Raw genomic sequence first — 66,042 nt, 5'->3', positions numbered from 1 at the left:
TGTTTCTTTATACCAACAACAGCAAAACAAAAAAACTTAATTTTTTTCTTTTACAAAATATTATACAACAGCAATAAAAGCATTATTACCTAGAAAGAAATCTAACAAAAGATTTTTTAAAAATTGTGAAGTATAATTGAAAGATATTGTACTTGTTAGTGAAAATTAGTTTTTCTAGCAAACTCCAAGGCCTTGGTGGGGAAGCACAGCAGAAGTTCTTGTTCCTCCAACCCAGCAGTTCAGTGTGGGTACTGAGTGGGAAGACTTCCACACAGTGATTGGGAGACCCAGGTCCTTCCATCTTTTGGCTTCTTCATTTCTTGGAGTCACAGAATTCTCTTGATCCTCTGAGACACAGCAAGCAGGGTCACACAGGAGTGGCAGGCAGGGAAGTACAGCACAGCCCTAACTCTCCCAAGTGGAGGCCTGGACTCATAGTGGCCACACCTCACTTCTAGGGAAGCTGGGAAATGTGATTTGGCCATGAGCAGAAAGAAAGGGCAGTAGGCTTGGCGAAGGAGTACAGCGTTTCTGCCACAGACGAAAGGTAAGACCTAAGGAAATGTTTATTGACAAGAAGACTCAGTGTCACAGAAGCGTTATGTTCAAGTTGAATTTGAGATTCAATGCAATGCCAATCAAAATTGTAACAGAGCTTTTCACAAAATGTGAACAACTGATTTTAATGTCCTTGACATTGACCCAAGGACAGAAAGATAAACCAAAGGACCAGGAATGAAAGTCCCTAGACAGAGCCCCACACACATGAGTGACACACAGCCAAACTCCAAGTGAGCACCAGATGTGGAAGGAAAGGACAAACTCTTCAGTGAATGTGCTGGAACCAACCAGGTACCAGGACATCCTTAGCACTGCTATCCAAATTCTCCAGTAAAGGCTTCTCAACAAATAAGAGTGGAAGGTAAAAACAGTCACACTTTTAAAAGAAAATTCAGGGGAATATATTTAAGACCATCGGAGGAAAGAATTTCTTAAACAAGATATGAAAATGTCCTAAAGAAAAGGAAATGATTGACTAGTCAAAACCACACTAAGACCAGGAAGTTCCTCATCTAAGGAAGCCACGAAGAAAAGGAAAAGACAAGCCACAGTTTGGGAGAAAATGTTCACAATTCCTATTACTCACATACACAAAAAATTGAATCCAGGCTATAGAAAGAATTCAGGATGGGGGTTACCAAAGCAGGGGTGGGCACAGGAAGGGCTTCCCAGTCTCTGTGTGGAAGGCACAGAGATGGCTGGTCACCCAGACGATTGTGTTGTCCGTATTATTTTGCATGCCATATATGTATATATTCTATTGTTTTCAGATGTCTGTCCTATTATATACTAAATATTCCATAATTTTTAAGTTAGGCCAATAAAAATGGGATAAAGATCCTAGCTTGACTCCGGAAAGACTTGAAATAGGATCAAGGAAACAGAAAACCTAGTCCTCCCAATATAACATGGGTGGGGATAAGGTGTTAAGAGGGGACCTAAGAGGAGCAAGAGTCTCCTGTCCTGGGAAGGAAGGGAAACTTCCAGCGGGTCTTGAGGAAAGAATGAGTTTTCCAGGTAGAGACATCCCACACCATCAGGGCTCCATTTTCAACACCAGGAGGCGATAATTTGATTGACCCATTGATTGAAGAGCTGGGGATTGAACCCAAGGCCTTGTGCCTGCCAGGCAAGTGTCCTATCACTGACTACATTCTCCAGTTCCAGACTTTGATTTTAGCTGTTAGACTGAAAGCAAAATGTTTCTTCTTCTTTTTTTTTTTTTTTTTTTCCCAAGCCACCCCACCAGTGTGAGTACCTACTCTGAAAACTGATCTCTCAAATAAATGAGATTGTGGTGTAAGCACCAAATGGTGCGGTAACCATGACCACCAGGGCAGATTCATCCATTCCCAAGGTGGCCCAGCTGGTCAGACTGCTGGATAAGTCTTTGTACAAATACAGTCAGCTTGGGAAGTTATTTGTAAAGCCCAAGAAAAATGTTGCGGTTATTCTGAGAAAACTTGAGCACAGATTTGAGGGAAGAATAAATTTTGAGATCCGTCTAAATTTTAGATACTTTACATCTTAACCACATTACCATTACCAAATTTTTTTAAAAGTGGTAATTTTCCTTTCCCATCAAATCTTTATCCAACCCTGTTAATTAATAAAATGACTACTTGGAAATTAAGCTTTCCTCTACATCTTCTCTTGTTTTTCTGATAGAAAAACTAAAAGACCAGGGAGTGAGGGGACAGAGCTCTCTGGGGATACATTTCTAGAATTTAGGTGACCTGAGAATGGAACTGGCCAGTATGATTGGCATCTTTCACAGTCCATCCATCCACATATAATTGAATTACAGCAACTTCAGGACACACAGACTGAGCCAAAGACCTGCAACAAGAATCCCTTTCATTTTAAAAACCATCGTCATTATTTTCAGAAGATCATGTTACCATTATCCAAATTCTCCAATAATAGTTTTTCATTAATCAGTCTTTTTCTTATATCCTAGGTTCAGTTGAAGGGTTTCAGTGTTTAAATATGATTGACCGTTGACCCAGTAAAGCAGGCAGAGTCCATGGAAACGTAAACTGACATTGTTTTAACTTTTAGCTGTTTTGGTCTTTTAGCAGGAATCAGGCACAGAATCTCAGAAGAGTCTGCCAATCTCTCAGAAATCACAACTGAGGGCTGGCAATGTGGCTCAGTGGCAGAGCCCATGCACGAGGCCCTGGGGTTCCAACACCATGAATAAAAAGGGACAACTGGGATAAGGATGTCAGTTATCTCTCCATGAACCCTGGTCCTCAGAGAGTGCGGATATGGCGGTACATTCACTGTTCTAAGGGACCCAAGTTTTGAAGGGCTTTCTGTTGCATCTGCACCTATTGTTAATGTTTTTATAAAATCCAAGGAAGGAGTAGTCACTGAGAGTGTGGGTTTGGAGTCAGACTGACCTGGTAGGAAGCCAGATTCTACTCCTTTTAGTTTTACATGTTCTCGTCCAAATAAATGTACCATAATTTCTTAACCACATAGTTTCCATTTCTTTTTATTTATGAATAGCACTACATCAAATGCTTTGCGTGGAAATCGTGGTTCCCTGCGGCAGAGGCTGTCGGCGGTTCACCCAAAACCTCCTTCCTTTTGAATAATTCCTGGTGCCATCCGGGCAGCCATGGGCCCGAGGAGCCACGATGGCCTGGTCATCATGCCAGCCTCTCTCCCTTTGTCAGTGATGCCTCTAGGGGTGCACAGGTGTCCCCATTTTTATTCTTTTTGGGATGTGGTCTCACCATGTAGCCCTGGATGGTCTTGAACTTGGTGAGATCAAATGATCCTCCCACCTCAGCCTCCCGAGTAGCTGGGACAACAGGCGGGCACCATCCTGTGTCCCCATTTTAAATAATGAAATAAGAAGGAAGGGCTTCCCGAAGGGTTCTGGGAAAGGCTTTTCTCGGAGGAGGTCCCTTTCTTCCTCACTGGCCATTGTCAGAAGAGGACAGGATGCCATGAGCTTCAGTGGCTGAGAGTTCCACCACCAGGGGGTCAACACCCTCCACCCTTGGGCACAATGGGACATGAAAGTTCCAGGTCCTTCACTGTTCAGTTCTAAATTTGTCATTCTTCACTATGGTTTCTTTTTTGGCAATGAATATCTGATTACTGAAATCACATGAATTTCTGTCACTTGCAGATGAAACTGTTCTAACTCCTACGCTTCATTTCCTAGGGCAGGATCCACAGTACCTGCACCAAAACTTCGAGTCTCCTTAGCCAGACTATGCCTCTCTTGTGGGTGCTTCCCAAACACAGAAAAAGATAAGGCCCAAATGATCTGACATCTGCTCCTCTAAACGGCTTTGTCAAATTTTCAATAGAGATAAAGTTAAACATGAGGATGAAGTCTCCTTACATTGAAACTCAAAAACATCCCTTAATTTTTTTTTTTTTTTTGCATCCGTTAAGATTTATTCAGAAGGACTGACAGAAAAGCACTCCAGGTATTTCAAACAGAGGGAATTTAATTCAGGGAATTCTTACCAACAGGAAGTCTGGAAGAGCAAAAGAAAAGAAGGGTGCTGGAGAAACAAAAAGAAACGTTGATTTGAATTAAATGATTTGAATGTGACTATTCTCATTGACTTGAGTTCATCTGAATAAGCCCCCAACTCTATCTGTCCTCTTGGACTGTGACTTGCTGACCAGTCATCTCTGCTCCCCAAGTGCCAGCTCTGGGAGCCAGTGCCAGAGGAAGATGCAGAAAGGTGCCCTCTCACCTTTCCCGGGACCTGTCCTTCCTCACAGCCTTTCTCTGCTCTTACCTGAGGAAGGCTGAGCTGGCAAAGTAGAAAACAGGGACCCCTTGAGAAGAGCTATTCTCCCCCCCGACCTTCCTCACCTCTCCATAGAGCCATTAGGGTTCAAACATACACTTGGAAAGCTAATGCCAGTCCTGCAGGAATTAAGGGTCTCGTCCATCTGCAGCTTAATGTCTGCTTCATGCAGTGTCCGATTCAGTTGAGATAATACATGCCAAGGATGGAGGTCCTAAGTCCCACCCTGGTGTCACAGGACTAAAATCAAGGTGTGGGTAGACTGTGTTCCTTTATGGGGGGCAAAAGGGGGATGATGTCTACACTTCCAGCTTTGGACGCTGCCCACATTCCATGGCTCAGCCCTCTTCTCCATCTTTAAAGCTGACCCCGTTCTCTAACTTTTCTTCTCATGTCTTATCATCACTCAGCTCTCCCTGAGCACAGTCTGGACGGTTCTGGTCGTGTTCTCCGACTCAGGAGATTGGATTGGGCTACCGGATGGGGACCCTACTGGCCCCACTTCTAGGTCTGGACATTTAATCATCTGCAAAGTCGCCTTTGCGCTGTGAGGCTGGCCTTCAGGTCCCGGGGTGAGGGCCTGCGGTGACGGCCTTCACTCTGCCCGTTACTTTCTCCCCATTCCTACCACCCCAGAGTCACTGCCCGCAGCAAGAGGTCCCAGCATCCTTCTCCCAAAAGCTTCAGCCGTTCTGCATCTTCCTCCTTATGTTTCTGGAAAACCTTTCCCGGGCCCAACGCCTGAGCCTCTCCCTTTCTCTTGGGAAAGGGCAGAGAAACAACCGGCCACCGAGTGAAGCCGGTCTAGAGCGCAGGCCGGGGCCGGGGGGGACCGCGAACGTGGCCCTGGCGGGCGGAGGCGGGAGGATCCGCGCTGTGTAACCCGGTTCCTCGGGGCAACCGAGCTCGGGACTCCGGGTGACCCTGCGGCGGGAACCTTGGAGGCCTTTGTCTCCACCGGTGCCCTGTGACTTTCGGGGACACGGTCCTGATTCCCAGCCGGTGTCCCCCGCCAGGCCGCGTCCCTCGCAGCTCTGTGGGCCAGGATTTCCCGGTGTCGCGCCGGTTGTCCTCTGCCGCCCCCGGCTTGCTCCCCACGTGCGGTTCCTCGGCTGTCCCCGTCCTGCAGCCTCCGCCCTCGCCGTGGCCGGCGCCCGCTGTGACCGCCCCCTGGCTGCGGTCTCCATGGCGCGGGGCGACGCTGGGAGCCAGGGCCGCGGAGACCGCGCCCTGAGCGCAGGCCGGCCGCCGTCGCTCGGGCGCCCGAACCGGGTGGCCCGGTGAAGCGCTCGGCGGCGCTGGGTCTGCAGTCCACCGAGGGCGTGCTCGCCGGGCGCCCTCATCCGCCCGGAGGCCCCGCTCTCCCCATACGAACGTCCCAGGCCAGGGGACCGTGCAGCGCCCCAGGGCGCTTTGTGGCCTCAAGGTGGGTAGCCGGGGTTTTCTCGGAAATGCGCTAAGTTGTCGCGTGCCGTGGAGAAGAGGGCAGGAGCCCCTCCGCTCCTCCTCCCGGCTGCCTGGGACTCCGAGGCGGAGTCAGCAGCTGTCCCAGCTGGGTGAGCAGGGGACGCAGAGCTGGGTCTTCTCCCCCATCCCTGGTGACAAGGGCAGCGCCCGCTGGCCCCAGCTCTCACCTCCTCAGCTTCCGCCTCCACTGTCCCAATTCCAGGATGCTGGGGGTTGGGGAGAGTCACCTTCAGATAAGTAAAGCCTACCACAGGTGAGGCCCCACAGCTGGACGGTCAGTAAATGTTCTGTAACGATCCCCCGGTCTTTACTAACCTCGGTGGCATTTACTGTATTTAGAAATGACAAGGAAATTCTTGTGATAAAATATTATGCTGTCTTACTAGAGCATTTACAGCATCTATATGTGTTGTTTTTCAGAAAAGGTTGGTGAAAATTTTGATGTTGGCCTGTAATTCCAGCTACTTGGGAGGCTGAGGCAGGAGGATCCTGAGTTAGAGGCCAATGTCTCAAAACAAGAAGAATGTCATGGTTAAATAGGAAGAGTCCCCCAAAAGTTCATGTGTGAGAAATGTAAGAATTTTCAGAGGTGAAATGATTAGATTATGATAGCTATAATCTTATCAGTGGATTAATCCACTGATGGATTAACTGAGGGGGGTAACTGGGGCAAGTAGGGTGTGGCTGGAGGAAGCAGGTCACTGGGGGTGTGACTTTGGGGTTTATATTTTCTACCAGGTGAGCAGAGCTCTTTTTTTCCCTCTGCTTCCTGGTTGCCATGAACTGAGCCGCTCTAGGGCTATGGAGTCAACTGACCACGGACTAAACCCCTGAAACTCTGATCCAAAATAAAAATTTCCTTCTCTTCTTTGTTCTTGTTAGGTCTTTTGGTCATATTGAAAAAGAAGTTGACTAAGGCAAAGAGGAAGAAGAAAAACTCCCTATGGTGTGATAAGTACTCCCTGTGATGGGATACTGTGTGCTTCCTATCTGTCTCGGTCAGCTTGGGTTGCCCTAACAAAAGACTGGCTGGCTGACAGAACAAAAATTTATTTCTCTCAGTTCTGGAGATTGGAAGCCTGAGATACCAGCAAGGTGAGCCTTATTATTAGGCCTCTTTTCTTGGCTTCTGTGGAGGCCAAAGAAACATAAAACCCATTCTCACAGGTGAAGGAAGTGGGGTTTAAAGAAGTGAAGTTAATCCTGGTCACCCTACTGGTAACTGATGCATAGGGGATTCAAACCCGTTTCTCCTCACCCCGGAAACCTGGAGGGCTCCTTCTTCACTCCACAGTGCCTCCATGATGCCACGCCAGCGTTTGCCAAATGAGAAGAACCACCTGCCATGTTTACCAAAAATAACCTGGAGGGTCAGGAGGCCTGGTTCTGTTCTCAGTCAGCAAGTTCCTTCTCTCTCTTCCTCCCTCTGTCACTTGTAAAATAAAAGGTTTACCAGGCCTAAGATGATAAATAGGTTTTGGGAAGCTGCCCAGTCTGGGGGAGCAGTCTAAAGAAACTGAAAAAACATGGGGCTACTGAGAAGTAAATGTCAAGAGGAAACTGGCTCTTCCATCTATACTTCTCCCCTGTGCACTCCTGCTGCAGCGGGTCTGTTCTCCAGCCAGCAGCCAGAATGGTCAAATCATGTGACTCTTCTACTTACATCTCTCTAGTGGTTTCCCATTACATTTATCTTTTCTGAATTTTATATGCTTATTCTATCAGTTAATGAGAGAAGGATAAGAATATAAATTTTCTACTTCTGCTATTCTGCCAATTTTGTTTTATTTATTTTAAAGCTATGTTATTAGCTTTAAAAATTTATATAAATTTAGAATTGATAAATCTTCTTGATCTTTTTGCCTTGTGCCTGAGAGCCACAATTCCCAAATGGTATGTGAGTACTTAGAGGCACGGCCACAAACATATGGGCACTATGGGATATTTTATATTTTCAAGAGAAGTCCAGTCAACATCTGTTAGATGCCATGTGAACTATGAGTTGGATTAGATCACAATTTCAAATTAGACCTCGGTGGTATTAGTGTCTTATTGCTGCATAACAAATTATCCCAACGGGAGTGAAAAACATTCTGGAAAGAAAGAAGGAACCCAGCAGAACATGGAGACACATACCGGCATAAGGGAAAATCACAATATTATAGCTCTGGTTGGGACTTTTCAGGTTGTTTAATCCAAGACTTTGAAAGCTTACACCAGAAAAGTACTGGGCAAACCAGGACAGCTGTTCATCCGCCACTCCTGGCCATCACCCAGGTGGGGCTGGGCCTCAGAATTCCACTCAGGGCTCCGCCGCTCCAGGCAGCTGCCTCAGAGAAGCCAGACTGGGCCCTTTCCATGTTAAACACTTTGGACAGTCTTTAGCTGGAAACCTTCCTCTGTGGGAAAACTACGCCAATTCCTGAAAACCGTTGTCTCTGCAAACCCAGTTCAGAAACCTCACCATTACCTTTAGCTACCAAGGCAGGGACCCTTCAGGGTTGGCTGGTTTAAGAAACAAAATCAGTTTGAATTGGGTGGTTGTCCTAATAACATCAATAATACAGTTTACGGGGTACTTCCACTATGTGCCAGGCATCGTATAAAGTGCTGTATAAATTTACTTTATTTAATCTTTAAAACAACTATAATCCAGTTGACTTCATAACTCACCTACAGCCAGAGAATCTAGTGGCAGAGACAACACTACAACCCAGATCTATTTGCCTACAAAGTTCACATTCGTAAGCACTTCGATATATATGATGTCTGGCAAGAATTGTGCCATTTTTAAATCAGTGTGTCCCTGATAATTCTTGGTAGCCAGTGTTAGTGTTATGGGTGTCTGGGGGTACTCCCCCCATTTTAAAGAATCCTAAAGAAAAAAACATGGATCCATAAACATGGAACCTGGATATTGAACAATTCCTTTCTACTATCTCTATCTTGACTCCCTAGCCCCACTTAAGATAATCAAAACACTTTTTAAGATTTTTTTAGGGAAGGGAGTACAACAATATCTGTCTATACTTGGAGGGAGAGGTGGGGCTACGGATGTGGCTTAGTGGTAGAGGTTTGCTTAGCCTGTGTGAGGCCCTGTATTCAAGCCCCAGTGCTGCAAAAATAAAAAATAAAAAATAAAAAAAGAAAGAAAAAGAAACTTCCCCGGAGAGGGAGAGGCATGTTCTGTACCTTAAAACCTGTATGTTGGGTTTTAGGACACGTTACTGTTTCCGGAATCCAAGTGGAATCCCACGCTGTAAAACAATGCCAGGAAAAAAGGAAGGGAAACGAAAAACCAAAGGGGCTTCCCTTCCCATCGTCCCGATTCTTCAAAAGTTCCTGGAAACCTACGAGAGGCACTGTGCGCAGTCTGGGACGCCTGTGTGCCCAGCCGTCCAGAGGGACCTGGACAGCAGCATCGACAGCGAGCAGAGCCTCAGAAAGGTGAGCAGCGGCGGTCTGTCCCTAGGCTTCTCTGAAACAGACGGACGGGGGGTCAGCCCCCAGGAACATGGGTCCTCAGTCCCCCCCGCTGCATTCCTGACCCAGTGAAGTTCAAAGCCTTGATGGCGGCCAGGCCCGCCAAGGCCGGCTCTGCTCAGCTCTTCTTCTACCTCCCGCTCCTGCTGGGGACCAGCAGGCCTGCCTCTCTCACCCCACTTCTCAGCTGGAGTGACCACCGGCTCCTCCCCTGACTCCACATCTGGAAGGTCCAGTTCCAGAGCCTCCCCTCCTCATTGCCGGACTCCCCTCCCTGACCCTCCACGGAACGTGTCCTCCCGGTGGCCCAACTTGTGCCCCTGACCTCAAGCCACTGCCCTGGGGAGACCCTCTCACATGCAGTGCAGAACTCGGTCTCCAAAGTTCTGCTTTTCAGAAAAAAAGTCCCGATGTCACCTCTTCCCTGAGATTAAATCCAGGGCTTGAGTGTGAGCGGGGAACAGGAGAGAGGAGGTCACCAGCACAACAAAACAAGTCCCTCCTGGGAAAGGGGCAAGGGGTAGGCCAGACGGGAAGCCCCAGAGGCAGACAGGCCAGCCTCCCCCTCCATCGCCAGCCCAGAAGGCAGCCTGTGCTTTGATAACCGGGACCGGCTGATTTCCTCCAGGGCAGAGTGGCAAACAAGACACCAGGTTAAACAAAAGTATTAGAGATGGGTTCTCTGAAAAAGAAGATCATTATTCTAAGGCTACTTTGGGCCGAATTCATTTCTGAATGTGTTTTGGGGTGCACCTCACTCCAGAAGTACCTGCTCAGCCCCTCTCTGCCAGGCTTCACCCCAGGGCCACTGCCCTCCCCTCCCTCTTCTCCCTCTCCCCTCCCACCCCATCTGCCCTCCAGATCTTCCACACACAGCTCCCCGCGCATCCCAGTGGAAAATCTTCCCAGGGCTATTCTGCTTCTGGTAAAATAATTGCTAATCAATATTTTCTAGTGTAGTTCTTACACTTGGTCTCTACTACTTAATGATAAGGATGAATCATAAATCTTGCTCAAATTCGCCCTTTCAGCAATAATTTCCAATTTTTTTTATTACAATCATCATCAGGAATGCAATTAGCATCACTAACCCAGTAAATAAGCCCCAGAGCACATCAGCACAACCGTAGGGCTGTTGACGTTGCATGGGCTGCCTAGGTAGGGTTTCCACTGCAATCCCCAACAGCATGAAAAGGAGAATCTCATGAGACAATCATTAGTTGTGCTCCATAAGATGTACTCAGATAATTTCCATTCTTTTCTATTTTATTAAAGAAGAGAATAGAAAAAGCCAGTTGAACTCCACTAAATTGATTTTCTCACCCAATAGCAGGTAATAACCAGCCAGAAAAGTCTCTGCGCTAGTCCCCTGAGCTTTGCGCGAGGCAGGGACTTGGTTAGTCAGTGCTGGGGCACCACAGCCAGTGCACGCCGGGGCCACAGTGAATGTTTCCAGGGATCTTCCCACGTTGTCTAATGTCAGGATTCCTTTCCACATGTACTGATGCCCACCTCTTGCTCTTCCTTAACCTCCAGTTTGTGCTTGTGAGACCTGACAACTCCCCGCCAAGCGTCCTACCAGTGTCCCTGGAACCTTTGCTCATGACGATCCGAGATGAGCGTTACACACTGGGGAAAGAGATCTGCATCTGGGGCCTTCAGCTGAGCAACCCGGAGATGGCCCGGCTCGTGAGTCTTGGTTTTAAAAATATTTCTTCAAACCTTAAAATTGAATACGTGTTTAATACCATATATTCCAGTTCCAGGTTATTTGGTTGTTGACCCACATGTTGAAAGGTCTTCTTTTTTTTTTTTTAATGACTTATATTTTTAGTAAAATATTTCAAATGTATAAAAATGGAGAAAATATTAGAACTGACATCCATGAACTCAGCCCTCACATGTAATACACCTTCCCCCCACCTCCTCACCCCCAGTACTGGAGGTTGAACCCAGAGGCATTTTACCACTGAACTATATCCCAAACCTGTTTGTGTGTGTGTGTGTGTGTGTGTGTGTGTGTGTGTGTACGCGTGTGTGTTTGTATTTTGATACAGGGTCTCCCTAACTTGCTTAAGGCCTTGCTAAGTTGCGGAGATGGGTCTTGAACTTGCAATCCTCCTTCCTCAGCCTCCTGAGCCACTGGGATTATAGGCATGTGCCACCACATCTGCCCATAATACACTTTTTTAAGGAATAAAATTGTAGATATTTACCAATATAACAGCTAAGCTTCATTTCACTTCTTTTTTTCCCCAATCTATTTCCCAGCCTAAAGTTGATGTGTACTAATCCCTTGACTATTTTATGCTTTAATTATTTATGTTCCTAGGAGTTTAGCTGTATAAATGGAATTGTACTCTGTATGATTTTGTGACTTACTTTTTTTTTTCACATGATATTTTCAAGATTTCTCCACATTCATTACTTTTGAGTGCTACCATTCTCTATATGACATATACAAGCATAGATTAACTGTTTTTTTTAAAATTGAACTTCCATTATTGCTAAAGAGAAGGACTTCACTTCTGGAAACGGCAAATAATTCAAACCAATTCCTTCACTGAGAACAGCAACAGAAGCTAAAATGTGCATGCACACACAGGACTAATGACCTAGTAGGAGGTGGAGGCCCAGGGAAGAAACAGTACAAGGACAATCTCCTCAGAGCTGCCTGATTTCAAAGAAGGCAGCTGAGAAGCCGAGAAGTTGAGCAAGTGCTTTAGATAATCGTGCCAACGCTAGGCAACACTGGCTGTCTGGGGAAACCCTAGTGAACCTTCCCTTGTTCTGGTCTGTGACAGAAAAAGGCCATGCCTGGAACACAGCTGAACCACACTCAGACAGCATGGATTAGTTTCTGATCATCTTAAGTCTTGACATTAAATTGAGGGATACTAGATTACTAGTGCCCCATGGGTCAGAAGCAAATGAAAATATTCCTTGGAAGACAATTACAACATCATAGGCCTCCAATTGTACCTGTAAACAATTTTGTAAAGAATAAAATCCAGTAGACAAAAGTGAGGGGGGAAGCTATGTGAGGAAGCAAAACAGCATGAACAAAAAGTACAATGACAATGCAAACAGCCCACAAGGACTCGGATATTTGGGTTATCAGACGTGTGCACTTAAAGATCTGTGCTTACAATGTTCAAAGAAATATAAGACCAAAACAAAAAAAATCATGATTTTTGCAAAAATTAGAAAAAAGAAAGAACTAAATGGACATTCTATAACTAAAAAATTCTGTATAGTAATTGAAATTAAAGCTTCAATAAATGGGTTTAACAGCATTTTAAACAGATTTAGCGTAATAATTAGTAAAACGATACAGTCAAAAGAAAATATCTGTAGTGAAGCATGAAATAACAGAAGAAAGTCATAAGAGGAGAGACCTAATAGGTGAGTATGTGTCACTGGAGCCCCGGAAGGAGAGGAGAATGAGAGTGGGGTAAAGCAATGCTTGAAATGATAATCACTAAGTACCTTTTCACCCTGGTGAAAGGCATTACCTCATATTCAAGCAGAGCTATGAATCCCAAACAAGTTAAATACAAAGAAAACTTAAAACTACTGAAGAAGAGAAACTCTTACAACTGATAATAGAAAACACACTGGAAACAGTACTTGATTTTATGTTGTTCAACTTACAATTTTTTGACTTTGTGATGATCAAATCATTCAACACTTTATTATAAAATGAGCTTTGTGTTAGATGATCTTGCCCAACTGTAGGCTAACATAAATGTTCTGGGTATGTTTAGGGTAGGTCAGGCTAAACTCTGAAGTTCGGTATATTGGGTATATTAAGTGCATCTACACTTACCATTGTAAGTTGGGATGTGCTTAATACACCCAGGACATAACCCCATTTAAGTCAAGGAGCATCTGTACCTTTAAAGGAGCAGCAATAAAACTGACCCCTGCCAAGTCCATTATATGCCTGTATGGAAATGTCACAGTCAAGTCCACTGAATTTTGCAAATTAATGTTGAGTTAATTATAAAAATAAAAAACTGGGCTGGGGAGATAGCTCAGTTGGTAGAGTGCTCACCTTGCAAGCACAAGGCCCTGGGTTCAATCCCCAGCACCGCAAAAAAAATAAATAAATAAAAATTAAAAAAAATAAAAAATAAAAAACTGACTTCTGACTTCAACAGAAACCATGGAAGTCACTCATTAGTAGAATATCTGAGATTTTACACCCCCCAAAATATTAAAAAATGAAAGTGAAAAAGGAAATTATCAAACCAACAGAGACTAGAATTTGTCACCAGCATGTCTTCCCACAGGGAAATATAAAACCATCTCCTCCAGACAGAAACAAATGATCCCAGATGGAAGGTTGGCAACTCAGCAAGAATCAAAGAACCACGAAAATGATTTCCTTCTAAAACTTGAAAAGGTGATCATGAATTTTATAGAGAGATGTAAATAGCCAAGAATAAGCAAGAAAATCTTGGACAGGAACATCACAGCAGGAGAATTTGCTCTAACAGACACCAATGCTTATTATAAAACTACATAAATTCAGATAATGTAATATTGCTTCAAGGATAGATAAGTAAACCAGCGTAGAAGAAACAGACCACACTTATGTGGACGTCTAGTTCTTGACAAAGATTACTATACAGACCAGTGGGGAAAAGATAGTCTCTTCTACCAACGATGCTGAGACAATTGGATATCACCATGGGGCTAAAGAAACTTGATCCTTCCTTCATATCATCCCCCAAATCATTCTGGGTAGATTATAGATTGAAAAGCAAGACAATAAAATTTCTAGATGATAATATAATATCATCATGACATCGCAGTGCAGAAAGACTTTTAAACAGAACACAAGAAGAACCATAAAAGAAAAGATTGGTAAGATGGACTCCATTAAAACTAACAGCCAGGTCACAGAGCTGGAAAAGATCTTTGCTAGATGTATAAAACCAAAAAGGATCCATATGCAAGATACTGAAGTAACTCCCACCTGTCATTAAGTGAAAGTCAAACAATTGAATAGAACTGTGATCAGGAAACTTGAATAAGAACTTCACAGAAGTTGTCAAAGACCCAATAAATATATGAAGAGATGCTCAACTTCATTATGGTTGAGGGGAATGTAAATTAAAAATATGAAGAGATACCTCTATGCAACCTCAGGAATAGTGAAAATAGATATTCATTAACAAATGTCAGAGAGGACGTGGAGCAACTGAAATTTTCATACCCTGTGGTAGGACTGTAAGTTGGATCATTTTGGAAATCTGTTACAATGTCTACTGATTCCAAAGTCTGTGGTGCAGCAATTCTATCCTGTAGGTACACATGCCCCATAAATACAGGTACGCAGGCACTAGGAGACACAAATGAAAACATTCACGGAAGCAATCCAAATGTCTATCAACTGACTGTAGAACGGACAAATAAATCATGTTGTATTCACACTGTAAAACACTGTATGGCAATGAAATGAATGAACTACAGCTAAGCCAAAAGAAAATACGACAACTCTCATGAACATAATGCAAAAATGGAAAGAGGCACAAAAGAATGTACATTGCATTCTTGCATTTACATAAAGTTCAAAAAAAAAACAGGTAAATCTGCAATGTTTGTTTAGGGAAGTGTGACAGAGCAGAGATAAGGAGAGAGCGCTAGTGGACATTTTTTCTAATCTCCTGCCTTTTTTTATTAAAAAATATCATATTTCTTCGAGTGTGTTAAAAGTCATTTTTGTCTTCTGTGTTTAAGAGTTTCAATAATCTGAATTATTTCAGTTCTGAGATTGCTGTGCTTTGCTTCCTCTAGCTCTTAGCCATGGTGACATTTCTTTGTATGTTTGGGGAATTCATTTTTACTGCAAACTCTCATTTCCTGGAAAAATAACTGTGGCAATTCCCTGAGCTCTGGTTTGAGGTGAGCTTCCCCCAGAGAGTATTTGCATAACTCCTGACATCACCACCCCAGGGTTGCATTGCATTGAATTCCTGACCTAAGGGCTCTTTGAAATCTCCATATGGTGTTAATTCCGGGTGCACATCTGTGCTAAGGCTAGTTCAGGAGTGCTCCGGTAATATATCCCCGCCCCAGTCTTTGTCAATGTGAGATAGGCAATTTTCCCTGGGTTCTTTGGCAGGGGAAAGCAAGTTGGGTTCATTTCTAGCTCATGCTTTCTCTAAGGGTGTAGTACTAGTGTGCCTCTCTTTGCCTTGGGGGACCACACCTTCAAGTAGTATCTTCTACTGGACTCCTTGCCTTCACTGTAAGGACATACCACTTCACACCCATTAGGAAGACTGTTATCAAGAAAGTGGACAATAATAAGTGTTGACAAGGGCCGGGGGAAAACTGGAGGTCTTGTGTCCTATTGATGGCCATGTAAAATGGTGCAGCTTCTATGGAAAATAGTATGGTGGCCCTTAGAAAGTGTTTTTAATTACCACATAATCCAGCAATTATACTTTTGAGTACACACTCAAAAAATTGAAAGCAGAGTTGGTCTGAAAGAGTTATTTGAAAATCCATATTCATGACAGTATTATTTTGCAATAGTCAAAGGTAGAAGCAACCCAAGTACCCTTGACAGACGAATAAACAAGCAAAATATACAATGGAATATGGTGCAGATTTAAAGAGGAAGGAATTGATTCTTGAATAGATTCTTCAAAGAAGCCATATGACCAATTACACATGAAAAGATATTCAGCATCACTAATCACTAAGGAATGCAAATAAAAACTGTAACGACCTACCACCTCACACCCATTAGGAAAACTACTATCAAGAAAGCAGACAACAATAAGTGTTGGCAAGGATGGAGAGAAACTGGAAGTCTTCCTACAGCATGGAATAAACTTTGAGGACATTAGTTTAAGTGATATGAGCCAGTCACAAAAGGACAAGTATGGTATGATTCCACTTACACAAGGCAGCTAGAGTAGTCAAATTCATAGACAGAATATAGAGCAGGGGCAGGGATTGGGTGGAGAGGGGACTGGGAGGTATTGCTTATCTGTTACAGTTTCAGGTTTGCAAGATGAAAGGAGTTCTGGGGATGGACAGGGGTGATGGTCGCAGTCTAACGTGAACACACCCGATGCCCCTGAACTCGACTCTAAGATGATCACAATGTCAAGTGTTATTTATGTGTATTTTGTCGTGGTTAGAAAAATAAATTTTGAAAAGATATCTTAAATCTGTAACCAGCATTTTTAGTTGCTTTTATTCCAAGAGTCAGTTAGTGAAACCCAAAACAGAATGTTGTCCACGCATGTATGAAGTGATCTTTCACAGATCATTAAAATGTGGCCCTCTCGCACCTCTGGAGCTTGCTCAGGGGTCTGGGTTAGAGGACTGTTTCTTACAACAGTGCTGGTGCCCAGCATGTGACATCACCAACCTCTGGTTGGGAGTGTTGGAACCTGGTCAAGAGCCTGTTTAGCCCAGACCAGTGTTAACACAGGCACTGATGTGCCACATGGGCTCCTCTGTCAAACACAGCTGGAGAAATCCAATCCAGCAGTCAAACTGGCATCTCTCATTACACAGGCCTCAGGCACCGGCCCTGTAGTTAAGGTTACAAGGGCCTTTTTATACCCAGCCAAGGTATAATTTGGAATCCTATGTACAACCAACATGTCATTACCTCAAAACCCCTAAATCTTCCAAATCCCACCAAGGCCTCTTCTAGGCTTAAATTCTAAGCCAAAGGAATCCTTAGCCTGTGGTGGTTCTAATTGCCGAAAAGTGGCATTCTCATAATTTGCAGTTTTAAATAGCCTCCCCTTTCAGTTAGGTGGGGATTTAACTGTCACTTATATCCTCTGTTATTCAAAGAAATGGCCTTTCCATAGACCCCTGTGCTCAGGAAACAGGCAGATGGGGTGGGAGGGCACCCTGAGCGCTCACGTGCTGTCCTCAGTCCAGGTGCTTCAGCTATAAAAGCATCCAGACGCTGAATTTGCAGTGGGGTTCTGAGTGGACCTTCACACCCTGAGAACATCATGACTATGAGTGACAAGTAACTTATTCTAATGTGTCTCTTGAATGATAAGAGCAGCATAGCTGTGTCTCTCCACTTTAAAACACACAACCACAGGAGGATACATTTGTTAATTAGAAAGGCAGCATCTTAGTCTGCTGGGGTCATCCTAACAGAGTATTATAGGCTGGGTGGCTTAAGCCACAGAAGGTTGTATCTCACACTTCTGGAGGTGCGAGCCTGAGACTGAGGTATTGGCAGAGATGGTTTCCTGAGACTAACAAGAACCCAACAAGAACAACTTAAAGGAGAAAAGTTTATTTTGGTTCACAGCTTAGTCCGTGGTTGGCCGACTCCATAACTCTGGGCCCAAGGTAGGGCAGAACATCATGGCAGAAGGGTGTGGTGGAGGAAAGCTGCTCAGTTCGTGATGGCCAGGAAGAGAGCTTGCAGTTGATCTCTTATTCCTAAGTCTTCACATGGTCTTCGCTGTGGACATCTGTGTCCAGATTTCCTCCTGTTATAAGGGCATTAGTCATATTGGGTTAGGGCTTACCTCCTGATCTCATTTTAACTTAATTACCTCTCAAACACTCCATCTCCAAAAACAATCATGTTCTGAGGTACTGGGCGTTGAACTTCACATCTGAAGGGGGGGGGGTACATAATTCAGCCCCGAATAACATCAAAAATGAAATCCTAAATTATATCTCCTCTCATCATAAAGCTTAGCGTTTTTCGTATAATTCTTCAACGAATCTTTATTTTCAAGGGATACCGTTTGATTTTTCATGCCCTGTGGTTTATTAAAGATTATCTTCAAGGCAAAAATGTTGAGGTAATGAATGCCATTGATGTGAGCAGCACATGAGAGCACAGTGCATCTGTCATGGTTAAGTGGCATGTTTTAAACCTGCCCTGTTAGGCTTTGTTTCTGGAGTCGAAGGGGCGGGCCACCTGTCCATTTACCACCTTGGAAATCATCGATTGCAAGATGGATCCCTGGTCCCTGGGGCGACTCGGGAAGGCTCTGCAGTCCAGCTGTTTGCGTTCTCTTGTCCTCGATTACTGCAGGTAAGGCTGGAATGTGGAGTTCCTCAGGCAGCCTGGGAGGCAGCAGCCAGGGATGGCCACACCCGGGTTCCTGTGCCTCAGCAAGGCATGGCTGAAGAAGGACCCTCTAAAACCTCCAGAGTAGATGTGCCTGAGTAAACGTCAGGGTTCTCAAAAGAGTGTCTTCTACTCATTTGTTCCTTCCACAAATATCTGTCGAAGGCCAACTTATAGAAGACACTGTGCCCCTTGCTGAGGACCATAGGCAACACTGCCATCCATACAAGTCTTCAGTACAGTGAGAAAGGACAGGCTCTTGATTCTGCAGAATGCAACGTGGAAAGTCGTGTCTGTATACAGGTTTCGTGGTACTTCAGTGAGGGAAACCACAGTTCCTTAGGTGAGGGGTTAGTGTTGACCAGGAGAGGAGCTGGGGAGAAAGGTGAGGTGCCAGGGAGGAGCAGAGATGTTCTTCAGAGAGCTGGGGTGCCAAGCACGTCAGGGGCAGGTCTGGGGAATAATAATAATAATAATAATAATAATAATAATAATGCCAGCAGACAGTTATTGAGTGCTTACTGTGTGCCAGGCATCTTCAGGGATTAGCTTACTTATCCTCCCAATGACCTATGGGATTTCTATCCCTAGACTAGAGACGAGGGAAGACTTGTTCAAGGTCATTCAGAGCTTAGGGATGGAGCCTTGCTGTGAATCCAGATAGCCTGAATCAGAGTGCACCTCTGATCAGGGCACTGAATTTCCTGGGCTCCATTATTTACCATCCACAAACAATTCCAGACTGCTCATATGGAAACTTTCTGATTCTATTGAGATGATTCCCACTTTAGGAGTCTAGGAGTCTGTGATTCTTCCCATGTAGCCAGATGCTGTCTTGTACCCAAAACACCAGTGAGTCATGAGGTGAAAGAAATGATTCCTTTCTGAGAAGTGGTATCACAGACACAAAGTCCCATAAAGAGCCAGGGTCCTGTCAGGGTCATGGTGATACCAAACAAGTCCATCCACAAAATTAGGCAGAAGGGCTGGGGTTGTAGCTCAGTGGTAGAGTGCTTGCTTAGCACATGTGAGGCACTGGGTTCAATCCTCAGCACCACACAAAAATAATAAATAGATTAAATAAAGGTATTGTGTCCATCTACAACTAAAAAAATGAAAATAAATAAAAATTTTAACACTAGGCAGAGGGAATTCTCCGTGGAGGTTCTCCAAGATCCTGCAGGAACATTAGGCAGGGTCTCCTGGCCCAGGGCAGCAGAAGGCCAGGGGCCTCAGGACACCCTACAGCAAATGCAGGCTCTGCTTGGGAGTCCCCCTGATTTCTCACACTCTGCTGGGAAGAACCAACCCCACTGCTAAGAGACCCCACTAAGCCCCAGGTCCTGGGAGGGACCCCGTGCTGGTGGAAAGAGAGAAGAAGAAATGCCCATCCTCAGAATCAGGTTGCCTTCACTGTCAGTTAACTTACCTACGCTGCCAAGGCATAGAAATCTAGGGTTGTCAGGGTCCGGTGACTGGAAAGCGCCCCCTTGGACCTCAACAGAAGTTGCAGGTCAGCGGCTTCTGGGTGAAGAATTTTCTCTCGTCTTCCCTCACGCGCTTGTGAGCACGCCAAGCAAGATGCCCTTCCTCCTTCTGCATGACTCGTCCCCATCTACCTGGGTCCCCGCACGTCCCATCCCTCCGTAATCACTTGTTAACGAGCTAATACATTTTAAAAGTTATTTCTGGTAATATTATCCACTTCATCTTAAAGTTCAAGCCTTGACATCGCAGATTCCTTAAAGATGTCACTGTACCTCGTTGAACCTCAGTTTCCTGATCCATAAATGTTGCCAATCCCTTCCCAAGAAGGGTGTGGAAGACGCATGCGATTTCACTCAGCAAACTAAAGACTGTGCAGTCCCAGGCCGGAGAGCACAGAGCCAGGATTGGAGAATGAGATGTCGAACTTTCCTGAAGCTGCTCAGGACATACCTGAGAAGGCCCCTCCCTACAGGGTCTTGGTGCTGCCGGGGTTTTCTCAGATTCCTGCCACTCTGCCAGCCTGGCCTCCTCCCCCATGTCCACAGTGCCGACCTCAAGGCTGGGAGCTTGTTCTCCATCTGTTCCCTGGAATGGGCCCGTCAAACCATCCTAGGCTCCCTGTGCTCAGCAGTCAGACTTCTGGTCCCCTTCAGTCCACCCCTGGGCTGACCTCCCCACAGCCAGCCCTGGCTCTGGAAACCCAAGCTGGGGGTCAGAAGAAATGCCTCTCACTGCCCTGGGGACAGCTTTAAAATTAGCAGTGCAGTCGGCCACACCAGTTTAAAAGTCACTAACTTGATCCTCTTGTTTCCCTGTAGATTTGGAAATGAAGAAATGGAGAGTATTTTCTCCGGCCTGGAGAAGCACCCCAGGCTTCGCAGCCTCAGTCTGCGTTACTGTGGGCTGGGGCCCCAGAGCGGGCGGCGGCTGGGCTCCCTCGCCAGCCAGAGTGCCATATGGTGAGAATGTCCCCTCCTCCCCGCTCGCTTGGCGACGTTTTCTCTTCAGTCAGGCAACCCATCGTGACAGTTATTTTTGTTTGGGTTTCCTGATAGAAGAGAAAGATCCTTTCACTAAGTCTGGGCATCAAAGGTGCATGCTGACACAGCCACTAGATCTGTTCGTGACATGGCCTATTTTTTATTCCCTATGATCTACTCATTGATCATTTTATGGCTAGGCATGTTATTTTACCAGCTGAAGATCTTTCTCTATATTTTATTGGTGCATTAAAATTATACTCGATAGGGAGATTCGTTGTTATAAACTTGTACGTGCACACAATTTAACAATGCAATTTGGTCATTGTCTCTCCCCAATACCTTTTCTTTCCCTCCCCTCCTCCGTTCCCCTAATCCCCTTCCTCTACTTTACTGGTCTCTCTTTGATTTTCATGAGATCCCTCCACCATTATTTTCCTTTTCCTCTCTAGCTTCCACATAGGAGAGAAAACATACAACCCTTGACCTTTCGAGTTTTGTTTATTTTGCCTGACATAATGCTCTCAAGTTCCATCCATTTTCCTGCAAATGATATGATTTCTTTTTTTTTTTTTTTTTTTTTTTTTGGTGGGGGGTGGGTACCAGGGATTGAACTCAGGGGCACTGGACCACTGAGCCACATCCCCAGCCCTATTTTGTACTTTATTTAGAGACAGGGTCTCACTGAGTTGCTTAGCACCTCGTTTTTACTGAGACTGGCTTTGAACTTGGGATCCTCCTGCCTCAGCCTCCCAAGATTGCAAATGATATAATTTCATTCTTCTTTCTGGCTGAATAAAACTCCCTTGTGTATATATACCACATTTTCTTTGTCCATTAAACTATTGAGAGATACCTAGGCTGGTTCCGTAGTTGGACTGTTATGGATCATGCTGCTATGCACGTGGATCTGTAGGTATCAGATGAAGACCTTAAGTCCTAATTTGAGGAAGTGGAACTAACACCCGGTGAGGGTTGTTTCGCCCTCTTCCCCAGTGAGCTACACCTTGAAGGTAACCACTTGCAGTGTTCCGGAGCTCTGGCTCTGCTCAGACCCATGGCGGAGTACGCAGAGACGCAGGGACGAGACCAGCCGGCCACCGCCTCACCAGACACCGGGAATCCCCCTCAGCCGCTCCAGAGTAAGCACTGGGACACTTGGCCCTATGCTCCTTCTGGGGCCACCTGGAAGGAGGAAATTGCTTTGTGATTAAAAGTGACCTTCTTAGTGGTCAGTGGAGATTCTTCTTCTATCAATGTGTGGAAGACACACTACTGGCCCCCCAAAATATCTGTCCTAATTTTCAGGGTCTGTAAACCTCATATGGGAAGAGACTCTGCAGATGTGATTAAGTTCTGGATTTTGAGTTGGGGAGATCAGCCTGCACACCCTGGTGGGGACAATGTAATCACCAGGGTCTTTATAAAAGGCAGGCAGGAGGGTCAGAGTCAGAGACGCTGTGACAACAGAAGCAGAGGTTGGAGTGATAGGAGGAAGGGGTCGGCAGCAGAGGAATGTAGGCTTATCCAGAAGCTGAAGGAGACAAGGAAACTCATTTTCCCCAGAGTCTCCAGGAATGTATCTCTGCTGACACTTTTTTTTTTTTAACCTATAAGATCTATTTCAGCTTCTGACCTCCAGAATGTACAATGAACTAAACTTGTATTATTTTAAGCCACTTCATTTGTGGTCACTTGTTACTGCAGCAACAGGAAACTAATACAGTATGTTAATCAGACTTTTCAAGTTCAACGTGAAAGCAACCCAACAGGATTAAAGAGCAACAGGGGTTTATTGGTTCACATAATTGGGATGTTCATGGGTACTGGGGACCTCATAGTGGCTGAATCAGGGGCTTTAAACCATGTCATCAGGAGCTCTTGAGTTTGCCACCCCTGACTCTGGTTCCCTTGGAGGATTGGCCTTCTCTCCTAGGCAGCTGGGCTTTCTCCAAGCAGAAAGGACAGTGGTGTGCCTGCCAGCAGCCCCAGGGCTCTGCAACGGAGATTCCTAATCAACCCAAAGGCACAGACTCTCTCTTCCAATGACTATGTGTCGAATCCCATAAGAAGGTTCTAACTGGCCTCTTTGGGTCACATACTTGCCTGCTGAACCAATCTCTGTGTAGGGGTAGTGAGCTATGGGCCAGGACTGATGGATTACACACTCAGACACCCTTCTGACGCAGAGGACAGGGCTCTGTGCTCAGCAGCCCTGCCAGCATCTCATAAGGAGGGAGTAACCATCCCCAGGCACATGAGGAAGCCAGAGGCAGGACTGACGAGAACAATAGCTGTTTACTCCCCTCTAAATGGCTTTTCATTTGTCTGAATAGATCCTAAGGATGCATATTCATGACACACTTTAAAGTTAACAACTTTTAATAATTGGTCACAGCAAACTGTAGCAAATGGTTAAGAGCACAGAGCCCTGGCTTCAAATCTCTGCATGTCTTTGAACAAGTTTTGTAATCAATCTAACGTCAGCCTTTTCAGTTGCAAAATGAACATAAGGATAACTATCCCATAATGGTCATAATTGGTTGGTGCCAATATCATGATGTTTTTGTTACTATTGCTCTGTAGTATAGTTTAAGATCTGGTATTGTAATACCTCCTGCATCACTCTTCCTGCCCAGGATTGCTTTGGCTATTCTGGGTCTTTTGTTCTTCATGATTGCTTTCTCTATTTCAATGAGGAATGTCATTGGAATTTTAATTGGAATTGCATTAAATCTGTATAGCACCTTTGGAAGTACAGCCATTTTGACAATATTAATTCTCTCTATCCAAGAACACGGGAGATCTTTCCATCATCTAAGGTCTTCTTCAATTTCTTTCTTTAATGTTCTGTAGTTTTTATTGTAGCAGTCTCTCACCTCTTTTGTTAGATTGATTCCCAAGTTGTTTTTTTTTTTTTTTTTTTTTTTGAGGCTGTTGCGAAGAGTTGTTTTCCTCATTCCTCTTTCAGGTGATTCATGAATAAAATGAATAAAAATGCATTAGGTTTATGTGTGTTGATTTTATATCCTTCTATTTTTCTAAATACATTTATTAGGTCTAGAAGTTTTCTGGTACAGTTTTTTGGATCCTCTAAATATAGAATCATGTCATCAGCAAATAGTGACAGTTGGAGTTCTTCTTTCCGTATTCGTATCCCTTTAATTTCTTTGGTCTGTCTAATTGCTCTGGCTAGTATTTCAAGCATAATGTTGAATAGAAGTGGTGAAAGAGGGCATCCCTGTCTTGTTCCAGTTCTTAAAGGGAATGGTTTCAGTGTTTCTCCATTAAGAATGATGTTGGCCATGGACTTAGCATAAATAGCCTTTACAATGTTGAGGAATGTTCCTACTATCCCTATTTTTTCTAGTGTTTTGAGCATGAAGGGGTATTGTATTTTATCAAACACTTTCTCTGAATCTGTTGAAATAATCATATGATTCTTAACCTTAAGTCTATCAATGTGATGAATTAAATTTATTGATTTCTGGATGTTGAACCAACCTTGCATCTCAGGGATGAACCCTGCTTGATCAGGTGCACTATCTTCTTAATATGTTTTTGTATGGGATTTGCCAGCATTTTGTTAAGGATCTTTGCATCTATATTCATCAGAGATATTGTTCTGAAATTTTCTTTCCTTTATGTGTCTTTGTCTAGTTTTGGTATCAGAGTGATACTAGCTTCATAGAATGAATTTGGAAGGGTTCCCTCCTTTTCTATTTCATGGAATGCTTTGAGGAGTATTGGTATAAGTTCTTCTTGGAAGGTCTTGTAGAACTCAGTTGAGAACCTGTCTAGTCCCGGACTTTTCTTGGTTGGTAGGCTTTTGATGGCTTCTTCTATTTCATTGCTTGAAATTGATCTGTTTAAATTGTGTACATCCTCCTGGTTCAGTTTGGGAGGATCATATGTCTCTCGAAATTTATCGATGTCTTTGAGATTTTCTATTTTGTTGGAGTATAGACTTTCAAAGTAGCTTCTAATTATGTTATGTATTTCTAATTGTGTCTGTCCTGATATTTCCCTTTCCATCACAAATTTTAGTTATCTGAGTTTTCTCTCTCCTTTTCTTTATTAGTGTGGCTAAGTGTTTATCTATTTTGTTTACTTTTTCAAAGGACCAACTTTTTGTTTTGTCAATTTTTTGAATTGTTTCTTTTGTTTCAATTTCATTGATTTCAGCTTTGATTTTAATTATTTCCTGTCTTCTACTACTTTTGCTGTTATTCTGTTCTTCTTTTTCTAGGGCTTTGAGATGTAATGTTAGGTCATTTAGTTATTGACATTTTATTCTTTTCTTGAATGAGTTCCATGCTATGAATTTTCCTCTTACTACTGCCTTCATAGTGTCCCAGAGATTTTGATATGTTGTATCATCATTCTCATTTACCTCTAAGAATTTTTTTTTATCTCTTCCCTTATGTTTTCTGTTATCCATGCTTCATTCAATAGCATATTATTTAGTCTCCAGGTGTTGGAGTAGTTTCTGTTTTTTATTTGGCATTTGTTTCTAATTTCATTCCATTATGATCTGATAGAATACAAGGTAGTGTCGCACTCCCTGCCCGCAGAGAGACACGACACCTGGTTCTTTTCGGCCCTTTTTTGCGCGCACCCCCATCCTCCCAGTTCTTCCTTTGTTCCTCTCTTTGAGGAACTTATACTCCAATATATACAGTACTTGTAACCAATCAGCATTTTCGCACGAGGGGAGAGCATTAACAGATACAGGCAGCGAAGGCAGGCATATAGTGGACCTGTACTGTCCATCAGGGAGCTTAGCCAATCCCTGGAACTTCCTCAATATAATGTCAGTTGTTTGTGCAAAAGTTAACTGCTCTGGCTCACTGCCAGGCGCCATCTTAGCCTTGCCACACCTAGGGCCAGGGGTCCGGCCGAAACCCCGACAAGGTAGTATCTCTGTTTTTTGCATTTACTAAGGGCTGCTTTTTGGCATAACATATGGTCTATTTTAAGGAAGGATCCGTGTGCTGCCAAGAAGAAAATTTATTTGCTCATTGATGGATGGACTATTCTATATGTGTCTGTTAAGTCTAGGTCATTGATTGTGTTATTGAGTTCTATGGTTTCTTTGTTTAGTTTTTATTTGGAAGATCTATCCCATGGTGACAGCAGTGTGTTAAAGTCACCCAAAATTATTGTGTTGTGGTCTGTTTGATTCCTGGCATTGAGAAGGATTGTTTGATGTACATGGATGCACCGTTGTTTGGGGCATATATATTTACAATTGTTATGTCTTCCTGATTTATGGTTCCCTTAAACAGTATGAAATGTCCTTGTTTATCCCTTCTGACTAACCTTGGCTTAAAGTCCACTTTATCTGATATAAGGATGGAAACCCCCACTTTTTTACTGAATCCATGAGCATAGTATATTTTTTTCCCATCCTTTCACCTTTAGTCTGTGGATGTCTTTTTCTATGAGATGAGTCTCTTGAAGGCAGCATATTGTTGGATCTTTCTTTTTAATCCAATCTGCCAGTCTATGTCTTTTGATTAATGAGTTTAGGCCATTAATGTTCAGGATTATTATCAAGATATGATTTGTATTCCCAGTCATTTTGGCTTATTTTTGGTTTTTAACTTGACTTGGTTTTTCCTTTGATTGGTTTTTCCTTTAAAGTAGTTCCTCCCTTTGCTGACCTACACTGTTGTTTTACATTTCCTCCTCATGGAATATTTTGCTGAGAATGTTCTGTAGCGCAAGCTTTCTATTTGTAAATTCTTTTAACTTTTGTTTATTGTGGAAGGATTTTATTTTGTCTTCAAATCTGAAGGTTAGTTTTGCTGAGTATAGGATTCTTGGTTGGCAATCATGTTCTTTCAGAGCTTGAAATATGTTGTCCCAGGCTCTTCTAGCTTTTAGGGTCTGGGCTGAGAAATCTGCTGATATCCATATTGGTTTCCCCCTATGTGTAATCTGATGCTTTTCTCTCACAGCCTTCAAAATCCTATCTTTATTTTGTATGTTAGGCATTTTCACTATATTGTGCCTTGGTGTGGATCTGTTGTGATTGTGTGCATTTGGTGTTCTGTAAGCCTCTTTTCCATTTCATTCTTCAGATTTGGAAAATTTTCTGATATTATTTCATTGAACAGCTTGTTCACTTCTTTGGTTTGTATCTCTGTGCCTTCCTCAATCCCAGTAATTCTTAAATTTGGTCTTTTCATGATGTCCCATAGTTCTTGAAGTTTCTGTTCATGATTTCTTACCATCTTCTCTGTTTGGTCAACTTTATTATTTATTTGTTTGTTTGTTTGTTTGTTTTTTTCAGTGCTGGGGATTGAACCCAGGGCCTTGTGCTTGCAAGGCAAGCACTCTACCAACTGAGCTATATTCCCAGCCCCTGGTCAACTTCATTTTCAAGATTATTTTGTCTTCATTGTCTAAGGTTCTGTCTTCCAAGTGGTCTAGTCTGTTAGTGATGCTTTCCATTGAGTTTTTTATTTGGTTTATTTTTTCCTTCATTTCAAGAATTTCTCTCTATATATATTTTTCAGAATCTCTGTCTCTTGGTTGAAATGATCTTTTGCTTCCTGTAGTTGCTCTTTTCAACTGGTTATTGGAGTGATCATTCATTGCCTGCATTTGCTCTCTTATCTCATCCTTTGCTTCACAAATCATCTTAATCATGTATAATCTTAAGTCCTTTTCTGACATTTCTTCTACCATGCTGTCATTGGATTCTATAGAGTCTTGGTTTGTTTGGAACACTTTCTTCCCTTGTTTTTTCATGTTGTTCATGTATTTTCCCTTCTAGCAGTGCAGATCTGGGGTATTGCAGTTTCCCCACATAGGCTTATAGTGACCCTGCAGGTTTCCAAAATCTCTTCTTTAAAGGGGAGATCAATATTAGCAGTGCTCAGTACAGACAATATGCAACCCTAAACCAAATAGCCCCTATGAAGATGTTAACAATATTGTCATAATAAACAGAGGGGATGAGTTCAATTATTATCTACAGTATAACAAATAGATTTGCAATGAGGTCTGTAGTTTCTAATGGAGGACAAAGAGAATGGGGAGGGGTATAGGATGTAACTGTTAATGGGATAAGAAAAGAGTATATAGAAGGTCATAGGAAGGGTGAAAGTGTAATCAAAAGAAGTTGGTTGTTAGCCTGAGAAAAGGGAGAAAGAGACTCTGAGGAAACAGGTAAACAAAAGGAAAAGAGAGAGAGTGAGAAAAATTTTTAAATTAAAACTTAAAAATTTTCAAAAAGGAGAAAAAAAATCTACACTATAACAGTCGTATACTATTCAAACCTCCCAGTCTTCAGTAGCCTGATGCATGAGAGGTACCTGACAATGAGCTTCTGGTCTCCAGCAGGCATCTCAGGATGGGATTTGCCCCACCTAAAGATGGGATCTTCCGCTTCCAGGACAATCCAAGATGGCTGCACTGGCTTCCAAATGTGTTGGCAAATGGGGAGCTGCAGCACAGGCATGGAGTCCATGTGGGGTGGGGTCGATTGGGCCAGGGGGTCCTGCAGGTCTTGGCTCTTGTCTCAGATGGTGGCATCCACGTGTAACCAAACCTGTGGGTGCTGTGACAGTGAACTTCCAGGCAACAGAAGGCAGCTGGCGGTCCACTGGCAGTCTGCAGGGTACCGGCCAATGATTGGCAGGTGAGCCTCCCGAAGTGGGTGGTGGGTAGATGAAAGGCAGGCAATGGACTGGCAAGAGGCAGGCAAATGGTGGATGATAGGCTCCTGACAGTGAGCAATCTACACTCAAAATGTAGTCGATATGCTTGCAGACTGTGGGTGATCGCAGTGGACAAATGGGGTAAACAGCAGGGGATCGATAAGCAGCAAAGACTGCCTCACAGAGAAATAGATTTTCCTCTCCTTGAAACCTGAGTTATGGAGTGACAAGGAACGCAGCCTCCCTCTAGGTCACCATCTTGGACCTCCCTCAAATGTATTTCTTCTTCTGTGAAGTGTCTGTTCAGTTAACCCATTTATTTATTGGGTTATTTGTTGTTTTTTTGTATTTGTTTTTGTTTTGTTTTTTGGTGTTGACTTTTTTGGGTTCTTTATTCCTTGTCCTTTTTAACTACAAGATGCTTTATAAATCCTACTGTCTTAGATTACCTGGGTCTGTCAACAGGAAAGCAATTGCACGGATTGTTCTCCAACAATCCAGCTTCATCTCCAACTTCCTCCACTAACCAGTCCTGAGTTTGCCTTAGTGAGAGGTCAGTGGAGGTGCTGGCCCTTCCTGGCTGTGGATGGGTATGGAACCCACCTGAACTTCGCCACCCTAAAATAGGATTCTTGAGCAGAGGAACCCAGTGTCTACCTGTAACTACCTGTCATTTCAAGATCCTGCCAGAGCCTGTTGCTGTCCTGGCCCCTGTCCTTATATAACGCTGCTCTTGGAACAGTGTACATGAAAACTTTCCCAGGATATGCTGGAAGGGGTGAGGATGGTTGTTTGTTTGTTTAATAATGGTAGCCTAGGGATTTCATTTTTTTATTATTATTTTTTTGTTGGGTACTGGGGATTGAACCCAGAGGAACTCTACCCCTGGGCTACATACACCCTCAGCCCTTTTTATTTTTATTTTGAGATAGGGTCTCCCTAAGTTGTTGAGGCTGTCCCTGAACTTGTGAGCTTTTAGCCTCAGCCTCCCAAGTTGCTGGGATTATAGGCATGTACCACACTGCCCAGCTAGATTTTTTTTTTTTTTTAAAGAAATGTCCAGGGGCTGGGGAGATAGCTCAGTTGGTAGAGTGCTTGCCTTGTAAGCACAAGTCCCTGGGTTCGATCCCTAGCACCCCCCCACAGAAAAAAAAAAAAAAAGAAAAAGAAATGTCCAGGCCTCAACTTCCATGAGAATCATGTGCCTGTCATTAACATATCCTTGGTAACAATCATCTCATTCCTCTACTTTGCAAAAGATCTCTTCCAATCAGTATCTTAGCAGAATGTTTTGCTCTGGGATACAAAAGCAAAGAGGTAATTCAAAATATTAATGCAACTATCACAGAAATTACTGACTCAAATAACTCAGGGACAACCCCTTTCTACACACCTGGTGGTTTCCAACATTTGTTTTACTGAAATTGCAGGAAGACCCATCAAGTTATCAGCTGACAGGATATTAAAAATCATGTTTGTTTGTGACAGATTACTAGGCAATGTTTAGTATATAATTCAAGAATTCAAAGAATTGAATAACACTGCTAAGATACAACCTTTTCTAGGATTACACAGGTGAAAAATAACTTATTATAAGTATATCCCAAACATCATATGGGATGTTTGGGATATACTTATAATAATTATAATAATTATTAAAAAATAATAAAATAATTATTCTTTGTTTATCTGACATTTAAAGTTTCTGGGTGTCTTGCAATGGAATGAGAGTTTGGAAGAGACAGGAGGGGTTGGGGGAGGGAAGCTGAGCCTGGCAACCCTGCTCTGTCCCCATCACGTGCAAACAGACCTGTTAGCATGTAAAACTGGAACAACAACAATAAAAAAAAAAAAAGAATGATACTGAACTCTGTTATTCTAGACTATTCTCCAATGAATATGTAAGTTAATACAAAACAAACAAAAGAGCATCATTTGCTTCACTGAGAGATGCAGTCAATAAAATTTTATTTCTGCACTTAATTAGGATTTATCAAAATGTGGAAAATACCCATGTTGTATTACTCAATTGGGTAGTTCTAAAAGCTGACTAATAACTGCAGAAGAAAAAAAATAATTGCAAAAGAAATTTGTATTACTTTGTATCATCTTTGATGCTTTACAGACAGGAGGATATGATCCCGAGAAATTTTAAAATTTTAAATATTTATACCTGTAGCTTTTTTATTACAGAAGAGTTTTACAAGATAACCTCAAAATGACTTTCAAATACAAAAGTCTGCAAAGTAACATCCTCGAGGATGTTATGAGAGAAGTTTTTTTTTTTTTTCCTGTGCTGAGGAAGGAATCCAGCTCCTGGTGCGTACTAGGCAAGTGCCCCACCACTGAGCTCGGGGAGACCACTGCTTTGTTAAGACCCAAAAGTTTGGTTCTCTCTCCTGCTGCATGAGCTACTCCCAGGCCTCCCAGAAACTTCTTCCTGCCAGTCAGGCACTATGACTTTCTGTTGCCAGCAACCAAAGGAACCCAAATGCCTCACCACCTAATGACAAATTGGTTTTCTTGATTCCTTGTTATAACATATGGATGCAATCTTCATAATGACGTACCTTCCTCTGCTCATTGCTTGTTCTGACACACTTCAAATATTCCTCTAGGTGCTTAGGATATGTTGGTGTACAAAACAAAGATCCGCACCCTGGCAGAGGGGGCTGGGAACCAGGCGTGCCTGAGCCTGTGTCTGCGCGTGCATGGGTGTGCGCATGCGTGTGGAGGGGGGGACTCAGGCAGTTTTCAAAGGTGTAACAAATATATCCACGTTGTAGTTTGTCAGAAGGTGATCATTGACATGTAAAAAGAAAAAGAGCAAGGCCTGGCAGTCGGGGAAGGAAGACGGATGGCCTGTGGTTTTAAGTAGGCAGTTCAGCGTGGCCTCCTTGAAGAGGTGGCCTCTGGGGACGGGCACAGCAGTGATGGAGGAGCTTGAAGAGGAGAGCAGATGAGCAGCCTGCCCAAGACCTGAAAGCCTTGCCTGTAGGAGCAGCAGGTACTTGTCCAGGTTGCAGGGGCCAGAGAAGGGCCCCGTAGCTGGGCAGGAGCAGAGGAGAGGAGGCCTTCACCTGCGGCAGACTGTCTGCAGGGTGAGGAGGAGCAGGCAGGAGACCTGCTGAGGGCTGTGGTCCTGCCGGCGAGACGCCTCTACCCAAGGGAGTGTGGGGTCAGTAGCGGGAAAGGCTGGGATTCTGCCTGGTGCAGTTCCCTGATGCAGTGCACGTGGGGTGCAAGAGGAAGGCCAAGAAGAGCCCAGAATGAGTCCAGAGGGACAATATTTTAATATATTTTTGTAAAAACAACAACATCAGAATGCTGTGTTCTCCCCGGTCCCAGGAATATGGAGCCGTTTTTCTGGAGGGAGCTGTGGAGTGTAAGGACATTAACAGGAGGCCTGGCAGGTGGTTCTTGGGCCAGCTTGGTTGCATGTTCACCTCAAAGCTTTGAGGAGAGAAAGGAGAAGGTGACCGATGGACATGGTCTTCCTTGGCAGCGGGATGGCGGATTCCTGTGAGGAACACCTCCACCCAAGGAGCACAGAGAAGGAAGCCCGCACAGGATAGTAGCACAGCATTCAGCTGAACAGCTCACAGTTTTTAAATCTTCTTTTTTTTCCCTTCAACCAGCTGACCAGCGAGCAAGATCAACTTTGAACCAAACTGCAAAATCGTCCGAAGCGGTTGCAGTGAAAACTACTTCAGAGAAGAAAAAGAGAAGAAAAGGTATTTGCTATTTCAAAGATTCCTCCCAGTCCCTTCTCCTAACTCACTTCCCCTCTCCTGGGCTCTGTGTGCCCACTACTACCCCACACAGAGAAAAACCCAAGTGGAGAAAAGACTCAATATCTTGTGACCCAATATAAACCAACAGGAAGGGCTTCACCTCGTCCACCAGAGGAATTAATCTTTGGCACGTGGAACTTTCCAAAAAGGAATGATAGGGCCTAGGCTGGTTTGGGAACAGCTTTGCAAGGAACAGCCAGCAGGACCTCATAAATCTAGCTTGGAGACTTTTCCACTATGGTTGTTACTTAGAACCAGAAACTCAGTGGTTTTGAAGGAATTTGAAGAAGTCACCAACTCCATAGGGACCAGGATCCTATTCCTGACACCCACACCCCCGCCTGTCAGCGTGAGGGCTTTGGGCTCACAGGTTTCTCAGTGCCACGTTAACAGAGAGAACTTCTAAAGAGCCAGCACAAGATAATCCTGGGTGTGTCGTGTACAGAATTCAGGAAACTTCTTGTGGGGACCAGCCTGAATCTGTGCTGTTCTGTTTCAGACTATGTCATGAAGTTTTGTTTTTGTTTTGTTTCTTGTTGTTTTGTTTTGGGGGGTGGTTTTTTTTTAATTGTAAACAAATGGGATACATCTTGTTTCTGTTTGTACATGGAGTAACAGCATACCATCTGCATAATCATACATTTACATAAGGTAATGGTGTTCGATTTATTCTGTCATTTTTTCCTCCCCCCCCACCCATCCCACCCCTCTTTTCCCTCTATACAGTCCCTCCTTCCTCCATTCTTGCCCCCCTCCCATGGGGAGTGGTTTTTTGGTACCATTCGTTTGCAGGGAAGGGTGACTGGCTGGGTCCCTCAGCTATATCCCCAGCACTTTTATTTTTATATTTTATTTTGAGACAGGGTGTTGATAAATTGCCCAGCCTGGTCTCAGACTTGGGATCCTCCTGCCTCAGCCTCCCAAGCAGCTGGGACTTTAGAAGTATGCCGCATGCCCAGCTTTCTTCTTTGATTTCAATCTCTTCTGTGTGACTTTTTTTTCCTCCTTCCTGTTCTCATGTTATTATTCTTGCATCTTCTCTATGAAATATCACCAAATTCAAAAGTGACAAATTCTTGTGCTCTAAAAAGCCAAATGAAAATGTAAAGTGAGAAAATTTATCAGACCCTCTCTCAGTTGTCTGATATAAATTTGTCCTTTCCACAGGGTAGTGCTAGTAGACTTTGGAAATTTGGAGGACAGTCTACCCCAGGGGTGGAGTTGGGAAGACTTTGGGAATGAGCTGGTCTGGTATGGAAAGCAAGAAAGGACTTAGGTGAGGAAGGAAGACCTTCCCAGAGCAAGTCATGAGCCCCGAGTTCAGCTCAAAGGAGACACTCTGGAGGGTAGGCCTCACACAGAAGGACGGGTCACATTAAGGAGGACCCCGCAAGAAATCCTTTGCCCGAACCCAAGAGAAACAACTTGGATATGTATTTATTTCACTTTTCCAGAGTTCACAAAGGAAACTTAAAAACACCTTCCCACATTGGGCCGGTGTTTGTCCAGTCATATGAGTTTGTCTGCGGGGAGAGTTTGGCCTTTGGAAGAAAGTTCTACTTGTCTCAAAATAAAGGGTCAGATGGAGCTGATTTACATCATCCTCCTGGGCGAGCAGGCCAGATGGTTTCCATTTGGGCCTAATTGGAAACAGCCACGCTATTTTTCTCCACATCCCTTTGTGGATAGGAGGCTTTTGGCCTGCTGCGTGGAAAGTTGTCCCCAACAAACCATATGAGTCAAAACCCCCATTCAGAAACCTGACCCCCCCCCCTCATTTGGAGTCATAAGAGCATTTACAGTACTAATCACAAGGACTTACACCTTGACACTGAGTCGCCATTGACAGGTGATAGAAGAAGCCCGATATTCTACTTCTAGGCCTGCAAAATGTGGACATGTTCGTCCCAGCCAGTCCTGTCCCTCAGCACCAGTGAGCATGAAGAATCATAGACCTAACCAGCGACTCTGGCCTCGGTCATTCCTGCTCTCCAAAAAAAAAAAGAAAGAAAAAGAAAAGAAGAGAATCATTCAATTAGTGCTTTTCTCAACTTGAATGCATCCACAGGCAGTGGAGGACTTCTCAAAACACAGATTGCTAATAAAATTCATTAAAATAATAAAACCAAAAATTTAAAAAAAAGCAAACACAGATGGTCGGAGACACCACCCCTCAAGGTTCTGAACCTGCGGGTGTGAGGTAAGGCTGGAGGATCTGCTGCCTTTCTATCGCATTGACAGGTGATGCTGATGCTGCTGGTCCAGGGACCACGCTTTGGGAACCACTGCCTTTGACTTAAAAAAAATTGGATTGCAGGCTCTTGATTTATTTGGCTCAGTGAAGAAAATCAGAGAGCAGAGTGAGACTCCTGGAAGCTTCTCCTCGGCCCTGGAACCACGGAACCAAGAGGCCCATTCCCATTTCTATTCTGGCTTCTCTGCCTCATCCACATTCCGTTGGGCCCACCTTGGAGCCCATGGCTCTCTGTGCCATGGGGTACAGGAGCTGGGGAGTCTGGGTCTTAGGGCTGGTCAACCCTCAAGCAGGAGATGTCCACCTTAGTCCATGCCTAGTCACAGACCTGTGAGGTCCATGCCGAGCTAGAAGATGGCTAAAGGCTGAGAGTCCCTGAAAGGTGGCCAGGAATGGCCATCTGCAGATGATATGGTTCCCCTGGTCCCCATTCAGGCACTCCCCGAAGTTCCTGAAAGGCCTAATAAGGACCAAGGGGTACCTTGTCACCTGGGTGTATTCTGCTTCTAGTCCAAGCCCCACACCATAGTCTCCAGAAGGACTTAGGATGAGATGGACAGTAAGTGACTGAGACATGGACAGGGGTCAAAATTCAACCATAAGATGATCTTTCCATGAGCTTGGGATCGATCAGGATTCACCAAAGTACCTGCCGCCCAAGCGCCAACCCCACTTTCCCAAATGAGGTGTTGGTGCTTAGATTATAGCCCCCGTCCACAGACGAGCCAGCGGCACTCTGAAAAGGAAGGACCAAATGCAAAAGTCTAGAAGTGATCTTCAAAACAGCTGTATTAGTTCCCAAACAGGAAGTTACCAGTTTTAATCCTGAAATTATTTTATTGGAGATTTTATCCCAGGGTGACATTTAAACAATAGAAACCTGTATAGATGGGTTCCAAGATCCAAGGTGTGAATCATCCAGTGCTAACTGCACTTTGATTTCTTAAGTCCTAATCAAGTGAACAGTTTATGTTCTGGTTTATAAAACTGGGAATTATATAGGAAATTGCACATGTTCCTCATCAATGGAAAGAAGTTCTCATTTGGAATCATAAGAACATTTACAGTAATAATTACAATTTTTTTTTTTTTAAATTTCACCACAAGGAGAAGGTCCTGCTGAGGCCAGACACCCCCAGGGTGGTGAGCAGTGTTGAGCAGAACAATCCGATGCCACCAGAATGTGTGCTGTCCACCCGATCTGGTGGCCCCAGAATAGACCAGAGGGTGCGGGAGATGAGCGATCTCCCTGGAGAAAGCTGGTCCCATGAAAACTTGCACTTGGCCTTTGGATACTGGACCACACCAGCTCTCCTGGAAGGAAGGAGAAATTATCAGCTGGCAAGAGAGGGTATTTTAAGCAGAGACACCACATGAGGAAAGGCTCAGAGAATGGAGGTGTCTGGAGGGTGGGACATCTGGGAGGTGGTGACATTCACTGCCGATGGACCTGGGGAGTAGCTGAGGATGGTGCCTTTGACTTCCCCATGGGGAAGCGAGCCACACCTGGCCAGTCCCAGGCCTGCAGCCCACCTCCTCTCTCCTCGCCAAGGGTGCGCATTTTGTGCCACATTGGCTGCCTGCTGAGACGGGTTCTCTCCTGGCAGAGTTCAGCTGTACAGGAACTTAGCTTCCAGCCCTTGGCCTGGGCCACTGGCTCACGTTTCGCCCACTGCTTTCTGGCCGGCTGGAAGCGGGTGGGAAGCAACGAGGGCTGCGTGTGATCAGTGTTCACATCGTTAATCAATCCGGGCAGTAGACTGGACTTTTCAAAGGCATTTATGTTTGTGAAAAGATTTTAGAAATAGAAAAATCATGATCCATTTGTGTTCACGAAGCGGAATCAAGGCATGATTAATGACCTTGAACTTGAAAACACAATGAAGGTAAAAGTTTCCACGACAGGACGGCACTCTGCGCTCTATTAGTTATTCATTCATTCACTCAACAAACATTTATTAAGTGAATACCGAGTGCCAGACACTGTGGCAGTATGTTAACACTGCTCCATTATTCATGAACACTGTCACTTGTTATTGTTCCCATGCCCTGGAACAAGGACAAATAAGATTTAGACAAGTTGGGCTTATCCCCAATAAAACTAAAGGACAGGCCAGCTGTCATCTCTCCAAGTGTGTCCTGAAGGGAAATAAATCCATTTCATCCGATGATCCAGCAAATTAATCCCCAGAAACCAATCAAACCCTTTTTTTAAAGCCTACTTTCTACTTTTTATTTTTTCCAAGCTGGCTCACTAGGATGCCCCAATGTCCAAATTCACCCCTTTCCCTAAAAAGTCGGTTTTTGCCCGAGGATTGAACACTTACCACTTGATCCCCATCGACTCTCCACATGTGCTGGTTAGCGTTCACCTGATGTCAGCTCTGTGAGGGCTGAAGGGCTGGCACATTGTCCCTTTGGTTCCCTGTTGGGTCCCCAACACCTACAGAAGTGCTTGGCACATAACAGGAACTCAAAAATATTTGGTGACAGCTGAATGCATTCCAGTAAATAGAGATCTGCTAACCTGGGGTTAAGCTCTCAGTGAGCACAAGGGCAAATTAGTATGAAGATAAAGGATCCTTTAAAATCCCTTAATTGCCTATACAGTATGATATTTAGGCGTATTCTAAGCCTGACACTGTTCCTTCCCTGACTTTGGACTAGGTCCCTTGCTCTTGAGTTGAGTCCCGGATGAAGTAGTTGGCTTGTGTTTAGGGGGTGCATATAACTGTAAACACTTTGGGGTCCCCAGAAAGCCATAAGGACTCCCTTCATAAGGACTCCCACGTCCCCACGATCAGCAGGCAACTCACCCTCTTCTTCCAAGACGTTGCTAGGGCTGCAGTGTTTCTCTCTAGATTAATACAGGGTCATCTGCAGCTTCCCATGGTAAAGAATGGGCGAAGCATTGAGTATAAAACAAGGACTCTAAAAACGACATAGGTAGTATTTTCTTGCTATGTTGCAAAATGAATCTACTCACACAAGTCCCATGAGTACAGATTTTTTTCTTTAAAAATCAGTTTAGCTGATGATACATGGGAACATTTGTCGAAAATAACAATATGCTCTGATTTTCTTGTAGGGATCAGGAGAAAAATGAAAGGTTTGACTGAAGCTGGTCCTTGGCTAGTGAAGTTGTTCATGGCAGATAACGGCCTAGATGGAAAAGGAGGAGGAGACTTGTTGGAATTCACTCGAACTTTAACATGGTGAGTAGCAAATAGAGGTTTGATTTGTCCACTTTCCTAAGTGTTTGAATTACATCATGGAGATCGTGATTTAGTTATTATTATTATTACTTCTCCACTGAGCCACATCCCCAGACCTTTTTTGTATTTTATTTAGAGACAGGGTCTCACTGAGTTGCTTAGGGTCTCACTAAGTTGCTTATGGCCTTGAACTCACAATCCTCCTGCCTCAGCCTCCTGAACCGCTGGGATTACAGGCGTGTGCCACCTCGCCCAGCAGGGACGATGACTTAAATGCAGATTTTTAGCAGTTTCTTGTAAGGCTGTCCAGTTCCAAGGGCACCGTGTCCTGAAAGGAAGCACAGCCTGGTTGGAAGCGTGCACTCCTTGGTGTTGGATGATAAAGTCGCCCCAACCTCCTTCCTCCAAAAGATATGGCTCTTCTCAAGAGTTTCTGGAAAACAATATTTCCTCGCCACATTTGTCTTGACAGTCTTAGGCAATGTCCTTGTCCAGCTCCACAGAATCCACATCCTGGGTGGGCCTAGGCACAGTTCAGGGGTGCCATTAATTTAGGAAAACGTGCTGGGTGCAGAGGGCTCTGGGGTACACAGTCCAGCAGTTCATCCTCCCAGCACTTGGCGCAGGGGCAAGGCCTGAAGCTGGAGGGCTGGTGGATGCCAAGTTGTAGTTTTAGAAGAAAAAGATTCCTCCTCTAATATCCTTCGCCTCCTTGTTCAAAGGAAGAAGGGGAAGACATTTGAGTCAGAGAACTTTGCTGCTCTTTCTATGATAATTATATTAATAAATTTCATTGTATTGCCCTTTTAATACAGTATTGAATTTAATCTGTTGCTGAGGGATTATCCTTTCAGTATATTGCTAAAATTTTATTAAGGATTTTTTGCATCGATATTCCCAGGTAAACGGGTCTCGTCCTTTCCTTGTAACATCTCTGTCCAGCTGGGATCCAGGTCAAGCTGGAGGCACAGAATGAGTTAGGAAATATCCGCTCCTATTCCATTTTAGGAAATAAAGTGTTTATAGTGATTCCATCCTGAAGTATTTCATAGATTCTTTGGTGGAGACATCTGGACCTGGAGCTTTCTTTGTGGGAAATTTTTAACTACAGATTCATCTTTCAAGTAGGTATAGGGCTATTCTGCTTTTGCTTCTTCTTTTTTTTTTTCCCCCTGCATAAAGCTTTGGTAATTTCTGTCTTTCAAGGAATTTGTTCATTTCATCCAAATCGTCAAATTATTGGCATAAAGTTTTTCATAATCAGTCTCTTAATGTCTGTTGGCCCTATAGTGATGCTTCCTCTTTTGTTGACATTAATCATTGTTTTCCCTTTTTTCTGATCAATCTGGCTAGAAATTTATAATTTTATTGATCTTCTCAAAAAACTGTCTTGGTTTTCTCTACTGTCTTTTGGTTTTCCAATTTCATTTATTTCTTCTCTTATTTCCTTTGTTCTGCTTACCTTGGGTTACATATGTTCTTCTCTTTCAAGATAAAAAGTGTTTATTTAAGCCTTTTTATTTTTCTAATATAAATGATCATCTTAGCACTAAGCTTCGCTTTCATTGCATCCTACAGATTTTGACACATTGTATTTTCATACAGCATTCAACAGGCTTGTTCAAGACTTCTACATCTTTACTAACTTTTGTGGTTACTTGCTCTAAAAATTATTGAGAAGGGGGAATTTGTGACTATTATCTTATTGAAGTTTAATCAGTTTTATTTTGTATTTTGAAGCTCTATTATAGTTACATAACATTAGGATTATTAATCTCTTTTTTATTTTAAAAGTCTTTTTTCAAAATATATATTTTTCAGATGTTGATGGACTTTTATTCATTTATTTATATGTGGTGCCCAGAATTGAACCCAGTGCCTCACACATGCTAGGCAAGTGCTCTAAAACTGAGCCACAACCCAGCCCCCAGGATTGTTATTCTCTTGCTGAATTGACCCTCATTATCATTATGACGTGATTTTTTTTGTTGTTGTTGTTCCAGGGATTGAACCCAGGGCTGCTTAAGCACTGAGCCACATCTTCAGGCCTTTTTATTTTTTATTTTCAGACAGGGCCTCACTAAGTTGCTTAGAGCCTCTCTAAATTGCTGAGGCTGGCCTTGAACCTGTGATCCTTCTGCCTCAGCCTCCTGAGTCACTTGGATTATAAGTGGTTGCTACCACAGCCAGTTTAGAAACTTTTTAACAATTACTTTTCAAATACCTTTTCCTGTCACTCTTTCTATTTCTTCTGAAACTCTAACTACAGGTATGTTGAGTGGCTCAAATTTGTCCCACAGCTAAATCATGCCATTTTCAATTTTTTTGTTTTGTTTTGTACTGGGGATTGAACTCAGGGGCTCTTAACCACTGAGCTACATTCCCAGTCCTTTTTATTGTTATTTTGAGACAGGATCTCACTAAGTTGCTTAGAGCCTTGCTAAATTGCTGAGACTGGTCTCCAACTTGTGATCCTCCAGCCTCAGCCTCCCAAGTTGCCGGGATTACAGGCATGTGCCACACGCTGTCGTGAGTAGTGAGTAAGCGAGGAATCAAGTTTGGTTCCAACAAGTGGATTTTATTCATGCAGTGCACACTCAACTTAACATTCCTAATAATAGCAAGTCACAAATACATTGAAGATTCACTCCCTTGTTTGCCTAGAGTCCAATCCCCATGGACTTACTCAATGCAATGTCTCTTAACCAAGAGGTCAGTCAACAAGACCAAGGGGATCTTCTCAGCCATAGCCTCTCTCAGCTCCTTGGATGTCTTTGGATGTCCTCGGGGGTCCCATAAGCCGGAGCTGGGTGGCAGTTGCCACAGGAGAGGTGATCGGTCATCTGACCTCAGTGACAACGGTGGATCAGCAATCAGTGATGGAGTGGACAGCAGCCAGGGCAGTCAAGAGACAGAGCGACGTGGAGTCCTATGGTCACGGTGCTGCTGACAGTTTGCTCCAAAAGTCCAGGGATTAAGTAGTGACCTAGTCATGCTCTGGTCTTCATTGATAAAGACCAGAACACAACTAGACTAGGAGCTGCCACTCAAACCATAGATAAAGGTTCACATCAGCATTGTTCAGGAGTGTCATCCTGCCACACAGCAAGTTTGTCACCAGGCGCCTTTTATGATTTTAGTTTACAAGTCCAGGCAAATACCAAATATAGCATATTATTACTACATAACACACAACTACAGCAATTCCTATTATTTCATCTCATTGCACACACCTGGCCTGGGTTCATTTTTTTCAGTCTCCTGTCCCGCTGCCTTCCACCGATGGCTCCATTGCACGTCTTGTGTTCACTAATCCATCCTCCTGCAAGCCTCGCATGCTGTGGGTGTCCTTCGGTGTGTTTTTTAATCTTGGACATCGTCCTCTTCATCCCTAAGTTCCATCCGGGTGTCCCTTATTGCTGCACTCTGTCTACAACCTCTCTGTGCTTTCCTCGGCCTTCCTGAGTACCCAGACTACGCTGACCATGAACATGATGTCTTGGGATCACCCATGTCATTCTGGGTATTTTTTAAGTACTTTTTTATTGTAGATGGACACAATACCTTTATTTATTGATTTTTATGTGGTCCTGAGGATCCAACTCGGTGCTTTACATGTGCCAGGCAAGTGCTCTACCCTGAGCTACAACCCCAGCCCAGCATTCTAGGTATTTTGACTAAGCGTTCTTTGGGTTATGATTCCGGCTTTCCTGCTTCAGCACTTTTCTTTTTGGAGGCCAGACGTGGTGAGTTCATGGTCCTTGGTCCGTAGGAGAGTTTTTCATCTTTTTGGTACTTTCAGGCTTTGTTCTCGGGTGCAGTCAAGTTCCTTGGATCCCTTGGCATTCTTGCTTGGAGACTGCCTTTAGAACTGTCCAGAACAGCCTTTTCTCTGGGATGGATTTGGCTCCACCCAGGCACTGCCCTTCCTAGGCCCCCACCTGATGCCCCCTGTGTTAGGAGGCATTCAAGCTCCTCCTGGTTGGAGTGCCACCTGCCAGCCCCTTAGCTCCCGGATTGTCCCTGGGCTGCTCCTGTCCTGCAGTTCTCTGCTATCCCTAGTGATTTCCTCAAAGTCTGTTCTGATGAGGACTCAGCAAGGCCCACAGAGCTCCTTCTCCCAGTGTTCTCCCCTGCTTTATTCTGCCTGGAAATTTCCAGCCTCCTTTACCAAAGCCTCAACTCTGCACTTTCTACTCAGTGAGAGTAGCGGCATCTGCCCGGGGCACTCCCGGGGCTCACCGCCTCTGGTCATCCTCCCACACTGCCTGTGGCCCTGTCTCTGGAAGCTGTTGTTCAATATATTTCCTCTGGGTTTTTAAAACTGGTTTCAAATGGAGGGTGGATCCAGTCCCTATGGGTCTGTCCTGGCCCAAAGCAGAGGGCCTGCTTCATTAGAAGCTGTGAACATAGTTCTCTCCCCCTCACCCCAGTCCTGAGACGGAAATGCCATCACTCCTGTCTTACACCTGAGGAAACAGGTTCAAAGAGGGTGGGTCACTTCCCGGCACGTCGAGGGTGGTCACCGTCAGGTTGGGTTTCACACCTGGCCTGGCTGCTCAGCGTCTGACTCCCGCTCCCCCTTTGGAGGGTCCCATCCTCACGGGGCCCTGGAGGGCTGCCTGTCCCCATCTCGTCTTTGTCATACCCGATGCTTTTTGACCCCTCGGCTCTCACCGTGACGGAAACCCACCTCCGCTGACCATTTTTAAGCCATCGTTCTTGCTTTCGCCTTCTCTTTGAACCCTTCCCACTCTAGTGGCCTCACCTGACTCAGGCAATAGCTCAGGGCAAATTCAACATCCGTGGTCTTTGTACCGTTCAACTCTTCTGGGTCTTTCCAGCCTCACCTTGTCTCACAGGCAGCTGGCGACCTTTTTTTTTTTTTCTGTTCCCTGGTGGTTCTGGGGACCAAACTCAAGCCCTCCATCAGACAAAGCAAGTGCTCTACCTCTGAGCTGCACCCCCGGCCCCTGTTTTTGGGATCAGAGTGTCAGAATCGCGGACTCCTGGAGAGGACAGCGTCCTGTCCTGGTGACCTGGAGTCGGGCCTCGTGGTTATTTTCAAGCACGCCGCCCACTCCACCTGCCCCTGCAGTTCCCTGCCGAGTCATTCTGGGCGAGTCAGACAGCTTTTCTTCAGCTCAGTTTCCTCATCTGCAGACATGAGCCTAAGAATAGTGCCCGACTCGGAGGTCGTTGTAGGGTGAATGAGATCAGCACATGAGGTGCCAGGCAGACCGGCCGGCCCCGGCAGCCACCTTGGCTCCCAATAGAAAAGGAGCCCCCATGGACGGTGACTTGCAGGAAGCACCGTCCCTGGCCATTGAAGCAGAGGAAGCTCCCCTTCTAGACCTCGGCTTCAGGGTTCAGCCCTCGGCAGGCAAAGCCCAGCTGGATCTCTGCCCCACTCACGCCCTGGGCGGTACCTGGTCCACGAGCACCTCACCTCGCTGGAGCCAGGCTGTGAACCCACCTGGAGGCGGAGTGTCGAGTTTGTCTTCGACGCTCCCTGTCTGCCTTGCATGGACCTCTTGTTCCCCCTTGAGGCATCCGGGACCTTGCCCTCCTTGTCCAAAGAAAAGGGCCACAGCCGGGCAGTTCTGGAAGCCACAGCTGGTCAAGCCCTGACGAGACAGATGGTTTCCTTGGGAGCAAGACCTTCAAAACAGTCTGGCAGGACCTTTCAGCCCAGGTCCGGAATTCTAGCCGCTAAAACAGTGGGAAGGTGTATACAGAGTGGCCTCCTGTTCCATGCTGACCCTCACTGAAATTTCATGCCCCCAGCACGTGGTAAGAGCTCAGAGTTGTCGTCTTGATACTCATATCATGTTGTAAGTTTCCTTTAATCCCTGAATTCCTGCAGTGCTGAGCACATAATGAGCACTTTTTTCATTTGGGTACTGGGGACTGAACCCAGGAGAGCTTCACCCTTGAGCCACATCCCCAGCTCTTTTTATTTATTTACTTTTTTTATTTTAAGACAGGGTCTCTAAGTTGCCCAGGCTGGCTTCAAAACTTGAGATCCTCCTGCCTTAGCCTCCCAAGTCATTGGGATTTTAGGTGAACACCACTACCTTAATAAATATTCACTCGACATTACAGCATCCTGGTATTCATTTGCAAGATACTTTTATATAAACTCCTATATTCTGTTGTTACTACAACCTTATAAAATAGGCAGAACAGCCTTTTTCAGCCAACTTTAGAGCTAAGGAAAGAGAGACTCAAGAGGGCCCATGGCCTGCTGGTGACCACATGATGGACGAGAGGTGGAAGCCAAGCAGAAGTCAGACTGCCCCAGATTCCACCCGGGTCATGATGCCAGAGTCTCAGACACCAGCCAGCATCCCACCAGGCCATAAAGGAGTTTTCAGTATGGCTTGAGGAAATGAGATACAATGAAGACAGTGCCGTTTATTTTTCATGAAGTTAAACTTACTTGATTTGAAAGTTGTCCTTTTATTTTGAAATGATGGCCCTTCTAATTTATTCAAAAGTCCATGTTTGTTTATCATGTTGCTAGGTGAGAGTAGTTATTATTTGCCAAGTCCTTGTGAGTCCTTTCTGACCTTTTTTACATTTTTGCTTGTGTATCGACTATAAATGTCTGGGAAGTCCTGCTCAGTAACACATCGTATCTTTTTGAACAAATAATGAATGAAGGATTGAAGGCAATAAATTCCTTATCTTACCATCTTCCCTAAGAGATGCAGAGCATTGAAAACTCCCTAAGAGAGCAGAGCATTGAGAGGTTGAAATGGAAGAAACTGCTCAGGATGTCTCCAGTCCTCCAGTTCGATCAGTGCTGTTGGGGTGGGACACGGAGAATGGAGAGGACTAAGAAGAAAGTCAACCAGGTGCACCGTGGCCCATGTCTATATCCCAGTGGCTCAGGGGGCGGAGGTAGGAGGATTGCAAGTTCAAAGCCAGGACTCAGCAACTCAGTGAGGCCCTAAGCAATTTAGTGCGACCCTGTCTGTAAATATAATGTCAAAATGGGCTGAAGGTGTGGCTCAGTGGTTAAGTGCCCAGAGATTCAATCCCTGGTACCAAAAAAAAAAAAAACCAAGTCCGTTCTGCGTACTAATTCAGTGAGTTTCTTTGAGTTTCTTCCATGCTGTGACCAACCTTCTTGTGTTTTGTCATTTTCTTTGGGCAGCCTGATCAGGTACTCTACCCACTTGAGGGAAATTGACCTTGGAAACAATGTCCTGGGAGAAACGGCTGCTGGTGACATCCTTGTAGCACTGAGAGCAGAAAGACAGGTAGAGCATTTTCAATGTATGTGTCCCCTCCCCCACCTGCCAATTTTCTTCCTAAACTCTGTAGTGTTCCCAATCTGCTCTACATTTTTTCCATTTTAATAACAAAACTATTCAATGCCAGGAGCACTGTCACAGGCTGGCCACCACCGTGTCAATGTGCCAGTGGTTTGCACAGAGTTCAAGAACTTTTAGGATGTCATATGTAGTCTTCCGTCTAAGTAATGACATCCCCCGCGAAGACACAGGGTCTTGGCTATGTTGCCCAGGCTGGCCTTAATCTCCTGGGCTCAAGTCATCCTCCTACCTCAGCAACCCAGGTAGCTGGGACTAAGGTCTGGCTAGAAATAATCATTTTTAAAGTGAATTTTTCTCTACTGCTTTTTCTTCTGTTTTCTCTGTCCTCCTTGTTTATTCTCAGGAATATTCTTCCCTGGTTCTATATTCTCCTCCCAGCCCAAACTGCAAGGATTTCTCCAGGTTCAACTGGAAAACAGAAGTAGTAGTCCTCGAGCGGTCACAGTGTGTTTCTATATCCTCTGCAACCCAAGAGTGGTTCATTGTGATTGGCCTGGGCAGTATGAAGAGCATGTCGCTATCATGCAGCCCTTGAAGTTGAGACATTCACACGTGGCGGCTGACCTTGGCCACCCCGTCTGTCCTTCACCAGCAGAGTCAACAATGCTGCTCTTCCTGCTGAAGGAGGGGCGGAGGAGGAGAAAGACCATTTCAAATGCAGCACCACAATGACATCATAAACAGATTTGAAAATGAAATTCAATATTAAGAAAATTTGGAGGCACTCTTGTGCATTCCATGGCAAATCAAGAGGACTTCCGTCGCACATGCATCTGGTCTTTACTGTTTCTGCCATAAAATGGCCTTAGAGATTGGCGTGAACATACACAGCATTTTTCTTTCACAGTTGGCAGTGTTTTAGAGAGAAGAATTATAATATGATCGCTTCCTGTATTGACACTTTCTAAACTAAAACTCTTGCATTTTTTAACAGCCGGGCAAATGACGCCAGGATCTTTCGGTGATCCTTTTCTTCAGAGGAACAGAACATCTACTCCCTATTCCATTAGAGTTGAATTCCAGTTCAACAGAACTGTTCTGTTAAATTTAATTCAAATTTAACTTTAATTGTAACCTTGATAAACAGGAGGCAGTTTAATGATTTGATTTTGCTTTTCCTGGCCCTGCAGCAGAGGCATTAAGAGACAGCAGGCAATCTTCTGACCATTAGTGAGCGCTAATGATGGACCGTCTCAGATGACGTGGTAGAAAATGATTCTCATCAAGTACATATTTAGAACTGGCAAACAGTGTGCTTTTTAGTAAATGATTTAATTTGCATAAAATGAAAGGATAATTATGAAATGCCCACCTGGAAATGCACACATTTAGAAAACATTAAAAGGTAGTTGGTAGTTCAAGAAATTGGTTTTTCCAAATTTACTAGTATTCATCAGGAGTAGCTTTAGTGCATTTATTTATCTCCTGGCTAAAATAATTATGGGATGTTTCTGATGAGGCACCTCAATCAGATGATTAGTTTGAACTCCAAGGAAGATTCCCCAAGGAGATTCCTTAGGGAAATTCTCTTGCCATTTAGCCCTAATGACATCATTTTAAATGTTCAAAGGCAATTAGTAATATCACTGCTTATAGAACTAATGTTCTTTTATTGATTGTATCTGTGTTCTTATCATTTGCAAGTTAACAAACTAATTTCTAATTTTTACCTCTTTCACAAAATCCAAATTAACAACCGAGGGCACTTATTTGCCTACCAAGGAGCTGTATTCAATGACGCATCCTGCACAGTAGTCTCAGAAGCCTTAGACCCAGCCCATTCAATGGGGTTGTGAGATGCCCTACTCGTTTGTCATTATGTTCTTCTTCCGCTCAGGTAAATTACCAGCCTTAAAAATTACAGTCACTCCCCAGATCTCTTCAGACACCTTCAGAGCTATTTGGAAACTGGCAAGAAATCGAATACAGCCCGAAGAAAGAAAAAAAGGGCTCGTTCCTGAATGTCTGTGTCGGTGAGTAGTGTCCACCAGGGGGCGCTGGACGGAGCCTCGGCGCTCAGCAGGGGCGGGGTGGAGCCATCAGATGCAGATTTCGTGCTGAATAATGAAGATTTATGCTTTAGATCACACGCCCCTAAACCCTCGTCCCATTCTAATGAATAACGACTGGATCAAGAGGCAACAGCATCGTTCCCTCAAGATTTAGCGCAAACCCTGTCTCCCCTTTAACCCCTCACCTGCCCAAATTCTCCACTTCCGGTAGCCTGTTGCACATCTATAAAGGTGAATTGACCTGAACTCTTCATAAAGCCTGCTACCTCTTGGCGGGTAATGATTTAGGTATGTTCATTCTCCACTGTGTAAAGTTGAAATTCCTTTTTCCTTTTCTTTTAACTTATGATTTCTCATTACTATCTCACAGGTTAAAAACTGAATATCAATGTCCTATTTCCACAAGAAGGTCATGGATTTTGATGGCCACACAGAACACACAGATGGAAGGATATGCTTGTTCTGTAATAATATTTTTTCATTGTAACCAAAGCATTTTCAAGTTCTAAAATTTGAAGTGATGTTAATCCTATCATGTCATTTCTAAAATGTGGGTTTCTCAGTAGGTCTTGTTACAAACAGGTGCAATTCTTTCTGGGACCTCTTGTGCATGGCAGATTTATAATTTGAAGGTAGTCATACTTTTTCTAAGAAAGAAAGAATCTTTGTTCATAAATGCCTACAGTTGGGAATAATAGAAATGTTGAGAAGTAATAACTACTTCCTAAAAGGAAATATTTCCCCCAAATTAGGATCTTCCCAACTGGGTACACAGGGCACACATGTAATCCAAGCCACTTGGGAGGCTGAGGCAGGAGTCTCCCAGCATGGGAGACTTAGTGAGACTCTGTTTCAAAATAAAATTGAAGGGCTAGGGTCGGGCTCATTGGCGAAGCATCCCTGGGCTCAGTACCCAGTATTCAAAAAAAAAAAAAAAAAGGTCTTCCCCAAATGAGGAAACTTCTGATCACCCTACTTGGGTGAAGATACCGAGCAGCCCTATGAGAAATGGAAAGAGGCGTGATTGATGGGCGTATGATGATGTATCAGATCAGCTGAGTTTTACATGTCGCATATGGTACAGGTATGAAGAGCAGGCACTGGGCACTGAGATGAACTCTCTGTGGAGATCCTGCTGTTTCCAGGGGTGTGACCTGGGCAAGCCAGTTAACCTCACCACACCTCAGTTTCCCCTTATGTAAGAAAAAAGTAAGAATAGCTTCAGTCTCACTCACTGAACTTTGAGTGAGCCGGCAGATGTCAACAGTTTTAGGACAATATCTGGTTCATAATGTGCACTTCAAAATAAATGCTATTAACTGCTCTTGTTACTGTTATTGTTGGTGGTAGGATGGAGTGGTTTGACTTATTTCACTTATGAGGTAAGAGAAATTGAAAAGAAGTTGAAGTAAAAACAAAAATCTTCATTCTACATACAAATATAATAAGTGCTGGCAAGTTCATGGATACTAACTGTGGAGGTGGGCAGCAGGGATAGTGAATTATCTCACTCTCCAGATCTTAGTACCCGGGTAAGAAGACAGGGGCCCTCCCACATTAGCCACGAGCAATAATGGAGTATAAGTGTTGAAAGAATGTCACTGGGCAGGATAAAGAAGGCTAAAGAACAATGAGAGCCAACTCAACACATTATCAGAATTATATATCTAATGCCTGAAAACTCATGAGAAACTGCATCTACTTAAAAAATTATTGTTTAAAGTTTTCCATGCATAAAATCAAGTATGCTTCTTTGGAGGTCTTTTGGCAATGTCTATCTACATGAAAACTATATAGCTTCAGATGCAGTCATTCTAACTTTAAGAAATTTGTTTTACAGATGCACTCTCATATGTGTGAGGAAATATGAGAATATTCAGTGTAGTAATGTTTATTTTACATTGTAAAAATTAAATGTCTTTTAAAGGGTCCTCTAAATAATCACAGAAAATGTATGTGGTGCAATACATAATAATGTAGCCTTTTAAAAAATAATGTGGATATGTGAAGTATCCAAGTAATACTATTTTCAAAATCAGGCTACAGAATAATATATGTGAACGTTTCATATTATAAAATAAATCGAAGCTGGGTGCAGAGGTGATGTCTGTAATCCCAACAACTCAGGAAGCTGAGGTAGGAGGATCCCAGTTCAAGGCCAACCTTAGCAACTTAGAGAGACCCTGTCTCAATATTAAAAAATAAAAAGAACTGGAGACTTAGCTCAGTGGTAAAGCTCTCCTGGGTTTAATCCCAAGTACCAAAATAAATAAATAAATAAGAATTGAAGCCAGGCACAGTGGTACACACTTGTAATACCAGCAACTTGGGAGGTTGAGGTAGGAGAATCCCAAGTTAGAGGCCAGCCTTGGCAACTTGGTGAAACCCTATCTCAAAAAAAAAAAAAAAAAAAAAGGATGAGGGGGTGTAGTAGCTCTGCAAATTATAGTATGACCTAGCTATTCCATGTCTGGTTGTATTTCCAAAAGAATTGAAAGCAAAGTCATAAAGGATGTTTGTATACCATGTTCATGGAGGTGCCCAAAAGGTGGAAGCAATTCCAATGTCCACTGACAAATGAATGGATGAACAAAAGGTGCAGGCCTGCCATGGAATATTATTCAGCCTTTAAAAGGAAGGAGATTCTAATGTGTGCTATAACATAGGTGAGCCTTGAGGACTTTATGCTAAGTTAAATCCAGTCACACAAAAAACAAATGCCATGTTTCTATTTATATACTTAGACTAGTGGAAATCAAAGACAGAAAGTTGAATGGTGGCTGCCAAGAGGTGGAGGGAGAGGAAAATGGAGAGTTGTTCTTTAATGGGTACAAAATTCCAATTTTGCAAAGTGAAAATGTTCTGTTGCATAACTGTGTGAAGATACCTCACCGCAACTGAACTATGCATTAAACTATGGTTACAATGGTAAATTTATGTATATTTTTCCCAGATCAAAAATTCTAATGAATTGGTGTATTATGTGCCTGGTTATACATCTGTAGGAATTTCTGAAGAATCTATTAATAGTACTTGGTGGGGGGGTTTCATCATGTACTCATTTTTACCATTTTAACGTTTTTACCATTTATGAGCTGTCAATTTAAAAGCACTTAAGATAGTTCGACACTTAGATGAGCTCGTTAAGCATCAGTAACAACGCTCTCATTGCTGTGGGACCTGGTGCCACCTGAGCAGAAGCAGCGCCAGGGCTGTGGTTTCCTTGGAGAGCAGGCATGTGGTGGCAGAGACTGGTTGGTGAGGCTGCAGAGATGAGGACATTTTCCTAAGTGCAGGGGGACCTGCAGCCAGAGCAGCGGGGGAGAGCTGTCCAGCTTCAGAGATGTTCAGAGACAGTCCTGAGTGTGTTTGGGTGACAATGCAGACCATCTGCCTGGGGTCCTGGAGAGGAGTCCTGGGGGTGACTCTTGAAGGTAGGTGGACCCATGCTGTGGCAGAGCTGAAGTGACCACCTGGGACATTTAGGTCTTGTCCTGAGGACAGGGTGGAGCCATGGGTCATCTGGAGCAGGAGGGTGCCAGGTCAAATTGGGGCAGAAGCAAGAAGAAGCCAGAGCAGGGGAATGAATTCAGACTCCACACTGGGACAGATAGCTGGTTTATGCTAGAAACTTCTAAAGGAAGGATGAGCATGAGGACAAGAGGAAATGGGAAGGGTCAAAGTGACCACGGGTCAGGCCAGCACAGTTCATCTAGGGAGAATCTCACTCAGGCAGAGAAACGGAAGTCTTACAGGAGAGCTACGTTTCCAAGAAAGGTACCGAGCATCCTTCTTCAACCATTGAGTCTGGACCACAAGCAGATGTGACCAACGTCTGATAGAAAACGCCGGCAGGATCCAGAAGAGAGGCAAGAGCACACGCCGCCAGGTACATCCAAACCCGAAGCTCAAGAAGATTCGAGGGGAGCAGTTTAGACACCTGATCGAATCACTCCTGAAACTCAATTTTCTTAGAAAATGTCATCAGGTTTCTGAAGAAGTCATCATGAGATCTAGGCATGGGTTTCTGTCTCATTTTTCATCTATTCCAAAATACATCTTTTTTAGTCACACTTGAAATTGATCAATGTCATGCAGTTAATGGTTAATATCTTACACTGAATGAAACACAGTTTGGAGGATTTCAAGAATTCTCCAAAAAAGGCAGATTGCTTTGATTGAATGTGTGCTTTCAGCATCGTGTGTGTGAGTGTGTGTGTGTGTGTGTGTGTGGTGTGTTTGTTGTATTGGAGGGATTTTCTGGCCACAGCACCTTCATCTCAGACCAAAAGAGGCTACTGAACTGTAGGAGTCGACCTGACCAAAGAAGACTAGCAGGTGCCCAAGGGTCTTGTGAGAGGGGACATAATTATTTCCAGCAAGGAAACGAGATGCACCCGGGCTCTTGTGAGTGACAGAGTGCAGACTTGCTCAGCTGGCATTCCAGCGGGAGGTACCACATACATTTTGGACGGACGATGACATCTGGCCTTCAGGACGGTTTGGTTGTCCTCGTTTGTGTGGTGCTTGGCTGGAATCCAGGGCCTCATGCGTGCTAGGCAAATGCTCTACCAATGACCCACACCCCCGGTCACAGGAACAGTGTTCTGACTTTGTCTTCATACTTTCAAAACCAGGCCCTTTGGAAAAACGAAGCCAGTTCAATAATCAGCTGTCATTAAGATTGGGTTTGTTTGTTTCCCAGTACAGTAAAGGGATCCAGAGTACACTACTGTAGCATAAGGATATTTTGGAGCCAAGGCATTTGAGAATCAACAGATGCCGGTAAGAGTCGTTTGAACTTTCAACTTTGCTTCTGAACTCTCTTATCTACCCAAAAATAATATTTCCCAGAAGAATTCACTGTCCTCAATCCCTTCCCCAGAAATTTCAAAACCAAGGAAATATTGACATCTTTCTCCGGAGAAAGCACTGGGATTATAAACCACCTGGACATTGTTATAGACCTATCATATCACCCATCTGCTCTCCTAAGGTTGTTTTATCTTTCCATAAGCACTCTTTCTCCCCCTCCCTCTCCCTCATTGCATGGTACATAAACCCCAAATTCTAACTGCCTTTTTGAATTTGTTATTCTGTGAACTTCCAACTACTTCTGTGAACAGAAATCTGTCTTTTCTCTTGCTAATGTGGTTTTTTTTTTTTTTTTTTTTTTTTTTTTTTTTTTTTTTTTGGTTAGTTTAATTCACTGAAAAATACTGAACATTACAGTATAGAAGAAGGCTGGGGAATGAGGTTCAGTGGTAGAGCACTTGTCTAGCCTCTACAAGGCTCTGGGTTCAATCCCCAGTACTGAAGGAAAAAAAAAGTGTAGAAGAAAATTTTTCCACTGGGCACAGAGACTCACACCTATAATCCCAGCGATTTGGGAGACTGAGACAGGAGCATCACGAGTTTGAGGCCAGCCTCAACAAACTTAGCAAGACCCTCTGCAACTTTGCAAGACTGTCTCAAAATAAAAAATAAAAAGGGCTGGGGATATGGCTCCATGCTAAAGCACTCCTGGGTTAAAAAAAAAAGAAAAGAAAAGAAAAGAAGGAAAGAATGAAAGAGGGAAAGAAGGAAAGAAAGGAAGGAAGGAAGGAAGAAAAATGTTTCCTCCCCCAAAAAAGCAAAAATTATTTTAGTCAAGATAAATGTCATGAAGGAATGAGGAAATGTTTACTGGAGGTAAGGATCAAAGAAATACACAACAAGAGCATTTGCTCACACTGAAAAAGGTTTTCCTAAAGGACTAAATATTTTACTTTAAGGAAAATCTCTAAAACAAAAGCCACCTGCAAGCCAGTTGAGCCTGGGTTTTTCTAAGCTGAAGGCTTGGGGTGGATCGGAGCTAGAAGACACCAGGCAGGGTGCTTAGGATCCGAGACAAAGCCCCCTGGGGGTGAAACCTGGGAGATGAATGGCGGAGTCCCTGGGTCGGGGGCCTCTGCTCCTGACCTCTCTGGGCCCCTGTGCTGGCTTCCTGCAGTGAACCCCTGCACAGGGCTTCATTCCTGATCTCTGTCATCTAGAACTGACATGCCATGTGTCCAGACTACTCCCCTCCTTCCCACCTTCCACTCCCATCTTCCCTCCTGCCCTCTGTCCTTGCATTTCACCCAGGGCAGAGGGCCCTTCCTCCAGTGTCACCCTCAGCACCGGCTGGACCATTCATCCTTCTGCCTGTCCCCCATCCCTCTGGGCTTCCTGCCCCCCCCTACCCCCCCCCCCGTTCTCTCCGGCTGGGTGCACTTCATACTGCCCTGGTTGCAGCCTTCCTTCTTTATAAATAAGCTCCCTAACATCTGCAGCCCTCTACAGTCAGACGTGTGGTCGTTGCTCCTGAAACAGATCGTGCGCTCTGTCGGGTTCGTCTGGGTTTGTTCACAGGCATCTTTGCCTGGCTCCTAAGGTCCCCTCCGCCTGGCTGCTATTGCTCTGCTATTGCTCAGGCTGGCTGGCTCTCTTCCCTCTCATTCTGACCTTGAGGGCCTCCAGTTCCACCTCCCTCTTCCCTGAAGCTTCTCTCCACCTCAGTCTTCCCAGATGTGTCCACCCGCCCAGGCTCACCTGCCACTCATTCACACCCAGCCAAATGTCACTGTGCCCACATTTAGTTCCTACACATTTGAGCATTCTTGTCCCCCTTAACAGGTCCCTTGGGTCTGGTCAGCACCCACCCTGTCCAAGCACAAGATTTGGGATCAGGCCCAGTGAGAGGCAGGAGGTTCTGAATCCCAAACCTGACACCCTAAGATGCCATAAGAGTCTCCGTGCCTCAGTTTTCTTATCTTTTAAATGGAGACACTGCTTTCTTTGCTCCAGAAAACAAAATGATGACCCTGAGATATCTAGTTTTAAAGCTTCTACCTTCACATAATAACTGTGTGATCTTTGTTAAGATCATTACCCCACATATAAAAAGAGGATGTTAAACTAGCCCCAATAGGGTCCCTAGGTTTCCAGGATACTTTTAGGGGATAAATGAAGTCAACTCTTCCCGTAACCATATTCATAGCTATTTCCCACTTTCCATCCTCATTCTCTTGAGTATACAGTGGAATTTTCCAGAAAGGATATGTCACAGCTCTAATAATAACTTGTAAAGGGTCTGTTATTTTTAAACAAATTAATGCATTTTATTTTGCTTCTATTTTTTGCAGTACTGGGGATGGAACAGGGCACTTTACCACTGAGTACATCCCAGCCCTTTTTATTTTTTTATTCTTGAGACTAGGTCTCACTATGTTGCTGAGGCTGGCCTCAAATTTGTGAGGGTACTTCCTCAGCCTCACTCGTCGCTGGAATTACAGGTGTGAGCGACCGCGCGGGGCTGAATTAACACATTTTAAACTTTTTGTTTCATTTTGTTAAAAGCAAACATCTGTCTACATCCAGTATCTCCTACATAAACGAAAGCTCTTAAGGTTCTCATAAAGTTTAAATGTAAGGAGTCCTGAGACCAAAAAGCCTGAGAACCACTGAACTCATTTCCCAGATCTTTCAGGTCATTCATTCATCAACAAACAACCCTGGCACTTTTAGATACCGAGCCTGCGGTGGCGACGAGACTTGCAGCCCCCGCGCTGACAAGAGTTGCATTTGGGAGCTAAGAGACGAATTAGCAAGGTAAGAGCGGCAGGTTTAATACCCGCAGGAAGCACGACGCGGGCCGGGCGCCCTGAGGCCTGCTCTGAGGTCACGCTCCAAGGCGCAAGGCGCCGAGTCTCAGCCGGGATCTGCCCGAGGCCTCCGCCCCTTGGCTGCCGAGAGTGGGGAGGCGGGGCCACAGTCCCCGCCCCGGCGCCGGCGCATGGTGACGTCACCGGACCGCGCCAGCCAATCGCCGGCCGCGCCGCTGTGGGCTCCGCCGTGGCCCGCGGCCTGCGGGCGGCGCTATGGCCCGTCGGGCGGCCCCACAGAGCCGCCATAGCCGCCCGCTTCCTTTAACCCAACGTCCTCGCCGCCGGCTCCGCGCCGCCGCCATGGCCGACGTGGAAGACGGCGAGGAACCCTGCGCCTTGTCGTCCCACTCCGGGAGCGCAGGCTCCAAGTCGGGGGGCGACAAAATGTTCTCCCTCAAGAAGTGGAACGCGGTGGCCATGTGGAGCTGGGACGTGGAGTGCGATACGTGCGCCATCTGCAGGGTCCAGGTGATGGGTAAGCGCTGCACGCGAGGCCGGAGCGGCGGGGCGGCCTCCGCGGGCCGAGCGCAGCGCGGGCGGGGAGTGGCGGGGTCGCCCTGCCGGCGCGGGGACGCGGGCCACGCCCAGGCCGCCTGCGCCCCGCGCCGCGGCCGCGGGTCAGCGGGGTGGTCCGCGGCGGCTGGTGCTCCGGGCGGAGGATTCCGACCAGGTAATTGCAGGTGGCAGTGGGTGCGCCCAAGAAAATGAAGCCGGAGGTCTGACGGCAGCAGGAGAACCCACCCGGCGTGCGAGGCCAGCCCCGGCTCCAAAGGCAGACTGCAGGGTCGTGACCGCGGACGCGGGTCGGCGGGGTGCCTTCATGGTCTGGTCACGCACCCGAGTGATGCTGGGGAGTCTTCGTCCACGCACAGAAAGACGCCCTCGGTTCTAGTCGAGAGGCGCAGGAGAGGAGAGCGTGCACGGCCGGGGCCTGTCCGGATTCGCTATTGCTGCCGCTGTTCGGCTGGTTTTTAAATGAGGATTGATTCTAGACGGGGCAGAAAGACCTCGCTTGCTTGAAGTGTGTGTGGGTCAAGGGTATGTGAATTGCATGGGAATTGAGCCCCCTGTTGCCGGGTGCGTGGTGCATACCTGTAATCCCAGCAACTCGGAAGTCTGAGGCAGGAGGATCCCAAGTTCAGGACCGCCTTGGACAATGTAGTGAGACCCTGTCTCAAAATAAATACAAAGGACAGGGATTGTAGCTTAGTGGTAGATTGCCCCAGAGTCCAATCCCCAGTACCAAAACTAAAGCAAAACCAAAAACCCTTTATTCAGAAACAAAACTTCATCTCCATCTACTCTCCTTTCCGTAGTAGGATGTCATTCCTAGAGAAGATATTGTCCTGCTCTGTCATACCTCTGCAGAGACCCCTCTTTTACAAATATGTCTTCTTTTGAATAAAAAGTATTGCACCAAATGAAAGATAGCACATAGCACAACAGCCTCTTTGAGTTTTATATGGTTTCTGTTTTGAATCTCAAGACAGGTGCTTTTTAAATGGATTTAAAATGACTGTGAGACTATCTTCAATAGTGAATGGTGATGTTTCTTGAAGGTGTTTGGAGAAAACTTAGTGGCTTGCCCTGAAAAATAAGAGAATTGGAAAAAAAGAATTCTCCTTGTTGGAGAATGAGACTTGCAACCTACCAGAATCAAGAGATCTCCCAGCTTATGGTTCTCTTATGTCTTTCATTCCTAAGGGCTTGTTTCCAAAATTTACAACATGGGATTCAAATATTTTTATTTTTACTTTTGAAAAACTTTGATTGTGGATATGATCCACTTACTTTGCTTATTAAATTTGTAAAATACCTATTTTATTGCATTCAGTTCAGCCATCCACAAAGGTAGAATGATAATTTCCAGTTTGGGAGGCAATTTTAACTGATGCAGAAGACTTAACCTTTTGTTCTTTTGCAGGACAAGCTTTGCTAAAAATTTTATCCCCTAAATTTCCTTTAGTCTAAACTTCCTTGCATGCTAGGCAAACACACTACCACTGAGCTACATCCCCAGCTCCTAAACTTCCTTTTAATACCTTTCAAGTTTTAAAATAATATCCCTAAAAGGGCATTTTAAAAGGATCTCTGTCTTAGGGAGCTCTTTTCTCCTCAACGGGGGAAATATTGAAAAGTAAGTAGAAATGCATAACCTAAAATATGATTAAGATTTTGCAACAAATGAACTTTACTGGGATACTTAAAATAGGTCAGAGCGTGGGCTATGTATGACTCAGGGTCATCATTAACTTTCTAATTATAGCAGATATTCTGCTTCTGCAAATTAAACAGGAATATTTACAACAACTGTACTTTGGGTTCAGGAAAGTATTCTGGACTAGACCTTTGTATTTTGTTTAGGAGATGTTTGTGGTCACTTGGTGGTCAGATGACAGCAGAAGGAAATTTGTTTTTCTGATTTCCTAGTCCTTAGTCTAGCATGGTTTTAAAAGATGTTAGCTGTTGTCATACACCTTAGAAATGTGCTATTTTGAATATTAGGAACTTCATTAAAAGAATTTTTTCTCTTTTTGAAACTAAGAATTCATGCCAGGCGCAGTGGTACACACCTATAATCCCAGCAGCTCAGCATTGGTAAAAATGTAGAAAAAAAATGTTCTTGTTTTCCATTGGCATGATTGTTAATTAGGATGATCTTTCTGGAAGACAGCCAGGTAATATGTATCATTTTACAGAATGCAGACTTTGTATGTTTAAGTAGCAATTGGAAATAAGTTGTGATTAGTAATAAAGCCTGCACTAAATGTCAGTATATCCATACAGAGCTGGGAACAGTGCACACGCCTGTAATCCCAGTAGCTCAGGAGACTGAGGCAGGAGGATCGAGAGTTCAAAGCCAGCCTCAGCAAAAGCAAGGCACTAAGCAACTCAGTGAGACCCTGTCTCTAAATAAAATACAAAATAGGGCTGGGGATGTGACTCAGTGGCCGAGTGCCCCTGAGTTCAGTCCCCATACCCAAAAAAAAAGAAAAAGATAAAAGAATTCCTATAGATTTGGGTCAACTTTTTAGTGAATCTAAAATCTATAAGCATATTTCTAGATTGTGCAATAAGAACCCCCACATTCCCATATCCTTAATAGTTGGAATTTATCTAAATGGTGTCTTACACTTCTCACTCCTAAGATTTGCTTGTCATACCTTTCTGGTATGGATAGTACTCTTGTCCTAGGGTTGCAACCCCCTCCCGGGAGCAGATGGCACAGCAGTGAGTGAGTGCTGATAGGAAAGGGGAATAGGTGTGTCCGCACAGCCAGTTGTGACCCTTCATGACTGTGTTCACCTTGACACTTCATGGAGCCATTTGGAGCCTTGTTTTCCTGATTTACTAAAGAGACACTGGGATCACCAATCCTAATATTCTTAGAATTCAGTGGTTACGCAGAACTCGGGCCTGGTACTGGTGGTGGGGTGGCATGTCTTCCCTAGGCTCTTGTGCCTGTCCACCGCCCCATTAGTTTGTGAGCTCCTTAAGACACAGCCTTGTTCTTTTTCCTGTCCCCAGTGCATAAGTCCTTGCTCAGAGTAGATGCTCAGTAATTAGAGAATTGAAGAGCTCCTCAGGAGGCAGTGGTTGTTTTTCATCCACACTGGAGAGGCCAGGGCGCTGGTGTTTTTTTAAGGGTAAGAGCATGTGGAGAGGAGCAGACAGATGTCTGAGCATAAACTAGCAGAAGAAGAAAAGCAGGCTTCAGCTCCACTGTTTCTATTTTTACAGAATTATTTTTCTCTATTTATGCCGTAAACTGGTTTTTTTTTTTTTTTTTCCTGTTGATTTGAACTTCCTTTTACCCAACTTTGACTCCTCTTCCAGCTAGTGAATGAGTCCATTTCATTGATCTCTAAATTATTCTGTAGTACCTTCTTCGTCACGCTAATAGTACTACAGATAGGTTTTGAAAACTTCAGTATACCCTTTAGGTTCCCATTCCTAGTATTTACTCCTAAATAATTTATTAAGATACTTTGCCATCTGTAAAGGGAACTTTCTAGAAAGAACATGGTGCTTAAGGGCACCTCGTATTTATTTATTTATTTGGGCTGTAAAGCTCTTGCAGGTGGGTCTCATCTTCTCATATATAAATAACCTCATGGAATGATACCTTTTTTACAGGAGAGACAATTGGGGCTCATTGAGGTTCCTAATTGGTCCAGGGCAACAGAACTAGTAAATGTCGCCGAGGTGGGACGCTAGTCTAGCTCTGCCTGGCTGCCAAACCTGGCTTTCCCTCCTCTGCCTCAGTCCTCTAAACCAGTCTTGTTTGGGTGACCACGGTTCTGACCTGTTGGAAACATACAAAATCGTTTCTTTTAAAGGAACTTAAAAGTATCTTAGGGAAGAAAGTAAAGAATTACTTTTTATGAATTGCTGAGGGAAAACTCAAGTGTCAATTAGTATGGATGACTCAAGAAAATTTGTCTGTGAAAGAAGTTTTAATTTTGTAGGTTATATATTCATACAGTTAAAAATTTAAGAAGATATATGCTGAAAACTCCTTCCCATTAAATTATCCACCCCCCTAAACTTTATTATTGTTTTTTGGGGTATCCATCTAATGCATTTATAAGGAAATACCAATATACAGGCATGGCTTGTTGAAAATGCTGTCTTAAAAATAAACTTCCCCTCATGCTGATCATGTGAGCTTACAGTAATTTGTACTATAGTGGCTTGTGGCATATTTTTCTCTAATGATTTTCTTTAGTGGTGCTGTCAAGACATCTTTTCATCAGAGCTTGTAAATATAGTCCTTAACCCTTGGAAATTGCTCCTAGTCATAAGTTAATTAGTAGATTGCCTTGTACTTTATTCCTCTTTAAATAGTTATATTCAGATGAGAACTGAGTATGATTCTTTATCTTCATCTCTAACTGTTAGGGCTTTTATTTGATTTTTAAGTATCTGGGTTTTAAAAATTACATTCTGAGCATCAGAATGAGAATTGCTATTTGTTTACTTTTAGATGCCTGTCTTAGATGTCAAGCTGAAAACAAACAAGAGGATTGTGTTGTATGTTGTCATTTCTTTTTCTTGCTTTTTCAACTAAGGGTTTTTTCTCAGTGGGATGTGTGAATTTGCTATTAAGATTGACTTTATCAGTATACAAAAATAAACTGTAAAGCAGTGATCCATTATTAATATAAAATGTGTTGGTTCTTAAAAGGCCTTAAGGGAATGAATTATAAATCCTATATTGCTCTAATTAAGAATTGATTATATAATTTCCAATATGGTCATAGTAAACACTTTGGTAATCAAACAAATTTCCTTTTAATAGAACTACTAAGTGAGGAGTTTGTGAAATACCATTTGAATTTTGACTAAGTCAGTTTTGGTTCTCATAGGCATTTCTGTTTTCAATTCTCTTATGATATAGTAATTAACTTTTTAACTCAGGTAGGTAGTTAGAATCATTAGGCACTAGGGGTGGAAGGTTTTATGGTGCAGTTGTTTACCATCCTAGTAGATCTTGCTGTCAAGTCAGGTTTATTTGTGTGTGTTTTGTTTTTAGAATGTAGTTTGTATGTTAAAATGTATTAAATTATCTTTACAGCCTTAGACTACAAAGTTGTCTTAGGCTAAAAATTTTAAGCAATTCAAAGGTTTTGATGTCCTGGTTCTTGGGGTGATCATTTATAAATTGCTTTTTTAAATGTTTATAGAGTTTCTTGGAATAGACTTTGTGCTTTGTTGGCATGGCTTACCTACAGCTTCTTAATAGTAGTGGTTAATGCAGTTTTGATCAAGTCCTATTTCTTCCTTCTGAAAAGCTTAGAAGGCTTTTCCCTCTGCTTCCCACCCTCTCAGACAGTTTTCATAAGAAGTATTTTTTTTCTCTCTTATTTCTGTTTCTTTCATTTAACCTTATAGTGTTGTCTTATAACTCAATGGGTCAAGCAAGGGACAGATGAAGCCCTCGTTTGAGATTGCATTATTTCAGACTGTGAGTGTGTCCCTTAGTTTAAAATTTTTCTTTTATGCTGTTTGTTCAAAAAATATCAATTAGAAATTGTTCAGGCTGGCCTCTCTGATCACAGAGAGACCGCTCTCCAGCCAAGCCACTTGGATTCATTGTCATGTGAGGAGCTACGCAGCTCCTGGATGACCTAACAGTTCATCGCTTCTAGAAAACAACTCAGTAGATGGATGGCCGATAGTGCTTAGAAGAGTCTCTCCGCCTTACAGTGGCCACCTATGATCAGAAAACTCTTAAAACTCATTCAGCTTTGGTAAATGAAAACCAGGAGGACATTTTTCAGTAAAGCCCAGAAGATCTCTAAGGTCAGTGCATGGCTAAGAAGGCCTGGTATCTAAGGAAGATTCAAGTCCTTAATCTCCTGACTTGAAGAACAGATCATGTGGAGCTATTTAGGAACTGGTGGTCGTCACAGCACTCACAGATTCTCAGACAGGGATGGAAGGTTTCCCAGATACAGTGACTTATTTCTTAAATGTCATTTACACCTGTATATCTATATATTTTTATAGATAGAAAAAATACTTTGACCAATCATCTTTATTCAGGATTATGAACCATGACTTTGATTCATAATATAAAATAAGCTATAATTTTTAGTTTAGTAATTCAAATTGAAATGTGTCATGTCGTCTGTTCTTTTTTTTTTCTTCCAGTGGTCTGGGGAGAGTGTAATCATTCCTTCCACAACTGCTGCATGTCCCTGTGGGTGAAACAGAACAATCGCTGCCCTCTCTGCCAACAGGACTGGGTGGTCCAAAGAATCGGCAAGTGAGAGTGGTGGAAGGCTTTCTTGGTGCGGTTGTTCACAGCCCTGGGAGATCTTGCTGTCAAGTGCCCAGCAGAGGTTAGAACACTCCAGGGAACTAATTCTTCAGATAGGAGTCGCCGGATCTGTGGTTCTTTGGGACTCATCAAAGGCATGGTTTAGCATTTTGACAGTTTTAATTTTCAAAATTCTCTACAATTAAGAAGATAATTTATTAAAGATGGTCTTTCCTACCTCTGTGGTATGTGTCACACACGCTGCTTAAAAGTGCTAAAAAGGAGAGAATTCCAGGTGGAATGAAATTTATAATTTACCTATCTACATACAAGGGACTGTGGAAACAATTCCATTCACAGGAGGGCTTTTTGCATGCTTCTGGTTGATCAGTTAAAAAGAGAGAGAATGTTACAGTAACAAATAAAGTGCAGTTTAAAACCAACTCTTATCCTCAATTTGTTGCTAATATTTTTATGGGAAGCAGGGACAATTCATGACATCTTTATTTGATATAATGATAATTTTGATTTTGGACCAGTGAACAGGGTAAATAAAATCTAACTTTCAGGCATATGAAATTTTTTTTTTTTTTGGCATATGGAATTTCGATTGCCTTTTTTTTTTTTTTTTTTTTTTTTTTTTTTTGTGGGGCTGGGGATTGAACCCAGGGCCTTGTGCTTACGAGGCAAGCACTCTACCAACTGAGCTATCTCCCCAGCCCTCGAATTGCCTTTGAAATTATTCTCTTATTTTTGACTCATCAAGAAAACCAAAATCTGTACTTATCTCACAGTTAAATCATTGAGTTTAAATACAGAGCTATTTTCTAGTTCAGTCAGATTATGTTGTTATTGTATGTTTTAGGCAAAATACTAATGAGAAGGAACTGTTTACCAGTGTAGCATTGGATTAAAAAGTTAATCACACAGTGTTTTAATAAATATTTATTCTGTTTACTTTGAGTTGTTGCAATTTTGTGTATAGCCGTAAACTTAATAAACTTACTTAGTTAAGTAATTTGGAAAAAAATTCATGCACTCTCTTTTATTTGACAGTAAAACTTAAAGTATACTACCCAGAGTCACAAGTTCAAGAAAATACTTAAATTTTATCAAACTCGCATTCAGGGGAGGTTTTGTTTTTGTTTTTGTTTTTGTTTTTGTTTTTGTTTGTTGTTGTTTCATTTTGTTTTTGGGTACAAGGAATTGAACTCGGGACACTCAACCACTGAGCCACATCCCCAGCCCTATTTTGTATTTTGTTTAGAGACAGGATCTCACTGAGTTGCTTAGTGTCTCGCTTTTGCTGAGACTGACTTTGAACTCAGGATCCTCTTTTCTTAGCCTCCTGAGCCACTGGGATTACAGGCATTCACTACCACATCCAGTTCAGGGGAGATTCTTGGTCACAAACTGTGGGCCACAAGATCATTTTGAATTCTTTTCTAATAAAGACTACTGATGGGGACTTAAAAAACAAAATAAAAAAAAACTTAAAATCTTTATTTCACTTCTGCAGATTCATCTTTTTAAATCTAAGGGATGTGGATCATAAAAAGTTTTAAAATGTAATGATTAGGGTAAAAAATAGAATTCTGCATGTTTTCATATTGGCTACTTTATTAATCCAATGTCTGAAAATTTTTACTTATATATTTCTTCAAATATTTCAAGCTACTGAAAAAATTATACAAATCTGTCTATTTAAATGTGCAGTGAACTATTTTAGTAGCTGATTGACACTTTTCAAAGATTTCTTTGAAAATGTGAACCAGATACTTCCCTCTGCTGTAGAGAGGGAAGCAGTGAAGTGTCGTTGCTCAGGTCAGTGTGACAGTATGTAAATGAAATCTGGAGGACGATGGAAATAAGTTGATTTTCCACACAGCAGAACCACAGTCCAGCTACCTAACAAAGCCCTGTTTATGCTATACATCAGCATCCGAGGGCAGAAGAGGAGGAGGAGGAGGGACTGGCACAAAGCTGCTCTGATCCTCCCCATCCTGGGATGATATCAGCTCATCTGCATCGCCAACTCAAAGTTTGGTACATATTGTTTCATTGGAAAGAACATGCTGTGACATTTAATTGTGGATTTTAAGATAAGAGTTGAGCATTGAATGAGTTATTTCTTTCCATTTGGTTATGTCAAATTATTTAATTGCATATTTGGAAACTTCAATTAATTGAAGTTTAAAATTGCAAAAAATAAAGGGGGGCTGTGGGGAGAAGTTAGGTTCTAGGTTCAGGTCACTTTGTAAACAGTTTTCTTCTAAATGAATGAACGTTAAGAAAGTCACACAGGATGTTGGTCTGATTTTCACATGGGACCCCATACATTGTGAGGCACCTAACTACCCTGGCTCCAGACGCTGAATGCCAATGGTGCCATCTGTATCTGTGCCATCTCAAAACTCCCACTTTTAAAACATCCATATGGAGGTAGTTTTGGTGTCTTTCTCACCTAGCATGTCAAAGGCCCTGGGTTTACTCCCCAACACCAAAAACATTAAAAGTTCAAAATTGTTTTAATGGAAACTACAATCAAAGTTTAAAAATCCTTCTCTGGAAGCTTAATGGAGCCTGGGCATTGTGGCACAGGACTAATCCCAGCTACTTGAGAGTCTGAGGCAGGAAGATCACAAGTTTCAGGCCAACCTGGGCACTTCACCAAAGAGAGTCTCAAAATTGGTAAGATGGGCAGGGAAGACTAGAGATGTAACTCAGTAGTAGAGCATTTGCCCAGCATGCATGAGGTCCTGGGTTTCATCCCCAGCACCACAAAAGAACTAAAACATCTGATAAAATAACAAAAACAAAATGCTTTTTAAAGTTATTGCCAAGGACTAATTTTGGGTAATAGACATTGTATGCCCTGAAAGGAAAAAAAATTCAGTGTTCAGTAAGCCCTTGTTAAAAAATATTTAAAGAAGATACAATACAGATTTGGAAATAAGGAAAATTGAAACTAAAGTATAGATATATTTTAAATTTTAAGCTACTTTAAATATTCAAATGGTATAGCAAAATACACGAAAATGTTTACATGGGAGTTCCTCTTTACCTTATTTCTATCTTTCCATTTCTGCCATAGTTAGTTCTTGTTACAACATGTGTCTGACAGGGAAAATATTTTCTCTATTTTGATACTTATTTCTGAGACTCCGAGCAAGTTCACTTCCCCATACCTGTTTCTTCACGTGCAGTGTAGGTGATAATTCTTACCTCACTAGACTGTTGAGGATTGAGGACCAAGTGTCTTTAATGGAAGTGTTACTTTCAAAACAATGTGTTTTCAGTCCTGGGGTAAAGTACTCCTGACTGTCCTCAATACAAAATTGTTAAGGAAAAGGTTAATTGTTGTAAACTTAGATTACCTGTAGCACTGTGAGTTCTGGTGAAGGATGGTAATGAGGCCTTAATGACTCAACTGCTATATTTTTGTAACAAGTCAATATGATTTCCAGATTTTATTTTTTTAATATATATATATATATTTTTTTGTTTGTTTTGTTTTAGTTGTCAATGAACCTTTATTTTATTTTTTATTTATATGCAGTGCAGAGAATTGAACCCAGTGCCTCTCACATGCTAGGCAAGCACTCTACCACAGAGCTACAACCCCAGCCCCAATTTCCAGGTTTTACATTAAGTTTGGGTAAATGGGGCTGGGGTTGTAGGTCAGTGGTAGAGCACTTGCCTACTAGGTTTGATTCTCAGCATCCCATTTAAATAAATAAAATAAAGGTCAATTAGCAACTAAAAATATATATCAAAGTTTTTGTAAATGTTGAACTCTAATTTTTATTTTCGGTGTTTCATCTTTTTCGATATTTTTGGGGACTTATGCGGATAGGAAGGGTACATTTTTCGACCATTTGATTTGGGGAGATCCATACAGTGTAGAAAATTGACCCTTTCCTGCCATCCTCCATTTTCACAGCTCTTGAGCAGGAGTAAGCTCTACAATCATCCTGCTTTTTTTTTTTTTTTTTTTTTTTTGTCCGTTTGGGGGGATTTTTGCTTGTTTTGTTTGGTTTCTATATGCTTGATGAGCCTAAGTTCGAGGTTAGACATCCACTTGTCCTAGATGGGCCACAAGCAGGCGTTCCCCTGGTGGGTGTCGCTGCAGCGTGGTAGAGTAGTGACTCCAGTTTGGTCAGCCCGCCCGTCACCCGGCTGCATCCATAACCAGCTGAGGGATGATACACAAACGCCTTAACTTCTCCGTGCCTCTTGCCTCAACTAAAATGCAAGTACCAGTGTCATCACCGCATGGATCGTCGTGGAGATTAAACGAAGGCATCGGAACTGCGGCGACAGCCGGAGCGGGTGAGCGCAGTCAACGTGCGCCCCCGTCACCTCGCCACTGCCACTGCAGAACTGTCAGGGAGGGGACCTGGGCACAGCGCCCCAGGACGGAGAGGGAGGGCCAAGCTCACGCGCAA

At 43.6% G+C, this 66,042-nt stretch overlaps 2 protein-coding genes across 9 annotated transcripts; both read left to right on the top strand.

Moving 5' to 3' along the window:
* The first annotated feature begins 5,364 nt into the window (after positions 1 to 5,364).
* Positions 5,365 to 47,089, top strand: LOC124992321 (uncharacterized). Its single transcript, XM_047563009.1, is given in 13 exon segments — positions 5,365 to 5,772; positions 6,696 to 6,908; positions 9,032 to 9,260; positions 10,833 to 10,985; positions 18,200 to 18,348; positions 20,691 to 20,831; positions 21,849 to 21,994; positions 32,161 to 32,256; positions 37,659 to 37,785; positions 44,948 to 45,053; position 45,299; positions 46,966 to 47,037; positions 47,040 to 47,089. Coding segments are annotated over 11 exon segments (1,221 nt in total). The 5' UTR covers positions 5,365 to 5,772; positions 6,696 to 6,908; positions 9,032 to 9,080.
* A 7,913-nt stretch (positions 47,090 to 55,002) lies between these two features.
* Rnf7 (ring finger protein 7) lies at positions 55,003 to 62,236 on the top strand. 8 transcript variants are annotated; one of them, XR_007110315.1, is made up of 5 exons: positions 55,003 to 55,296; positions 59,816 to 59,862; positions 60,723 to 60,796; positions 60,891 to 61,134; positions 61,486 to 62,236. XR_007110315.1 is itself a non-coding variant. In XM_047565348.1 (4 exons), exons 1-3 carry the CDS (start codon positions 55,042 to 55,044, stop codon positions 60,775 to 60,777), a joined length of 357 nt encoding a protein of 118 aa, XP_047421304.1. In that variant the 5' UTR covers positions 55,003 to 55,041; the 3' UTR covers positions 60,778 to 60,796; positions 61,486 to 62,236. The 8 variants fall into 8 exon arrangements, 4 of the variants coding, with proteins under 4 accessions (XP_047421304.1, XP_047421303.1, XP_047421305.1 ...); XR_007110314.1 differs by having other exon boundaries at positions 60,871 to 61,134; XR_007110316.1 differs by having other exon boundaries at positions 55,006 to 55,303.
* The last annotated feature ends 3,806 nt before the right edge of the window (positions 62,237 to 66,042 follow it).

This window comes from Sciurus carolinensis, chromosome 9, assembly GCF_902686445.1.
Source record: "Sciurus carolinensis chromosome 9, mSciCar1.2, whole genome shotgun sequence".
NCBI classification, from domain to species: Eukaryota; Metazoa; Chordata; class Mammalia; order Rodentia; family Sciuridae; genus Sciurus; species Sciurus carolinensis.
The sequence above is the reverse complement of the archived record's forward strand: the minus strand, read 5'-3'. Positions and strand labels throughout refer to the sequence as shown.

Bases quoted from the DNA above. Each gene is read 5' to 3' on its own strand.
- Rnf7 (XM_047565346.1), top strand. From the start codon at position 55,042: ATGGCCCGTCGGGCGGCCCCACAGAGCCGCCATAGCCGCCCGCTTCCT. The intron at 55,304-59,815 runs GTAAGCGCTGCA...GTTTACTTTTAG, and splicing joins CTGCAGGGTCCAGGTGATGG to ATGCCTGTCTTAGATGTCAA. The intron at 59,863-61,484 runs GTATGTTGTCAT...TTTTTTCTTCCA, and splicing joins ACAAACAAGAGGATTGTGTT to GTGGTCTGGGGAGAGTGTAA.